General features: G+C 35.7%; 1 protein-coding gene across 1 annotated transcript; it reads left to right on the top strand.

The window, feature by feature from the left end:
• The first annotated feature begins 34145 nt into the window (after positions 1 to 34145).
• Positions 34146 to 58650, top strand: LOC121427235 (transcription factor HES-1-A-like). The gene is made up of 4 exons (XM_041623539.1): positions 34146 to 35288; positions 40416 to 40508; positions 47253 to 47346; positions 56340 to 58650. Exons 1-4 carry the CDS (start codon positions 35223 to 35225, stop codon positions 57305 to 57307), a joined length of 1221 nt encoding a protein of 406 aa, XP_041479473.1. The 5' UTR covers positions 34146 to 35222; the 3' UTR covers positions 57308 to 58650.
• Positions 58651 to 60948: the final 2298 nt, after the last annotated feature.

The following is a 60948-nucleotide window of genomic DNA, read 5'->3' on the forward strand; positions in this document are numbered from 1 at the left end:
CATCCCCCCAAAGGAAATTAAAGAACCTAACGACCAATTAACGTGATGAAAATGCAACTCGTAAGGACACCGTCATTTTTCTCAACCTTCTTTGGCAATACTACAGTTGTGGCGGCGTTAAAATGTCTATTCGTCTGTTGCCAGCTCGTTCACTCATCCCATAATCTACCTTCATTTAATCTAATCTTCATTTAATCTAATGCAATTCAAAATTTCGTCTAATAGCCATTTGGGCTAATAATCACTTCGTCTTATCAACAGTTCTTCTATGACTATTTCGTCATATAACCAGTTGGTCTAATAACAGCCATTTTCTTTTCATTCATTTCGCTCAATTAGCACGAAGTCCAAATGGTATATGGACTATCTGGCTATTGGACCAACTGGTTATTAGACAAAATTGTGAGTGGACAAAATGGCAATTAGACCATGTGGATAGTGGACGAACTGATGGGAGGCCAAATGATAGTAGACGAGTTGGCATTTTGACGAATTGGCATTAGACCAATCGGAAATAAACCAATTTTAATCGAGAAAGGGGTCGGGGCAGGAAAAAAACAGGAAAGTTATGGGGGTGCCATAACGCAACGAAATGTAAACTGTTGATGCGAGACAACATTTTGGTCCTCAAACGACAACTTGTTGGAATAATGTTTTTTTTTTATTAATATATAAAAAAAAGTTTCATCTATTGAGCCGGTTCGGAAGTACTTCTGATAATTGATTGTAATCCTCTGCCACGCAATTGAAGAGACCTATTTAATGGTTTCCTTTATAGCTGTAGTTTTCTTATAATTAAATTAAATTGCTTTTTTAAATGATGTAATTTCCTCTTCGTAAACCAATAATTGAATACCATCTTTAACCATGTTAACGATATATATATTATAATATTCCCACGAGAAACGTAAATATCCTTAATTCATCTCGATTTCATTCCATTATTGTACATTTCATTTTCGATCTATTCCGTTTTTAAAAAGACCAATTCGAAATCAATTTCCTCCCCTAATCGTTCTCGGGGGAAATGAATGCATCTTCGTATGTTGTTCCCGAGGTTTTCTTATTTCACAAACTGTGTTTTGATGAGGTTGGGTTAGCAAACAACCGCATTTAGCAACAATGAATATCATAGCTTAACAATACATTCCCCCATTCATCACCGTAATATCAGAGGGTAAATTAGCCGTGACGTGGACCCTTGATTGGGTCATTAGAAACGGTCCCCCATTTCTTTTCACGCATTCACGTTCGTGCATTCCAATTAACGCGCGTGGATATGTTTTTGGCGGACCTTTTTTTTTCAGTGTTTACGGCAACGGTTTGCTGGGATTCTTGGCTTATCTGATCAAATATCTTGTAGATAAAGACAAGAAGCGCCTGAAGATAAATTGCAAATTAATTTGAAGAGGAGGAAAAAATGGTGAAAAGCATTCGTATTTTGTTGGCATTTGATTTGAAATGGGGATGGCACTGTGGTGGGGGAGAGAAATTGAGAAAGCATAACAGAGTGAGCGATAAAGAAAGAAAAGGAGAACGAGAGAGAAGGAGAGGGGAGAAACAGAAAGAAAGAAATAAGAGAGAGGGGGAGAGAGAAACAAATAATGTAAAAGAGAGAGAGAGGGGGGGGGTCGATCCATAGGCACAGAGTCTTAAACAGTGTAAGTACATTAAGTATAAACTTAGAAGTTTGAATTTGAAACTATTTCTTCTGAAATAGTTTGATATACAAAGTCCTCTCCTTGTACATAATGATTAGTGATGCTTTTAGACAAAATAGAAGTCACCTTAGAGTTTCCAAGTGCCCATTCTCGAATAAGTGCCAATATTTACCAAAGAATACCCCCTAACGGACGTGTTCTGTGCCTCTTTCACCCGAGGACACATTTTATGTGTTAGCAAGTTCCATTCCTCGTGTAAGTGCCAATTTTACCAAAATGCCCCCTCATGAACGTGTTCTGTGCCGCTTTCACCTGAGAAGGGCCCGTTTTATTTGTTACCAAGTGCCATTTCTCATATAAGTGCCCCTTTTTTACCCAAGAAAAGTGCCCCTCACGAACATGTTCTGTACCACTTGAATACCCGAGAAAGACCTGTTTTATGCCGTTAGCAAGTGCCCCATTGCCTTCTTATAGGTGCCATTTTAAAAATATATATCAGTGCCCCTCAAGAACTTGTTCTGTGCCCCTTTCACCTGAGAAGGACATGTTTTATGTGATAACGAGTGTCCTTTTGCCTTCTCAGTAGGTGCCTGTTCAAAATATGATTTGCCCCTATATTGCTACTTCTTTTTCTTTCGATAATCAAGTTGATCCCTTTTAACCTCTTATGCCCTAACTTAATAAAATAATGCCCTTATTTACTTTTGATAAATGCCCCTTTTCTTTTTTAGTTCAAAATGTTCAGTTTGTTAATGTTCTGATGGCATCCCTCTTCCTTTGGAACAAGTGTTGCTATTATGATTCTGGAAAAACACATTTTAAGTTGATAAATTTCATCAGGGGAAAACTTGTAGCAATCCTATACATGCCTTAAGTTTAATAGGTCATGTGAAAAGGATAGAAGAGTCATTTCCCCATTTATTTTAAGATAGTGCCCTTTTCGAAAGAAAATGTGTCCATTTTCCCCTGTGCCTCCTATACTTTAAACTTCGCTCCGCCGCCCCTAATTGCAATTATGACTGAATTAGCAGCTGTATTTGTGATTTTTATTTTGAATATTGGACAACATTACTTGAATTTTGAATTGAATATCACATTTATTTCCTTCAAACAGATACAAAATAATATTTGACATAGTAACGAATACAGTGTATATTTCGAAACAATTTTGAAGGAGGCGAAAACCCGGAAAGCAGAGCTTGAGTTGGGGTCGCCAGATACACAAGTTACGTACTGTAATGACATCATATGTAATTGCATATAAATAAGAAAGTTAAGAGTATAAAAGAAACATACAGTAGATGGAGAAGAGGGAGGAGAAATGTAGGCATTAGAAGATAAGTTCATTTGAATAAAAGAGTAAACTGCCTTTGGTATAGAAAACGGTTGTTTTTTTATACCATAAAGTTACTCCTCAAAAGACCTTATAATGGCGTTTTTTCGAAAAGGTTTCCTGTATATTGAAAAAATATCGTTTGAGCCGAAAAGACAGTGATATTTTTCATGATGTGGAAAGCTAAATGTCCACCTGATCAACGTTAAAAAAGCACGCAACAAAGTCAGAATATCTATATTTCTAATCCTGTATTTTCATATTCTTATTTTTTCTCCAAACATTCATCCATCCATCCATCCATCCATCTATCTACCTAATTGTCTATTTATCAATCTAGGCTATCTATATTTATATGAAAAGTGGTTGGTAATTGATTATTCAGTTTATTCAACAAAGACTGTTTAACTTGAAATTTAATTAAAATTAACAATATCAATTTTACCATCTGCATTTCTTAATAGTTGTTATTGTTTGGGCAGTGTTTTATATACACCGGGACAAATAGATAGAGATTAGATCAAAATCAGCACTGATATTTTTATTCTTTTGATTTGGTTATGTTCAATATTCTAATCTTTTCATAAATCAATTATCACAGTGAGAATGATTAGAGAATAAAAAATTACAAAATCGCGGCAAATGAGGCTTGCAATAAAATGAGAAAAAAAGTCTTAATAGTGCAAAGGGCAACAAAACTTGTTTACGAATTTAACCTAAAAATCTCTTTCAAAATACTGGGCAGAGAGTCAAAAAAGAATAAGAAGAAGAAAAAAGGCAGTATTAGCGTAATTTTGCGCTCTATTGCCTAGATCTATTGACAAAATCTGAAGTGACTTTTGTCATCTTTGCATAGCTGGCATAGTTTCAAACCAGCCATGGCGCACGGGCCTTTGTTCGGGTCGGTGTCATCCTTCTGTCGGGTCTGCGCCGGGTCGGCGGTGCTTTCGAAGCCGCACGCCAGAGCGTGGGAAACGGGAGGGTGCTTTTCAAAGCCGCACAATGGAAGAGACACGCGAATTGGAGGTCGCCACTTTTAGTATTTATTCCGGCAAACAATCCACTTTTTACATCTTTTCGTCACGTCTTTCCACTTTTAAAGAGAAAGTGTAGGAATTTGCCACGGTCGTGCCATCCAACTTTAATCGGTTTATAAGTATGCGAGAAGGTTGTCTTGATTCAAATAACAATCTCAGAAATTGATAAGACCTCAACCTAATTTTTTTTAAGAGGGGAGGGCATAAACTTCTTTTCTTTCCATCAAATTCTTCAAGAATCATATAAAATTGAAGCATCTACACTATAAATTCTGATTTTGCATAACTTCAGACTTTAACATTATTTCATGCAAGGTTATATCAAAGCATAGATTCCCATAGCCCTTCATAATACTAAAGGACAGTAAAAAAAAAGTTGGCCTGATCAATGATTAAGAGACTTCGGTAAAAAAAATCATTCTTACATTACTGTTTTCTAAATAATTATCTGCGAAGACATGAAATTATTAGATTTCCCGACTTATTTCTAGCTCTTAATATATCTTTTTAATTTATAAAACGATATTAGATCAAAATAAATTATTGCGACACTATATACAAATATCAAATATGCAATAATCAATCACGGATATTGACATAACTATCAAACTTGTCAAGTTTTTTCTCAAATATTGTATTTTATCCAAGAATATAACAGATTTAGAACGAAATTAGATTTGTTCAGTGGTGAACTCAATTTGTAACCACTGAAATTTGTTTTTAATCAGAGCTTTAAAAAATATTACAAAAAAAGGAAACTAAACTTGAAGGGAAAAGATAAAAATGGAATACAAGGTAAACAACGTCGATAGCAATAGACAAGAGAGATCCCATACTCCTCTCTGTAAATATATGCTTTAAAGTTCCGATCTATTTATTGGAATGGACAAAATAATCCCTGAATAAAGATTATCTTTCCATCCGGACGGTTAGGTCAGCAAGAGGACAAAAATATAATCTTTAAAAATGCCAGAATACTGTATTTTTCATTATTTGCTTTTCATGGGCGCCGATCCACTTACCGGATGGGGGCGCCACACTTTTTTTTTTAAAATATTTGAATATAAGTGAGGTGCCGTGGCCGAGTGGTCTCAGGCGCCTGGCTATACATGGAAAATCCGGGGTTCGATGCCCGGCCGCGGCACCTATGCCCGTGAGCAAGGCATTTAATCTACAATGCTCTTTTATCATGCTTTCAAATAAATGGAAATGCTATATGCATTATTGGTAACTAGGTTACTAATTCTTTGCTTTTCATGGGCGCCGATCCACTTACCGGATGGGGGCGCCACATTTAAAAAAAAAATATTTGAATATAAGGGATGTGCCGTGGCCGAGTGGTCTAAGGCGCCTGGCTATACATGAAAAGTCCGGGGTTGGATACCCGGCCGCGGCACCTATGCCCGTGAGCAAGGCATTTAATCTACAATGCTCTTTTATCTTGCTTTCAAATAAATGGAAATGCTATATGCATTATTGGTAACTAGGTTACTAATTCTTTGCTTTTCATGGGCGCCGATCCACTTACCGGATGGGGGCGCCACATTTAAAAAAAAAATATTTGAATATATTAGGGATGTGCCGTGGCCGAGTGGTCTAAGGCGCCTGGCTATACATGAAAAGTCCGGGGTTCGATGCCCGGCCGCGGCACCTATGCCCGTGAGCAAGGCATTTAATATACAATGCTCTTTTATCATGCTTTCAAATAAATGGAAATGCTATATGCATTATTGGTAACTAGGTGTGCACTTGTTTAAAAAATATATATAAGGGTCGGTGCATGTCATGGCGCCTGTTGTAAAAAGCTTTGCGTATAATCGCAACTAAAAAAAATTAGATTCCCAAGTGATCCATTCTGATTGGTTAAAAGGTTGCAGTTGATTCTATGGGAGCTTCGATTAAAGGCAACTTTTTCGACGGCGGCCCCTGGTTCCTCTTACCGCTATCGTTGGCCATTAGGCCAATCAGTTTTAATTGTTTCTTAAAGTGATTGTTTAACATTGGTTTGACTTTTAAAAAATCTGAGCTAGGAGGTCACACTTGTCACCTGTGTCTGTAATATGTTATAAAAATGAAGCCCAGAAAAAATTGCATCCGAAAATAATTATTTAGTGCTTCAAAAATTGAAATATAAAGTGACCGGAAACACCATCTTAATTTCATCCCATACACTTATGTGTACTATTTAGGTGTCTATAAGACGCCTATTTGCAAAATCGGGGTTTGTTTTGTAGTTTTAGCTTTTCAATCTCAATAATGATTGTTTTCAGGGTTTAATAGTTCTAATACATGCACCTGTACACATGCTTCATCTTGGTTTGAGAATTTTTTAAATCAGCTGCTGACAAAGTTAAACAATACCTTTAAGATTGAATGCTTTATCAAACTAACATTTTTGTTAACTGCTGTATTTCGATTCTGTTAACATTTGACACGGAGAGGGTGGAATTTTCCTGAAAAGGGGAACATTAATTTGTGGAAAAAGAATAAAATATCCCGTTCGTTGGAAGTTCTCTTCGTGCGTTACCAAATTTATTAAGAAATCGGGTATTTACTGGTATCAATACCTGAGTAAAGTAAAAAAAAATAATATTGCCAATATCATTTTAAGAAAGTGTGTTTGGATGGTCTCGTTTGGTACTGAAGTTTGAAATCCCTGAAGAATGTTTGATTAATTACAGGAGACCAATCGTTGGTTTAAGAGTTTTCTTGGACAGATTCTTTAACCAGTAGTAACCCAATCAGGGGCCCGTTGCAGAAAGAGTTGCAATCAATCGCAACTCTAAAAATCACGCGCAACTTGATTTTCAACCAATCAACAGCGCGCATTTGGGACATGCGTTTAAGCGCAACTCTTTCTGCAACAGCCCCAATCAGATATTGTTGGTTTTCAATGGCTAGAACCGAAGCTAAAAGTTATTTTCAAATTTATTTGGACGTCATCATGACGTTTTGCGAACGTCTTTGAAGGCAAACTTTCACTCTTCATTGCAGGGATTTGAAATAAATTCAGATGGGCTGTAATTAGGGAACAATCGCGTTCTGGGGGGTGTTTCATCAATATTTTCGTCCGACAAGTTGTCAGATCTGACAACTTTCCTGGATTCTGATTGGTTGAGAAGCATTGTTACTATAGTAACTGTCGGATAAAACAGGACTTGTCAGATAAAACGTCCGACAAGTCCTTTCATGAAACGCTCCCCAGGATATAATTTCAATCCTAAAAGTTTATATTTAGATCTCGAATGATTTGAATTTGAATCGCTACGATCAAAACCTAATCCAGAATTTGATTGGCTCCTAGCTCCAGTCCATCTGGATTTATTTTAAATCCCTGCAGTTTAGTGTTACAATAATCTGGGCGTTGTGGCGTGCGCCTGTAATCCAAGCTGTGGGGAAGTTGCAAATTGATGCAGAGGTTCGAGGTTCGAGCCCTGGTCACGTCTTTCGGATGGTGACGTTAAAGGTCGGTCCCAGACGCAAATAATCATATCTGATTGATACACGTCTGACAAAACTCAAATACACACAAAACTATAATCGATGAGTTGTTTTTGTCAAATCACTCTGGTGACGCTATGAGGTTCTTTTGTTTCAAGTAGAAACAGTAGAGGACCACCTGGCTTCCAGATCAACGGTAAACAAATATCGGTGAGAAAATTATGATTTCATAAAGGTCAGATATGAATCAGGTTAAAAACAAAAGGGACCAGGAGTATTTGCTTTTGGTTGGGACGCTCCATTGATCCTAGTTCCTGGTTGTTTTATTTCATTTTAATTCAGAAGCTATTCATGAAATCCATTAACCATGTTAACCAAGACAAAAGCATAGTTCGGGTTATTAAATAAACTGTGGTAAAAATGGTTTCACATCACAATGATAACATTAATCCATGACATTTTTCTTTGTGTCGTATTTCTTTGTAAAGATTTTTTTTATCATCATGATCATGTTAATTTCAAACATAAAGAAGAGCAACGGGTAGAACTGATGTAGATGATGTTAAACGTACGCAATGTTATGTTTCATAATTATACTTTTCATTTCATTTAGGTTTTATTTCCACAAATCCGTTATGTTACAAACCTTTGAAAACTTACATAACTTTACATTACATAACATAGCTGAGCAATCATTACACACGTAGACTAATAAATAGTAAGCATTCTTAATCAATACATATTAATACATGTTTAAGTACATAAACGGAAAAGTGGAGGAAACCTTAGAAGCAGAATGCTTGTAGATAAGGTTCCCTTCAGACCCATTCATGCTAAAAGTTATACTGCAAATAATAATATTGTTAATCACTTAAGTATAGCCCTCGTGATTTCAAATTTTGTACTTTATTGTCATGATTGAGGTTTCTGAGGGAGATTGAATACAAAACAATCATAGTACATCACTTTTATCTACCAGGTGTTTTAATGATAACTCTAATTTCCGTTTGTCTATCTAACATGTTCTTGTAGCTCAAATAAAATTAAGATTAACATTTACTTGCTAGAAATCAGAATGTTAGATCCCACATGAAACCATGCATGAACATGATGAAGAGTACACTTCGGGTCAAATTGGAAGGATAGATGAAATCGATCATGTTTTGATTATGTTCCGAATAGCATTTTGCCGACGCCATCAAAATAACATTTTGGGTTCAAATCCATAGTTCAAGAAAAGAATTAATAATAAAAGGCTAGTAAATACCTTTGAAATCAGAAGAATGCAAATACTTGATAAAATAGACAGTGTGATATTTTGATTGTCGTGTAGTACGTGTGTGTGATACCTGTAGACCAGATGTGATGAAAAATCAAGTTCAGAAATTGGCACAAACAAGCCCCAAATTCCCAGACATCGAAAAAAATAAAGAAAGCTTCCATGTTTGCTAGTAAAACTGTTTTTAAATGTTGGAATAATGCTAATTGTTGAAATTGTGAGTAGGAGTTTATTGACACGCGGAATAGATGAAAGCGTGTTTTGATGATCTGCTTGGAAGCCCTCTAAAAGGAGCCCTCGAAAAACATATTTTCTTCTTTGTCTGAGGTAGCTCCTATAGCTTTTTTTCCTCCTCTTCAATGCAATTACTGTGCACACACAGTTGCAAATGTCTTTATAGAAAAACAAAGAATAACTGGAAGTGAAAGATTTCACAGAATGGTTGATTTATTTGTCTGAAGCTCCGTGTTTGTTTCTGGGATAGAAGGGGGGGGGGTGGAAGCTGGATGTTTGCCCGAAATCATTAGACTAACATATTTTATCAAAAATTATTAATTAAACAATGAACAAGGTCATAATTGAACGTACCATTTGTATGCCATGCAAACTAATTCTGGACGTGAGTAAATAGACGTTTTTCCATTCATATAATCATAATAATCTTCATTTATCTTTATTTTTTTTTTAAAATTGATATCTTGCTGTTTTACTAAAATATGTTATTCTAAAATAAATTATATGATCGGAAAAAAACCGCACTATAGGCCCAAATGACGAAAAACAACAAAAAAATAGATAATAATAATAATATAATAATAATAGCGGTATTTATAAAGCGCCTTTTGCCTGAGGATACAAAGCGCTGCTATTATTACCCCGGCTTTAGCTCGAGCTGTCATCACCGGCAGATAAATAAGATTAAGTATAGAGCAGACGAAAAACAACAAAAAAATAGATAAATAAGATTAAGTATAGAGCAGAAGGAGAAAGGGAGAAGAGGAAGAAGAAGAAGAAGAAGAAGAAGAAAGGGAAGAGGAGATGAGGAGAATGAGGAGGTGTAGGAGGAGGAGTAAGAAGAAAAAGAAGAAAAAAGAAGAAGACGATGGTGAAGTAAAAGAACAAAAAGAATTAGAAAAGTAATATTAAGTGTAGAGAAGAAGAAGAAAGGGAGGAGGAGAAGAAGAAGAGGTGGAGGAGAGGAGGAGAATGGGGAGGAGAAGGAGGAAAAGTAAGAAGAAAAAGGGGAAGAAGAAAAAGAAAGAAGAACACGATGATGAAATAAAAGAACAAAAAGAATTAGAAAAGTAAGATTAAGTGTAGAGAAGAAGGAGAAAGGGAGGAGAAGAAGAAGAAGAGGTGGAGGAGAGGAGGAGAATGGGAAGGAGTAGGAGGAAAAGTAAGAAGAAAAAGGGGAAGAAGAAAAAGAAAATGAAGAAAAAGAAAGAAGAAGAAGACGATGGTGAAGTAAAAGAACAAAGGGAATTAGAAAGGTAAGGTGATGAAGAAGATAGGAAAGAAGGAGAAAGAAAGAAAGAAAGAAGCAGAGGAACAAGAATAGAAGAGGAGGAGAAAGAGGAAGAAGGCGAAGAAGAAGAGGAGGAGGAGGAAGAAGGAGAATTAGAAGATGACAACGACGCAAGATAAAGAGAATAAGATTATGAGGAAGACAAAGAAAACTGAGAAGAAGATAAAGATGATAAATAATGTAAAGATAAGAAAAGAAAAGATAATGTAATGACGAAGAGCGAGGGAAAAAAGAAGACGACGAACATAGCGAAGAGAGGCGTCATTCGGTGTTGAGCCATCGAAGGCAAGATGTTGGCAGCGGCCGGCTCTCGGGGAGCATTTTTCATGAAACAAAATAGCCAGTGATTTGCACCGGCAACTGTTAGCATGGTTAGAAGTTACTGAGTTCCTTGCATCTGACTGGCTCAGAGCAAATTTCTCGCAGAAAATAATTGGCAATGTGCTTCATGAAACAATCTCCTGTTTTTTATTTTCCTTTTCATTTTCCGCAACATCAACACCATTACAAACAACTGACTGGAACTAACCAATCGCAGGACACGAACATTTGGTTATTTTTGTCATGATTATTGCGAATCGGCATATCCCTCTAAACAAAATAAACACTGAATGACTGATGGCTGCATTTACACATTAATGGCATCGTAACAACTATATGATAATCTAGACTTGGACTATGGTAAACCGTCTGTGTCCCATGTCTCATGCTAGCTCTGGCGTCCATAACAGTATATATACGCAGTTTTAAAAATTGTTTTAATTCTTTATTTTGGGGGTGTTGAGTGACAAAAATACGGGAGCACATCCTATCCAGGAGAGGGGGCGAAGCAGTTGAGCTGTACGTAAGGACGTGTTTTTTATTGAAAACTTTTTGATGTTCTGTCAGGGTAAGGTGCCTTCGACCCTTACAATCATGACAATTGAGGTTGAAAGTTGTTAAAGGTTGGCTAGCCTTGAATGAAAATGTAAAATTATGGGTTCAGCTAGATTTTGAAGAAATCCGTTGTTCGATTCAGTTACTTGATATTTAAAGGTCAAGTCCACAACACAAAATGTTGATTTTAATAAATAGAGAAAAATCAAGCTAGCATAACGCTGAAAATTTCATCAAATTAGGATGTAAATAAGAAAGTTATGAATTTTAAAATTTCGCTTATTTTTAACAAAACAGTGATATATGCACACCTCAGTGACAAGAAAAATGAGACAGTCGATAATGTCCCTCACTATTTCTTTTGTTTTTATTGTTTGAATTATACAATATTTCATTTTTCACAAACTTGACAATAGCTACCAACTTGACTGAACTTTACATGTTCATGAAAGAATTGATCGTTGTTTCACTTGACAATCAGGAGAAAATAAGAATATTTCATATATATAATGAAATACAAAAGAAATAGTGAGTGGATGACGTCATCGGTCTCCTCATTTGCATACCGACCATAATGTGCATATAACTGTTTTGTGAAATCAAGCGATACTTTAAAATGTCATGCTTTCTTATTTTACATCCGATTTCGATTTCAGTGTTATGCTTGATGATTCTTTTCTTTCTATTCAAATCAATTTTTTGTTGGGGTGGACTTGTCCTTTAATGGTATAAGTTTCATCAAGAAAAGACGTGGACAAGATAATTAATAACATGCATAGATTCCACCTGTCAGATTGCGATTTTAGACATGTAACTTTCAAGAAATAAATTCTTAGCATAATGAATATGATCTCATTAACCAAACCTTATGTCACAAAGACTTGTGTTTTAGTCGGCTGTCCATACTTAAATCGCTGTTTATCATGTTCATGCATCAATAATTTGATTTTAAGCTCGCGCGTATGAACACGATATGGGACTAAGGCTCAGTCACACCAACGAGACCGACTCTGGGCTTCGTAACACAAAGGTTTGCGATGGATTGCAAATATGAAAGAACCGCACTGATTCGTTCCTGGTCAGTATTTTAAACCAAATGCGCGTGTAACATTGAAATTGATTGGTCAGTTCATTTAGCGATTGATCGCTAATCTTTGTGTTGCGGAGCCCAGATCTATCAAAGCTATTACGTTATTTCCAATGAGATACTATCAGTCGGTTTTGTGAGTGTGACTGTGTCATCAGTTTTAAGGTTCAATTACACCAACGAAACGATATCAATGGAGAACAAAGCTGTTACGTTTTTACCAATGAGATACCATCGGTCGGTTTTGAGTCTGGTTCATTGGTGTAACTGCAGCATCAGGGCGTATAGCATCGGCATTTATTGTCACACAGATTGACATTTGAAGTGCAAATAGAAATCTCATCTTTCATAAAACTGACATGGACATGCAGCTAACAAACCGTTTTAACTCTTTATGATGTGGCAGAAGATTCAACACGACATGAAGTATTGATTTAGATCAGACTTCCGTACAAGATTGTTTGATTTGAATCTTCTTAGGAAAGAGATAGAGACAGAGAGGGAGAGATGGAAGGACAAAGTTGAAGAGACGGTCAGACAGGGAGAGAGAGAAGAGACAGACACGGAGAAAGAGAGGGAGAGAGAGAGGGGGGGAGATGGATGGGTAAAGTTGGAGAGACAGTCAGAGAGGGAGAGGGGGGGGGGAGAGGGAGGAATGTGATAGGGAAAGAGAGGGAGAGAGAGCGATAAGGGGAGAAATGGAGTTACAGATAACAAGGTCAAGAGTTTGGGACTTTTAAAGAGCAATCAATCAATCAAAGTTAAAGATAAATCTTCTTCATTTCACATGTCATAATCGAGCCTCTCTACGTCATATCGTTTTGATGATTTTGAAGAAACAGGCATCGTAGACGATTTTCACGTGACCAACAAACTAAAGCCCGCCCGCACACTGTGCAATCCGACTCCTTTATAACAAATCGCATTTTATATTAAATATGAATGTAAAAAGGAGAAAATGATTGTATTTGAATTTCAAAATTGTGCTTGGAACACTAAACTATAAATTATCTAAATTGTCCATGATTACACCGAGGAGACTGATTGGCCAAAAAAAACCCCGCTGCACGTGGGTGCCTGTTTAAGGTGTGGGGGGGGGGCTTGCATTGTCCCCTACTTTAGAATATTTTTCATACAGTATTTTCAACTTGATCACCTCCACTTCTTAAAGATATATTTTGATAATTTACAAAAAGAAATTGGAAACTTAAGTAGCAATAGGGCCTATTATTATGTGCTGCAGTCTGCACAGTGAATAAGTAAGGATCAAACATGCACTGTTAGAAAATTTATCCTTAAAATAAAAGGAGTTCCTGCAGCAGAGTCTCGAGAACACCTGTAAACTTTCCAGATTGCATAATCTTACATTATATCATGTAATATTACAGGAAATTGGTATTTGGTGTATGAAATCTTACAAATTTCCTTTAATAAAACACCACTTTATCCTTTTTAAACAGACCTGTTCGGTTAAATTGCTGAAAAATTCCTGTTTTATGAAATTACAGAATGATTCTGTTATTGTCTTTTTGCAAAATCTTCTCTTTTTCTTTTTGTAAAATCAGGTTTTTTTACAGTGTGGCAAGGGCCCTTTAAAGCCCCAGATTTTCCTACTTGTTAGCCTCTCTGGCTTACGTAAGGGTGTCACTCAGAAAACTCGAAGGATCAAATAATTATTCACCTGATGTTTATGGTAAAACATTCTTGAAGGACAGTCTACTTTATAAGCCGATTCTTTTGTAGAAATGTTTGCTTGAGATCTGCTATTTTACGACTTGGCCTTCGAGTCGGTATTTGCACGTCGAGAATGAGTGTGTACAGATTACACCTTCTAATTCGTGGCACTTAGGACTACAGGGGCATCGATCTATATTTTGTTTTATATATAGGGCGGCAGGCGATTTGAGAAAGAGAAGCCCTTTTCTATTATGTTCTGGCGGTACATTGTCCTGACTATTTCATTAAAGTCTTTGAAACGTTGGCGATGTCTGAAAGGGTTTCCAAATATTCGTTTTCGATAATTCATCAACTTAATAAATACGAATTCAGGGAAACCCAATTAACTAACGAATGTTTTGCAAGATCATAAAAAATCATGAATATCATTGGTGCAGTATATACACAAATACAAACAAAACAAAAATGTTTGTGTCATGACGTGGGCCCTGTAAACTAGGGGTTGGTGGGATTTAAATTGCGCTAGTCCCATTTAAAAATTTTTAATAAAATTTAAAATTATTTTAATAAACAAAATAGGGAAATGGGAACTGAATGTAGAGCTGATTTTCAAATCAAACATGAATGCTACACCCCTTCCCGATCCTTGGATTAAGGAGCGTTTCTATGTTACTCATCTTATATAGCGCAAGTGCTGTCCTTAAATCAATCACATGACATATCTATAGAAAACGTGTTTTTCTTGAAAAAAAAACATGCTTTTATTAGGGAGCACTTATTTCATGTTAGATATTGCATGGTATTTTTATTCTATGAAGGTCGTATTTTGAGAATCACCGTACGTGACATATCTTCTTCTTTATTAATTTTCAATTTACCAAAAAAAAGAAAATTCACAAAAATAGACGGACCGAGTAACTTTTGAGAATGAAATAGGCCTGAAAAAATATTTCATCCTTTTTTAAATAATCTCCTACTTACATTGTTCATCATGGGATATCTTCGATTCATGAAGAATACTCAAATATATGATTATCAATGACCTTGCTACACCTGAGCAGACAATAGTGAATGATATGTACTTAAAATAAAAAATGAATATTCCCTTCTTTTGATTTCGAAGTTCGCAGTCTGGCGCCCGGTGCACTCGGCACTCGCCGGCGCCACCGGACGGCCACGCGATCGGCTTTGCGCTGACCTCGTAAATATCTACAGATCGGGCACGAGGGCGCCACTTTTTGTTTTACTCTTGCGGAGGGGTACAAGAAGTCGGGATGGTCTCGACATTCCGGTACATAGTACACCTTAGTCAGACCAATCAGGCAGCCCTCGATCACGTCGCTTGTTTACCTTTCCCACGCTCCGGCCCTCTGATAAGACTGGAAATAAAACGCAAAGCAAACTCTTTCATTTTCGAAAATAGTTACGAAGTATTTTGGTTAGCATCTCGTTGTGAGGTTGATAAAAATAGGAGCGGTGATTATGGAACAGGGGTGTGACACCGAGCCCCCGGGGTTAGGGACCGCTGTTGTATGGGGAGGACACTCTGTACCCCCTGAACGGGATTCTGATACACTAAAATTTACAGGGATCGGGAAAGGGTAATTATGAAACCCTTCGTCATGTTCGTAGAGATTTGGATTTTGTTAAGTAAGGGAATAGCTTCGTAGTTAACCATCATGGATTTGATTAAAGCCCGCGCCTTTTATACCTGTGAAATTCATTTTAATAATTTTGTGCGACACAGTATAAAAATTTGTACAGCCTTGTTTAGATCCCCAGAGATTGCAACCCGAATGTCAATATCAAATTGTAGATTTTAGATTTATTTCTGTTCAACAAAATAAACAAAATATAATCGAAGTAATGATCTATTCAAAATAATACAGACAGTTCAATGACATTTCATAAAAAATATAGAAGATAAAAATATTTTTAAAGATGTAGTAATGTAAACCCAAAAAAATGCACTAATAATAGTGTCAGAATTGAATACGCACTATGAGTGTTACATAAGATTTGCTTTCAGAAACATGTTACAAAATATTGCAGAAAAGTTGCATTTGATCACAACAACAAAAAAATCTTAATCGCAAGTCCCAAATGCGCGCTTTCTGTAATAGGCCCCTGATTAAAAATTATTCAGTTATCTTAAAAAATATATTCGATATGTTTTTCTTTTTAATTTCCTTATGATAACTAGGCCTACAGTAAAATATAACCCTGTTCTATCTAACAACTGACCCAATTATAGTGAAACTGACCAAAGTTCTGTCGGGTTGTTTGAATAGATCATCTGATACAATTGTGTAATGAGTTAAAAATGTCGAGGGGACCAGACACGTAGCGTATGGGGGAGGGACCGCTGCCAGCGGGCAAAATGTTACCTTTTAATACAAAATATCTAAATTTTTTTTACGAAATACGAAAAGCTGATTTTAGGATAGATTTGTTTTGCAATAACTTCAAATAATTTCCTTTTCCTTTCTTTCTTTGTCCTGTTTTTTTTTTTGGGGGGGAATCAGAATTTGACTTTAGTTTACATATTTCACGCGTAAACATAATACAAAAGCGATGTAATATCAGAAGACTCAATACGCTATTTATCAGTCATGGCATAATTATTCATCTACGTTGAAGAACGAAGCGATTTGAAATCAAAGACTATTTCAAAATATTGTCAAATACGAGGGAACCTGCATACAAAACAAAGCTTGTTGAGTCTGCACGATCCATTGGCTTGCTCGTTTTGCTCGCTCACGACTTAAAAAAACCGTTGCCCCATACACTATGATTGGCCCCCTCAAAATTTTTGGCTTCTTACGCCACAACCCCTGATTGTTCAATAATAATTATAGTCTCTACATGAGGGGAAAAAGAAAAGGTCATTTTCAGAGATAATTCTCAGAGCGAAGAGAAGTAAATATATATTTTATGTCTATCGGGACCAGACGATTGAGACCTATGACTCATGGTCTATAGATCAATAATAGTTCAAGATTCGGCCTTCATCAGGGTGTGTCGATCACTCCAAAAAGGATTGAGTAAAAAAAATTACCTAAAATTTGGGTAAAAAGGGAACATGCATGTTGGGTAAGCTTTAAACCATGTAAAGGAAAATGCTAATTTAATGCAGCATTTGGTAAAATTTTACACAGTTTTTGATATCATTTTACCCACAAACGTGTGAATTCCATTTTACCGAATATTGGGTAAACTTGTGTAATGTCTTGAAATGATCCTAGTCATGGTGTTGACGATTATTTCTTCTGATGAAAATTGAGTTATTGTTTTCAGGGGTTCGTTTTATAAAGAGTTACCACGATTTGTAGCCACTGACGAATACATTTGTGTGGGTGTGTGTGTGTGTGGGTGGGGGGGGGGGGGCTTGGGGTCCATGGCCCCAAAAGTTTCACGACCATATAGAGGAGACAAGTTAGATATTATATAACTTTCTGAATATCATGTCGAACACTCTAAGAGAAATTAGATCTTGCATTAAAAATGCCAGAATTTTCGCTCGCTCGCTTCTTTTCGCAGCATCTTTTGCTCCACCGGTCATATCTAGCCCCCTCAAAATTGTTGGCCCATCACGGTGCTGGTGCATGTGTTTGAAGTCATTGAATTATCATGTTTACCAATATTTTCCATAACGTGCCTCTTTTCATGAAAATATTGAGTTTTTTGGGCTAGTGCTATCACATCGTTTTATCGCGTCAGATCGGGCATTCGCGAAACCCGACGATTCAAGAAAAGGCCCCTCCCTAAACTTTCGAAACATCGGGTCCAGTTTACCCGACCATTCGAGAATTTGGCTATATATATTTCACACAAGCATCTGGCAAAATGGACCGGCTCTTTCGGAAACTAAGAAGGCCCTTTTTCGAATGGTCGGGTTTGATTTTACCGCCGACGCGATAACTCGATATGACGTCTCATGTCTTTTTGACATCAGAGTATCATCAGTCGACTTGGACCTGTCTTCAAAAACAAACAAACGATCACAATAAACTTTAAACCAATTTGCTCCCTTTCTCAGAGGCAATCATACAGATCTTGAATTTTAACTGTAAATTACAAATTAAAAGGTTTTGACATCTCTTTTTTTTCTTCAAAATTTACTCTTCATAACATGTTTTTAAAATGTGTATTTCAAATATTTGACTTTACTCTTAGATTATAATTGTGTGTGTGTGTGGGGGGGGGTCTCTATTCATATATTCCACATGGACTTTTTAATATGGTATTACTTTCAAATCATATTTTTTTCAGTTCATACTTCTATTCATTTTGTACAACATTGGTGACTATACGATAGATCGGCCTATCTTTAAAAAAAAATGAATTATTATTCGGACATGTTCCAGGAAGTGGTTTCCAATGCGAAGTCAACCAACGGGAACTAATTCCATAATCCAATTACAAAATGCATCCGAATTGGTTATAATCAGATGTCAAAAAACTCATTTTACATTTTAAATAGGAGGATCACGCGATTTATTGTGGCAATTTTGCATAAAAGTGACAAGTATTAAGAAAATTGACAAAATGTTGATATATATTAGGGTCACACTACTGCGATTTATATTTCCTTAAAGGACAAGTCCACCCCAACAAAAACTTGATTTGAATAAAAAGAGAAAAATTCAACAAGCATAACACTGAAAATTTCATCAAAATCGGATGTAAAATAAGAAAGTTATGGCATTTTAAAGTTTCGCTTATTTTCAACAAAATAGTTATATGAACGAGCCAGTTACATCCAGATGAGAGAGTTGATGACATCACTCACTCACTATTTCTTTTGTATTTTATTATATGAAATATTGTTATTTTCTCGTCATTGTCATGTGAAATGAAGTTTCATTCCTCCCTGAACACGTGGAATTCCATTATTTTAACATTTTGTGCTTCAGGCAAGGAGGTCCGAATCGTCAAATTCGTAAAAATTGAAATATTGTATAATTCAAACAATAAAAAACAAAAGAAATAGTGAGTGAGTGACATCATCGACTCTCTCATTTGGATGTAACTGGCTCGTTCATATAACTACTTTGTTGAAAATAAGCGAAACTTTGAAATGTCATAACTTTCTTATTTTACATCCGATTTTGATGAAATTTTCGGCATTGTGCTTGTCTGATTTTTCTCTATTGATTCAAATCAACATTTTTCTGAGGTGGACTTGACCTTTAAGCATGTTAAGAGGAGGGGCTAATAATTGGATACTCCTAACTATCTGTGAACGAAATCCGAGAAGTCGAAGTGAGTGGGAACAAATCAATAGTAATCAATAATATCAATGATGTCGTAAAACATGATTTACCCATAAAAGTAATCTAACTACACAAATGAAAGGAACATGGATGAAAAATGTAATTTTTAAGAAGTGCAACAGAATGTCTTCACAAGAAACAAAACGTTTTGTGACATTTCTTTTAGACAGGAGCCCCCATCCACCTCTACACAAAAGTGGTTTTCCCCCCTTTTTTTATGACTGGAAACACGTATTTTCCATTTATGCATATAGCATTTTCACCTTTGGTCCAAACAAATTCTCTTATTTTTCAAAACAAGGATCACACCTTGTTTCCGAGAATGCATTTCGCATTTCCATTTATTTCAATACAGGATAAACAGCAATGTCGATTAAATGCCTTGCTCAAGGGCACAGGTGCCGAGTCTGGGGATCGAACCCCGGACTTTCCATGTGTAGTCAGGCGCCTTAGACCACTCGGCTACGGCACCTCTACTGTTCGATGAAGTCGAACATCAATTCCGATCAATCTATTTTCAGGCTGGTTGGGCAAGCTCAGTCATGTAATCGGTATATATTGTCTTTAATCTTTTGTCTTTAATCTTCATCTATCGACATCGCTCTCATTATATACGATATATTTTGAACTTTTTCCAAAAATATTTTAGTAGGGATTAGGCACCAAAGTCCTATCGACCACCTCGGTCAAGATGTGGCGAGGTGCCGTGGCCGAGTGGTCTTAGGCACTCGACTGCACCATGAAATTTGGGTGTTCGATTCTTGGCACGGCCCTTGAACAATGCCTTTTTATATGTACATCGATCTTTTTATCTTGCATCAAATTAATAATAATAATAACAATAGTGATGTCGTATTGAGTGCACACACTGTCCAGAGACGCTGGTTGCGATATCGCAGCAACAGTTCCTTTGGATATACGTCACGTCAAATAAACAACTACAAATATAAATGGAAATGAAGTCAACAAAGAGATCTTAAGTTACTAAAAGCACAAATACAGTTTTGCATCATCCGCTGGAATTTCTAGCTACATCCTTGTGGGGCGTAGTGCCCTCCTGCTTGCTGCTCCGTTCACCCACAATTTAAGGGGCAAGCCCGGCCGGCTCAGTACTCACAGGAACTCTATATAATATGTCTAGCAAATAATGGCAAATGTATACGTTTACGCATTGATACAAATATATATATATATATATATATATATATATATATATATATATATATATATATATTTTATATATATATTTTTTTTGGGGGGGGCTCATCATCACTTTAAACCGACCTTACGATTCATACTGCTTAGTGTCGCTTTTAGTGAGCATGTTTCGTAATAATGACATTTAAAGGTTTAAAATTGATGAGATGAAATGATTCACAGGTATCAGTTTTGAGGCTACAGATTTATTATTATTAATTTCAAAATCGATATTAGTTGATGAAACATCTCGATCGATGTTAAGGGTCGACATTTCGAACCTGGCTCGTTCCAGTCACTTATCTTCGCATGCATGCACGACGTATTTCAATTTCTTGGGGTTTTTTTTCTCCCTCGCACCCGCCCATTAACGGGCCTGCGGGCCGATCGTCGATTCCATTGTGCGCTCAAAGCCGAATCATTTACTGCGATTTCACGGGTATTTTGATGCCATATCCAAGTGAAAGATTTAAAAGTAATAATGACATCAAAATGATTTATGATGTTGACACTGCTCCTATATGCGATCATGTTCATAATTGAGGTCTAGTCGGCGGGCATGCATGTCGACTGCCATTATGCATATAGCCGAACACTCCATTGTTAAAGATTGCTTCAGCCATCTCCCGAGGAGGTGTGACGTCACTAGCGTATCTAGGGGGGGGGGCAGACTGCCCCACCCCCTGACGAGTCACAATTCATGCAGGGGACGTACCCATGCCCCCCTGACGAGTCACAACTGATCCATTTGTAATTTAAAAATGCAATGAAAACAGAGGTGTGCCCCCTCTTTTGAACCTGAAGACCTTTTATTTTTGTTTTTTTTGCTTATCATTTTTTTCGCGCTAAGATATCCTTGATTTTTGGTAGAAGACCTTTTTCTTTTTTTTTTGCTTGTCAAATTTTTCGAGGACGAAATATCCTCCAAAAAATTTGCCCCCCCCTTTGAAAAATCCTAGGTACGCCACTGTGTGACGTCCTCAGTCACGTGTTCTCGAATGCCGAGACGCGGGTTCGAAGCCAAATATAAGTTCTAATATAATTTGTTTAAAGGTGAAGTTCACCCTGAAAATGAATTAGTTTTGATAAAAGCGAAATGAGAGAAATACATTGGCGAATGTTTGATGAAAATCCATCAAAGAGTAAAGAAGATTTATTTTGTTTTCATAAATTTAATTTGTGACGTCATATTCCAGTAGCTAGAATATAAATTCCATAATTTCTTTAAATGAATAAAATATTGCCCTCATAGAAGGGGTTTATGGAATAACACGGCATGCACTGCAAAAACTCCGGTGTTGATTTAACACCAGTCCGGAATATATATATATATATGTCCACACCAGAAAAGTGTCAAACAACACCAGTTTAGTTTTGGTCTAACACCAGACAGGTGTATATAACAGAAAATAGTATTAAAACAGCATAGATTTGATCCCTACCTCGTGTTGTTTCAATACTTCTCTGGTGTGGACATAATTCAAACCTTAGGTCGTAACCTATGCACACTGTAAATTTCTCATAAAAAATCTATAGATTTTGTAGACAGATATAGATAACAAATTTTGGACATCCTAAGAAATACGATTGATTTATAATTTTGTTCAAATTTTAAAGCTGATTCTGGATTATTCCTTACCACAATAATTTCATATTAATTTCTTACCTCTGGAATTGAATATGTAATACTGATATTAGAAGTCTTTTGGAAATAAAGTATATGTATCTGAATGAAATATGAGCTTAAGTTACTTATACTCTAAACTTATTGATATGAGAGAATCGAGTGCATCGGAATACAAAAATAGATTTATGATTTCAAAGTACTTGAGTGTCGACACGTGCTAATCGTGACCATTTCATATTTGACAACCCTCCATCCTTTGTTTCTACCGATTTACATGGTGTATGTATTAATGGCGTGTGTCAACTTTATGGGACACATCTAGGCGTGACTCTGCGCTTTAAAAACGCAGTTTGAAATTTAAAGCACATTGTTTAAGCCCGTTTCTCAAACAACTATTGTTTCAACAGTTTCAGTTAAGTTTTTTTTTAAGTTATGAAATCAAAAATGTTGGTTAAAAGGTTAAACAGTTTCAAAAATTAAAAATCTGTTTGAAAGTATAAACCACTTGTTAGAGTGACGGACTTGAAAAAAACTTGTGCTTAAACACTCCAACAGGGGTTTTACAGTGTGTAATTCATGAACCATTAAAAATTTCGAAATTTATGCATTTTATATCAGCATATAGCATAGCATAATTGTAGCATATAGCTACTTGTATTTTGATTTTTAATGGATTTTCCTCAAATCCTCACCAATATCTTTAATCACCTTTTCTGGAATATTTACAACAACTACCCCTAAAACTTAAACGATCCTCCTCTTCTATTGCTTGGCATCGGGCTGGGCTCGTATTGCTGAAGAGACGAATGGAAGGAACGACCGCTGGGCAACGTCAGATCATTCAAATTGTCAGATATTCATGAAAACTGGGCAACAGAATATCATGACTGATGGCCAAACAACATTGATATAGGTTTTGGGATAGAACTCTGCTTTTAAATGTGCAGGCCTGCATGTGGAAAATAATCTGGTTTGGGCATCGCCCAGAATAAAAACTTTAGATGATGAAATCTCTGGCACCGAAATCATGATAAAAGAAGTTGCTTTTAGTTGGGATATTGGGTCATTTGGAGCACTTCAGTAATGTTGGAACTCGATGGTCGGTTTCTTACTGGAGTTATCTACTTTTGAGGTCCAATTGAAGCTTCGACGGGTAGCATTATTGATGAATAAAAAGATATGTTGGATTTTGACCAGCCAATAATGGCAGCCGGTGATGGCCATAGTAAAGAAAAGTGGACTTTCGTTACTTTGACCAAACTATGGATTCTGGGGTTTTCGGGGTGCGATAGCTCAGTTGGTAGAGCGGGGGATTCGTATTCCGGTGACCCGGGTTCGATTCCCACTAGGTGCCCTAGTGCCCTTTGGTAAGGCATTAATCCTCAGTACCAGGTCCTTCGGAGAGGACCTTAAGCCGTCGGTCCTCTGGTTGCTTGCTTACAAGCATTCATGCTTTCTTAGCAATCAGGTAAAAAATCACCACCAATCACCACCAATAAATAAAAATCAGAGGTAAATTTTCAATATTTTTTTAACCTCATCTTGCCCTTGAAATATAAGATGGCTACCAATGTTGAGGTCACATTCAAGTATGATTTTTTTTTACTTCATTAGATAGATTTAATATTGGACTCTAATAAAAGCTCTGGTATTCTGTGCTTAGTGATTGAAAATAATGACATAAACAACTATAAAAAGCAATTGCTTTTGATTCTGGTAATAGGGTTAATGTATAGGTCTATTGATAGAGTTTATGTACATTCTCTGAATGATTTGAACCTATTCATTTATCACGTAAATTGGTATTTCTCTCATTAACTATCATTGTTTTTATTACAAATAAAGTGAAGTTTTTCTTAATTTGCTTTTAACCATTCAAGTTTGTTACTGGTTGAAAAAAAGAAGCAAATATGGTCGACAACATCTGGTTACACTTCGTAATTCCGAAGGTTCGTAATTCCGAAACACGTAAATTGCCTATACCTCGATGTTCGTTTATCAGAAAACGTAAAAGGGTTCGTTAATCCGAACATTTGTGGCGTTATTCCGAAGGTTCGTTATTCAGACGGTTCGATAATCCGAAAACGAAATAAGGTTCGATGTTCCGGAGGTTGGTTAATCCGAAAACGAAATAAGGTTCGATGTTCCGAAGGTTCGTTCATCCGAAAACGAAATAAGGTTCGTTGTTCCGAAGGTTCGTTCATCCGAAAACGAAATAAGCTTCGTGGTTCCGAAGGTTCGTTAGTCCGAAAACGAAATAAGGTTCGTTAAAGAATCATTTCGTTTTCGGACTAACGAACCTTCGGAATTATGAACCTCATTTCGTTTTCGGATTAACGAACCTTCGGAATTACGAACCTCACTTCGTTTTCGGACTAACGAACCTTCGGAACTACGACCTCGTGTATGCGCAACCTCTACATAAAATGGACCTAAATGAAATATAAGAAATGTGGGTTTTCTTAACTTTTAATAACAGTTTAAGCATATTGACATCAAAGTGAAACATACAGAAATTCTGAAATGAGAGAAAATAGTTGTAAGCGTTTTCAATGTCAGTCAACCTCTTGTCATTTTGTTGTTATCCCCTTTATCACTGCAGGTCGAAGTACGCATACAAAAATATCTGTGCAAAGGAACAGCACCACATTTTTCCAAATACCTTCTTTTTTTGGTTTCCTTTTCGATACCATACACAAGTATGGCATATTTTCACAATTATGTTTGTAGTTCCCACGGCAGATTAGGTGAGGATTTGAAGAGATTAGTCCCACAATTCGACCAGAACACAACCGATCAATCATAATTTCATTTTCTCTTTATTTTCTGTGTTTTGCCCTAAAATGTGTAATCGCATCGACATACCTCGGTGAATATTTTGCCTATGGTTTTGTCAAACATTCACTTGTTTACCTTAAATTTTGATAATGTAACATGATCAGGAGACGAAAAAACATTAATAGTGCCAAATCGAGTTCAAGGTGTTCGAGGGATTTAGGCTATAATGATGTTCCCACTGCCGAACCTATCACTTCGATTAAACGTGATCACAATAATTTTAAACTGCATTTCTTTGCAGTGTGAACAGAGTCAATATTCTGATCGGCGTCAGATCAACGCGATCAAACACGAGCGAGAAATTTTAGCCTGGTCGATCTATATTGGCAGCGTGATCTTTTTTTTTCTTAAAAAAAACAAAAAACAAGTTCACACCTGTTAACCATTACTGCATATAGCATTTACATTTATTTGAAAGCAGGATTAAAAGAGCATTGAAGATTAAATGCCTTGCTCACGGGCATAGCTGCCGCGGCCGGGATCGAACCCCGGACTTTTTCATGTATAGCCAGGCGCCTTTATTAGACCACCCAGCCACGGCTCCTCCATCGGAGATATACTTCGATCAAACGTGATCACGATATTTTCAAACTAGGTAGGTATTCCTCTGCAAGGTGAAAAGAGTCAATACTTTGATCGGCATCAGATCAACGCGATCAAACCCGATCTAGAAATTTTAGCCTGGTCGATCTAGATTGGCAGCGTGATCAGAGTTATACTTCGATCAAACGTGATCACGATATTTTCAAACTAGGTAGGTATTACTCTGCAAGGTGAAAAGAGTCAATACTCTGATCGGCATCAGATCAACTCGATCAAACCTGAACGAGAAATTTTAGCCTGGTTGATCTAGATTGGCAGCGTGATCAGAGTCATACTATACCCTGATCGGTATCAGATCAACACGATCAAACCAGATCGAGAAATTTCAGCCTGGTCGATCTAGATTGGCAGCGGGACCAGAGTGAAACTTCGATCAAACGTGATCATGGTATTTCAAAAACTAGGTCAGTATTGCTCTGCAGGGTGAACAGAGTCAATACTCTGACCGGCATCAGATCAGTTCGATCAGACCTGAACGAGAAATTTTAGCCTGGTTGATCTAGATTGGCAGCGTGATCAGAGTCATACTATACCCTGATTGGTATCAGATCAACTCGATTAAACCAGATCGAGAAATTTCAGCCTGGTCGATCTAGATTGGCAGCGGGACCAGAGTTATACTTCGATCAAACGTGATCACGATATTTTCAAACTAGGTAGGTATTACTCTGCAAGGTGAAAAGAGTCAATACTCTGATCGGCATCAGATCAGTTCGATCAGACCTGAACGAGAAATTTTAGCCTGGTTGATCTAGATTGGCAGCGTGATCAGAGTCATACTATACCCTGATCGGTATCAGATCAACACGATCAAACCAGATCGAGAAATTTGAGCCTGGTCGATCTATTCAAATTGGCAGCGTGATCGGGGTCGACCCTGATCCTGACTTTCATCTTGTTACTCTTGGATTTGTGTATGATATACATTCCTCCAGACAGCGCCTTGCTGATCAAGCCGCTGAAAACAGTGACTAATAGCCCATTATTTTACTATGCTGTACTGCAACTTAAGGCTTGCAGTACTCCAGAGAATTTCAACACAGATGAAGAAGAATGTATCAGATCAACGCGATTGTGTATGATATACATTCCAGATTGTGATATTTTGATATTGTGATATTTTTGGCCTGATCGGTCTATGGCAGGGTGATGAAAGTAAATGTTGGAAATGAACTAAACAAACAAAAATGGAATTAAGGGGATTCTGCTGTGATTTTAACTTACGTCAATTTGAAAGATAACCATAAACGCCTGATAAACCCCCTAGAGTCGTTCATAAGAGCGCTGTATGAGGTTTTCGTACATTTTTCAATTTCGTGCAGACTATACTTTCAATAGTTTTCCAGATTTCTTTTTGTTTATTATTACAAAATGTTTTTTTTTTTCATTTCTGGATGTAAAACATGGCAGGAATCTTAGGTATAATGCATCTATCAAAATAATCAATTTCTTTAAAATTTCAATAACTTCTGTCCCCAAAATAATTTCGTCATTTCATATCATGCTTAAAAAATTTAAATGACGATGGTGGCATTAGGATCGTCTGAGGTGGACTGGATCGTGCAGGGTAGATGTTTGAAAGGCTAAGTTAAGACTGAATAACACATTCTTGTATAATGAGCGAATGGAATACTTTTCACAACCCAAATCTGTTATAAAAGTTGGTATAACCAGTATCACTTTCGGGTTTGGGGTTGAACTCATATAATGCGGTAATATCAGTGAAACCGTCTCACGCCGGGGGCCTGTTGCAGTAAAAGTTGCGTTTAAACGCAAGTCCCGAATGCGGGTGCTTCATTGGCTGATCAAGTTGCGGAAGATTTTTTGAGTAACGTTTGATCGCAACTCTTTCTGCAACGGGCCCTAGATCGGCAAAATGATAGCGTCATTTTAATTGGTTTCGAAATGTAGTAGATATATGGCTTCACTAAATTAACTGCGGCATAAATAAATTGACCACGAGCTCCACAGTTTTTAATGTTTATAAAAAAAAAGTATAATGAACCCTGAAGAGGTCACCGAAGGTCATCATGATGTCACACAAACCATCATTCAAACATGTCCTATGTGGTTTCGACCCCAAAACGTGCATGTTCGTAGAAAGCTATTGTGTGGCGAACATTCATCGACACCACTTGATCGCGACGCCAGTTTGTGACTTTTCTGCGGTGATCACTTTCTGCAAGCAATTTATCAATACCAATTTTAAATACCCGTCATTTGAATTCGAGAAACTGTCGTGATGACCATCTTTCTCGAACTAAATCCTTTTGGATTAGATATGCCTGATTAACGGTTGGGCTGAGTTCGTCTATCCCTTCTTCTAAATTCCCCGGGGATCAATAGTATGATAGATGATAATCGGCACTGCTTAGCTTAAAAAAGTATCTTACCCTTATCCCTTTCCCGTAAGAACCTTAAATAAGATATCAATGTCGCGAGCGTGTTAAAATACTTTCGGGGATGTAATAAGCAACAACCTGATATTTTAAAGAATGTAAATTTCAAATGATTTATTATCAGACTTCATGCAATGATAGCTGTTTCAATAAATTTATCATAAATAATCAATATACCAATTTAAAAGAAAACTCGATTCGATTCCTGGTACGAAAGCTGTGCCCTGCGATCTTATCCCTAGCATCTATATTGCTATTCTATCATACATTTCAGATCTTTTATCATAAATGCTGTTTGACAAAACAAAATTGCGCACATGTTTTTTTTTAATTGGCATACTTATTGTAGTCTAAAACAATACAATGTATTAAAAATTATCTATCACAACAATATCTTTCATTTCAGTTTCGTAAATATAACGGTATAAATTCATAAAATTAGTTATAAGTTTCTGTAAAACTTGGCTGCTTCTTTCTTCTTTTGTTCAGTTTTATTTCAATTTTACACAAAGTATTCAATACGTCAGCAAATTTTCGCCCACTCTCTCATGTAGTAATAACGTGAGCGCCTATAAGGTGGATTTATGTAATGTGGGCTAAAGTTCTATTTTGCTGATTTATTTTGTTCTGAATGACTGTTTTTTTTTAAGAAATAAAAGATGAGATAAAACGATAATGGAGAATGTAGGAACAATTTTGAACGATATTCCAAGAAAGTAAAGTTAACAATTCAGAAATCGATAGAACTAAAAGAATGAACACTGGGAATTCCAGTTGAGCGCGATTAATGGTAGTTTGTCACAGTCATTAATTATATCAGATTTAATTGACGTCTTGGTTCATTAATTAAATGATGATTTCAATCATAAAATCGTGAATTATTTCCAATTTTAGGAAGATAGTTAATCGTATTTCTGAATCGAAATTGATAGGGGCGTTGCTATTGTGGGGCGTACGTGGGCGATCCTGTGGTTTTTGTTTTCATGTGACAAAAAGTGGGATGAGGGCTGAAGAACCTGAACAATGATTTTTAAGGAAGAAAGAAAAAAGAAAGGAAGAGATATTATTCTGACCATGGTAATGAGATGTTTGGCGGTGTAAATATGCAGGAATTCTGTTCTAAATAAAAACCAATTTGGAGTCCATGTTTGAGGTCAGTTTGTCCACTTCTTAAAACACCGCTTAAACCTAAACTGAATAACAAACTCCTGAATTCGGCAGATCAGTTACAATTTTCATTTATTCAATATACCTTCAATTGAAATAGATTATATATGGGCACAGTATTACTTTCATTTGAAACAACCAACTGTCGATTTTGCCGAATGTCAATATCTTTATTCAACCAATGTGACAAATGCATTACTTTTTATTTTACAAAGCATTTTAATTTTGTTCTAAGCAAAGTTTGAAACCGCCATTAATTTTCTCCCAGTTTGACGTCTGAGATAATTGTTGTGGTTTTCGTCATCAGTCACTTATGAGTCACTGTGGTGGTGCACCTTTCTTCGAACATATCGAAAAACTTTGATTGATTTCTGACGTCATCGGTCAAAAGGTGAGTACCATTCTTTGTTCGTGATGAAGCTGTCAGTAGCATACTTTATGATGATATTTCTTTTTGGTACATGTATAAGAAATGTCATTCCATAACTTTTGATTTTGATGGAAAGATTTATGATGATTAAAAACAAATATCATTTTCAGTGTGTGTGATTGGTCCTTCCATTCTTTCTTTTCGTTTCTCCTTCTTCCTCTTTTTTCTTCTCCTTCCGTTCTCTTCTTGGTTTTGACTACTTCTTCGTCTTTTCTCTTCCTCTCTTTTCCTCTGCTATTCAGCCTTTGTCTTCTCTTCATTAATTCTCCTCTTCCTCCACTCCTACTTCTTCTCTGCCTTGTATTCATTTCTTATCATTTTTTTCTTTTCCATCCATTCGTCAACTGTAAATACCTTTCTCTTCTCCCCGCGACCCTTCTTATCTTCATCCTTCTCATTCTTTTTTTTCTTCTTCTTCTTCTCCTTTCTTTTCTTCTTTTTTTCTTCTCCTTCTTCTTTCCTCCTCCTTTTTTTTTCTTCTTCTTCTAATGCTCCTCATTCTTCTTCTTTTCGTTTTCTTCTACTTCTACTTCTTCTATACTTCTCCCTTTTCTTCTTCTTCTACTTCTTTTTCTTTTCTTTTTCTTATTCTTTCTTCCCATTTTCCTTTCATCGGTCTTGACAAGCAACCAGAATACCAAAGGCGTTATAGAAAGCACATCGACCTTCGACGGATACATCATTCTACGAGGAAATCACTCGACACTACTTCTACGTCTACTTAAGATAACCAGTGGAATGGGGATTTTAATAATAAAAAGAAGCAATTATCATATCCAGGAAACATTTCGTGATATCCTTGCTCCCTGACATTTTAAGTAATTCTTGGAACGATTTTTATTCCACAAGATAATAATAAAACAATGATAATTTAAAGCCATACACATTATTTCGTACTGTTATAGGCTGAAAAAGAAGAATGATTTGCATGGCCTATCTACTTCATATCCAAATTAGGTTCGAGACAAGCCTTCTGAAAAGAAAGTGTAAAACGAACAAAATTTCAAAATTGTTTGAAAAAAAAAATCATCACAAATGAATTGATTACGTATGCAAACATATACTGTGATCAAGATCAAATAAAACGCAGTTCTATGATTTCATGAATTTAATAAATTGCAAATATTCTGATAAGGAATGGAATCATGAAATCGTACTCCCTGTCAATCAACGAAATGTTAGCCATTACATCAAGGACTGCCTTTCTTTCGCATGTTTTGTTACCTCGGCTCATCTCATTTCGAGTGTTTGATGTGATACCATCACCAAACCAGGTGAGCACATGACAAATAAAGTAATTAATCGATAGCAATTCAGTAGTTATCTGTCCATCAAAGCATTGAAGAGACGAGGGGGGGGGGATGGCGGGGGAATAGAAAAGGGGGGATATTTTGAAGCGAGATTACATGAACTGAATCAGAGGCCTGTTTCATAAAGCTTGTTATTATGAATAACAGTTAAAAACTACTGAAATCCTTTAATCTGATTGGCTGATGGTAAATCAACTATAGAACATGTAGCAATTGTGCGTTTGTTACTATAACAAGACTTTATGAAACGGGTTCCTGACCGAAAATTGATGGAAAATGACGATTATGAAGAAGGTTAGAAGGAATCAGTAGATATGTACATGTGGGAATTGATGCTTACGATAATTGCGCGAGATTGTGTGTTTTGTCTGTGCCATTATACTATTATGTTTTTGCATTGTGTGTGATAGTGCGTCAGTGATGTCGAGTGTGTGTAAATGCTGCAAAGTTACGAGTAACGAGACCATGCACACTTTCATAAGGGAACTTTTATGCGTGTGTGTGGGTGTGTATTAGTGTGTGTGTCTGTGGTGGAGGAATCGTCCGTGTGGATATCATATCGCGCACCCTACAGATGTCTGTTGAACAAGCAAGCGAGTGTGTGTGAGTGTGTGTGAGAGTGAGAGAGAGATGGAGAGGGAGAGAGCATAGATGTGGGAAAAACTGGTGTGTTTGAAGGAGAGTGAGTGAGAGAGAGAGAGAGTGTGTGATATATAGAGAGAAGGAGAGATAAAAAAAGATTGGTTGAGAGAGATGCGGAGGAGACATTAGATGGGCAAACATTCGCCCTTTGTCTAATAAAAAAGATTAACACCTTTATTTGAGACAAATATATCAAACAATGTACACACCTATATATGCTGCCTACGCACTACAAGCTAAAACATTTGTGTGTGTATACTTCGAGATCGAAAGTTCTCGTGCGCCAAACGTTTGAGACTGGCGTCACAACTTTATCGACCAATCAGGTTCAGTGCTTCGACATTACATAGCACTCGGCCTGGATGCGATGTCAACAGATGAGAAATTCATTTGAAGGTATATACCACATACATGACAAACACTGAATGGTAATAATTCTATTATTGGGGAAAGTAATTTGATTACATCTTATTGTGTACCCTGACTCATCCTAAAATAGGGAATGACCAAAGAAAATAAAATAACACCAAAGGTTATCGCGAACATTGCCCTTTTGGCCATGTGATTGACATCTACTATTATATATCATCGATCGTTCACTGAAAATCAATCAATTGCAAGGCAACGTTGTTTAAGCAATTGTCTTTTATATGACTTTTCCATGGCTCCAAGACATGGGGTTTGGAGACTGTTTCTCGATGCGAGTTGTCATAAGCTACCAATTGCCATGAATCTGATTGGATGGAAATAGATTCTTTAGTCAGGATAAAAAAAAGTTTTCACAGAAGACGACTAATGAATTAAAATTAATCAAACTTCAAGGACTTTGGGGTGACAATCCATTAGATCGAGACATAGCACTAGCCTGTCTGGGTCTGTTGTTATGTCTATCAATTATGTGTATCAATAATTGATGCGGCCGTAAAATCGTATTCTTAAATCGTATGCACGCGAACATGCACCCTTCCTATAGTTAGACACGTGGGCTTTGAAGATGGTCATATACTATGTATAAAACTTATCATTTCAAAAAGCTTCCCTAAAAGTAGAATGGGAAATTTAAGAAACTTTGTTTTTGCTTCAAGATTTTCTCATTCAAATTCAAAGAGATGCACATTTTGACCACAGAGTTTCAAAGAGATGCATGTAATGATCACAGCAACAGATATTTCGATACAATTTTGTGACGCAGTCATTGAAAAGGCGCCATTATAAGTTAGATTTAATAGACTTAAATTAAGTTAAAAACAACATTTTCAGGTTTGCATTTGAATTTAGTCAAAGAAAAGTGTCGGAAAAGTTTAGTCGTCAATGAATAAATTTTTTTGTTCTTAAAAAGACCTCATTTAACATTGGAATTTACATTGAATAAGTATTGCAGACTTTTGATGACGTCATTTCCATTACGACAATCAGAAAGCTAGAGTTCAACATTGAACATGAAAGGTGTTATCTTGAACACGTTAGAGTGTTTGTTTTGATACCCACGTTCTATTTGTTTTATATATCTTTACATTCATTTTCTTGTATGTCAACTCCTAAAACATCCCCCAAAGAGGCCTACGTGTCACTATTGTCTAAGTGATCAGTTTCTTTTCTTTTTTTGGCCAGAGAATATGGAAATAGAAAATAAGAAAAATTACTTAAACTACTTAAGCTTTGGGGGCCTGAAATGATATCAAACATATTAATTCACACAGAATTCATTGACATATAATCCTTGTGACATGCTATCTAGAAACACTCAGCACGTTACTAGAAAGCTCACTTAGGACTATAACCATGATGACGCTAATATTGAGAATAGAGAATGTTCGTAAATTTGTAAACCAGTTAATGGCAATATTATCTAAGCTTTTTCTTTAGGAAAAAAGTCGCTGCTTATTTTCCCCTTATTTATTCAATACCCGTTTTATTTCGTACTAAAATAAACAATTAGGATTCGTATCATTAGTTTAAATAATTTTCACATTTATTTATTCCAAAAGCTCACTGGCAGGTGGAGCCGTATCGATATTGATTAAAAAAACCGAATGTTTCTTAATGTTCTTAACAGCAATTATCCGTACCTTTTGTTAAGGAAAAGTACATTACTAGGCTATTCTGCTAAGTTTTTTTATAAATTATTTTTCGTTTACAAGCTATTCAGTTTTAGACGTGTGTATTGATTTGTAATAAATGTATTTTAACTTTGTATTATATATTCTTTTATGCAAGGTTTTACTGAGAGAATAAGACAATTTTAATTTTAATTAATCATGCAAACAAGGTTAAATGTGTTTGGTTTCTTGCCATGATTATCGTGTAAACTTGGTATGAAATCTTCTTAAGATGAGTGACACCTGCATCTATCTATCTGATTATGTCTTAAATTCTCAGGATACTTTAGCATCATACTTAACACCTGTTGGCTCAAGTACAACTTTCAATTTTAAGCCTTAAGACTGTTTTAGGAACAAACATCCCACGATTTGGGAGAGCTTTTTGTGTTGATACCCTCGACAGTTTAGATCGTGGATTCGACACGTGGGCCTCGCGCCAATCCTGTTGTACCTGTCGCTTGGCTGGTGCGGATTAAAAGGGGTGCAGATTGAGAGGATTGTTACCAGGGGTGCGTGCTTGGTCCCGCTCTGCGCCTTTGTTGGGGTGCGCGCGCGCGCTGGTTGCGGAGAGGTGCTCGCATTGTTTCAGGAACCCGTATGTCGTGTGGGTATGCACCTGAAGCGATCGATAGATCGCTTACCTGTCCGATGCCCTATTGTTTGCCTCGCCCTCCTCAACAACAGAACTAAGGAGAGAGAGAAAGAGAGAGACACGCTTACTCTGGAGTTCTTTGCAACGGAATTCAAGTGAGACAACCGTGGGAACGAAGCCCTCTCGGTCTTCTCACACCTATTGTTACAAATACCTCAGCGCATCGCGCTAAGACTATAAAACTCGACGAGGTTAAGGTATTAACTTTTGAAAGAAGAAGCGAGTCGGGGCCTTTCGTTTTTACCTCGATCTTTTTTTTATATTATTTATCTCAAAGCATCGCCCTCACAATGCACGAATGTGGTCTTTTATCTCGGAGCTCGTGAAGGTGACTATTTGGGGCAAGGTGAATCTATCTAGGCTTCCATCGATGGCCTCTTCGTAGCCTCCAATGAATAGATCATCCAAGTAATCGAATAAAAGAACGATACCTCGTCTGTCATTTTATTTTATTTTGATTGCTTTGTAAAACGTCGGAAAAAGCCTGACAATTAATTTATCATAAACCGCCCCTTCGGAAGCGAGAAAAATATTTTCGACACCCGACAATACCTTTGTGAATTCTGATGAACAACAACCTTCCCTGTTCGGCTGTCGCCCAGGAGTCTTGATATAGTTTGATGAGAAAAACAACTTTTTTGATAATTCTCTCTTCAACCTCGAATACAGATAAAGAGAAAAAGGAAAATAAAATTAGGCGTTCTAATTTGCTAGGCAACCCAGGTTGTGGACTCTCGAATGGATATCGATAGCTATCGGAATACTGATGGCTGATCTACTTTTACCCCGATAATCAACCAGCCTTGTCTAATAATGTTGAATAAAAAATACGCATTTTTTTTAAAACCTTCGGAGAAAACTCTTGAAAGTTACTAGACAGGAAAAGAGAAAGCAGTTTCATTATTTTGCACGTTTGAAAGAAGGCTTCGAAAGAGGGAAAGATTGGCTGAAGTCGATGACAGTTTGAATTGCCAAGATTGGTCGTCTGTTGCGAGTGAGGTTTAATCGGTTTTTTAGCGGGCGCCGCGGGTTATCCCGAGTTAAGTCACTGCCACCACCGGGGATGACACCAACAACAGATGAGATGTCGTCTGCTGAAAAACCAGTTAGAAGCCATGAAGGACGAAAGGTAAACTCTCTTGGTTTCCCTCTCTTCTCCATTTCTCATCCACTCTCTCTCTTTATTCATGCATTTTTCTCTCTCTTTCACACACACACGCACACACACGCGCATACACACACTTCCTTTTCTCTCTCCCATGGAGTAAAATGACTGTTTTAACTCCGCTTTTCTCTTTTTCTACCCCATTTTTATTGATTTTATTTAACGTGTATTTTATGCTCATCGATATTTTTTTTATAAACTTATGTATAAGGATGTATTTTCCTTTCATTAAAATGTTTGTGAAAATTAAACGAATGTTTAATCCTCTCTCTACTTCTCTTCCACACTCTTTTTACCATTGTTTAATAATACACTTATTTCAAGAATTAGTTACAAAGAAAATTCTACCTGTGTTTATCAAATCGAAATATCGTACACATATTTTGAGAAATAAGATAAATAAAAACACCTATCAGCATCAAAACCCACACTCACCCACACACATAGGCACTCCCGTTTTCTTTGGTTAAATTGAATATGTTTGATTCTTTTACTTTCCATCTTTTTCATTTTCTCTAAAAAGCAGTCAAATTTAATTTACAATTTAGCATATTTTACTCGATATAGTACCTTATATAGACAGAAATAACCACGAAAGACATCTTAGCTGAAATATAAAAATCGCATTCAGTGCGAATTATATTATTTTTCTTGATCTATCTTATATTTGAAATTAGAAAGCAATATTATTCTATGCAGTAAAAATGTTCCATCTACATAGTTCCTTCTCTCCCCTTTTCTGTTTCTCTTGATTTTCGTTCAGCCCTTTCTTCTCTTCCTTGTTCTTTTTTTTACCACTGTGTAGTAAGTCATTTTATCTTAGTATAAGGAAACTACAAGAGACATACACAAGACGGAAATGAAATGGGATAATTTGTTTTCATTCTTTGGGTTCCATTTAATAAAAAGACATTTTGGGGGGTAATAAGTCTGTGTTTTAGTAAACAATTTAACACACACCCTGAATGTAAAGCAAACATAAAAAACATTGATTTGATTTAAAAAAAAAGATCTGTTTGCCAATTAAAGTTGAAATCTTTTAGTTTTAATTGGTAACAACATAATTTTCACCAAAGGATTGTGTTTTGAAATGAGAAATATCGTGCTTATTATTTATCAAATCTTTATTTGAATCTCTTTCTAGAATAGAATTGCTTATAAGTAATCTAAGAGCACGTTAATTTACAAGAACGCCCTGAAACAGTACACTGTTTCATTTAGGTTTCATGGTTCAAATAAGAATGTAAACTCGTTTGATTTTCTTTATCTTAGCTTAAAGCATGATAAAGTGCTATAAATCGATTTGATTCATTTTGGATAAAATTAGTATAGGAGTCATTACCTAGACTTATCTAGTCAGTTCTTTAAATATCTTTCAAACAACAGCACAGTGTATCTTCATCAATACGAATACGCATCGTTTAAACAATCTCTACCTTTCTAAATATATATTTATATTTAAGTTTGTCTTATACCGCTTCCAAATTCTTGATTATACATGTTTATATAATTTCACTAATAAAAACATGATTCTTCTTATTTGAAAAGAAAACACAAAACATTATAATCATTTTGTTTTCGTTCATCTTCTGCACTACATAAAAACTTTTCTTGATCGTTTCGTTATAAATGTTCCAAATTCTACCATTCATGAAACCCTTTTTTTTATCATGTTTTCACCTTTTCACTTCTGACATCGTGTCAACGTGCAATAACATATTTTGACATTTATGACCGTGATTTTTATTTCTTGGCCCACAAATAATGACATACTCGTAAATATGCATTTGTATTTTCTTGATTTTATATGTTAGTATAGACATACCATTCTAAAATTTAGCTATGCTTGTAATTCATCATGCTTTTTAGTAGACAAATAAGAGTGTTTATAATTATACACTGTTGCATGCTCTTTAACCACATTTCTCCCTTTTTCCATCCCAAAAGATTAAAAAAATATTATTGCCAAAGAATAAAAAAACTGTTTAGCCTCCCTTAAGAAAATGTTTACAGGATTTATGTTTCTGATAAAACTTATTCAAATGACGTGTATGAGGTATTTTGATAAATTAAGAGGATTTGGTTCAGTTATTTTAAGTGCTCTAACGGTAGATTCTAAGCTTTGACGATTGTGGAATATGAATATATCAATAAATAAATAATAAATAAATAAATAAAAATCCTCATACAATTACAAGAAAAGGAAAAAGATTGAGTCTCTAAGACAAAAAATGTAAAGGGAAAGAAAGAAAGAGAAAGAGAGAAAGGAGAGGGGCAGAAAAGACGAAAAGCGCAAATGGTGCAAAAAGAACCCCACATAATATTGATCCATTACGATTTGAGAATTCATTGAATTCTATAAGCCTATACGTATTGGGATAAGTAAATGAACTACATTTCAATATTCGATATTTTCTTTTCAACTTAAATGATTAAATAATAAAAAAATAATTAAATATAAAACTTCAGGTTTTAAACTGCCTACGGAATGAATGCATATGTTGCTTATAATGGAAACCTTTAGATCGCATTCTACTTGTATTCGGGCGAAGCAGAAGTCAAATCTATATGTACTTGACTTAAGAAATGGCGCCATATTTCCCTCATCGAAATTCCCCCCTTTTCTGAAATCGCTCGAAGCGGTTCCGCATATCTGAGTCATCAAGTTTACTCCTCGACGACAACCAGAAACATGATTCAACGTTTGTTATGATGTAGAATGAATCCATTGTGTGCCTGGGAATTGCGACACAACATTATAACAATAAGAATTGTTCTATTGGTATGTTTCCGCATACTGATTGCCACGTAGCGCTTACCAAAACTTGTCAAGACATGTCTTTTCAAAACTTTTGAATAATATCTGTCACCGCGATCTTCACCTGTCTTTTTGTTGACATTTAAGGCTTATGTGGTGATTAAGTATATATAGAACACAAAACACACGCAAAATTATTTTCTTTGGGTTGATAACAAATATCGTGATTTGATAATTAGCTATCACCTGACATTTGTAATATAGAAAAAAATATACATATACTTTAATACGAGATACATATTTTGTCTTTTATTAATTTTAAATACAGTTGATCTGGAATGTTAGTGAATACCAACACTAAAAGCATTCCATGCCTAGTGTTGGAAGTGTACAACAATATTAACAGTATTCAGCGAGCCCCGAAAAACAAACTTTAGTGAATGTGATATTTTATCATGTGACTTCACAATTATGCCAACGAAAACATTGCATAACTTGGAACACTTTAAATTTGTTCATTTTCCATGTTCCGGTGGCGGTTTATTAACTTTTGAGCATCACTTTATAAATGAGAAGAATTCTGTGCAAAAGGCGATCAAAACAATAAGGTGTTGTAAGAAGTAAATCACTGCTCAATCAGATGATTTGTTCTATTGTTTCGTACAAACATTTATCATTGCAAAGAACAACACAAAATGAAAACGCTGGAGAATTCAACAAAATATCACAAATGGATTTTCATGAGTTACTTAGCAAGCCTATGCGTGTCTTTAAATCTAGAATTAATGCAGATTTTAATGTTATATACTTGATTTTTCTAGATATTTTTAAAGCATAATACAGTATATCAGGGCCCGAGTATCATCCCGTCATATATTTGATAAACTTTGAGAATAATTCGATGACGCATTGAAAAAAATTCTGTATCCAAATACACACATTCATTAAAGTTAATGTTTTATTTCCAATTATAACTCGAAACCTATCTTCGTTTTCCTTTTTTTAAACCAACGTATTTTAAATTAACATACTGTACATCATATTTTATATTCCTTTATCACCAAAACATAGAATATATCTCGAACTCAAAGATTGAAATCGGGGTGTAATAGTTTATCAAAAAAATACAATTCTTTTTACTTTCTGTAAATTTACATAGGCCTACTTTAAAAAAAAAATTATTATCGAAACATAGTACATTGTGTAGAACTATAAGAGGATAAAAGGGAAATGTAAAAGTTTGGGGAAAATGACGATTTTTTTTTCATCAATGAAAAGACCCCAAGAAATGGATTCTAAAAACATGAGACTGTTAAAAGGGCTTGAGGAAGGGAAGCTGTGTATTATACTATATACGATCGAAGAAGAAGCCCCAAAGAGAATAGATAAGATGACAATGGGTGCGTTACAGCACCCCCTCTCTATCAATGCTCCCACCATACCGGGCCCGATGGGGGCACAATTGTACCCCAACTCCTAAAAGAACCGACTCTATTGTTGGAAATATTGCATGAGAGAATAAAAAAACAAGAGTAAGAAGGGGGCAGCTTTGCACCCCTTGAAGATTAATGGATGGGGATTCTATTTGGGGTCACTTTGGCGGGGGACTATAACACCTCCTTAAGGCTTTCAATTAAAGTCGCCTAGCTTGATGCTTTGGGGAGGGGTTGTATAGAAGCAGTGGATGGGGGTAAACAAACATGGGATTAAATAAGATTGTTTCCCAATAGACAGCATAATACGAAAATCTAAAGGCATAAAATGCAATTTAAAGAACAAATAGGCTTGGAGTAATGAAGTCTTGGAAGGTTGTTTCACAGTGTTACACCGCCGCTTGTGGCTATTACTTTCCTCTTAAAGTGTATGAGTGTGTGGGTGTGGGTTTTTTGTGCGTAACAAAGATAAACCGACAAAGTTAAGAGTGGAAAAAAGCATCTCTTCGCGTTTCGATTGGTACAAAATATTTCCCTTTTTTAAAGCACATTTCTATCAGTCATGATTAAGGTATATGTAAATTTTAAAATAAATATAAATGATGTAACAAGTGATTTCATCATGCCTTATTTTCTTATTCAAACTATGATAATACCAACGATATACTTTGAAAATATGAAAAAATGGTTGATTTGAAATCATACCCAATGATAAAATGTAGCACACTGTCGAATCTTCGAAAGACATACCATACTTCAAAAGGTATACCAACGATATACTTTGAAAATATGAAAAAGTGTTGATTTGAAATCATGCCGAATGATAAACTGTAGCACACTGTCGAATTCTCAAAAGACATTATATTAATTCTTATTTTCTTTTTTGTTGTTTTTGTTTAGTCTTCCAAGCCATTAATGGAGAAGAGAAGAAGAGCGAGAATCAATGATTGTCTGACAGAACTCCAAACTATCCTGGACACTTTAAACCCAGAGGTAAGATTTATTCACATTTTCATTATGAATGAAAGGTGTTTATCTATTAATTCATTTATTTATAATACATATAGACGGGGTAGATTAACACGAGTCATTCATGATGGCAATTGTTGGAATGAAATTAAAACATAAACGAATCATGAGTAAATACGCTAGATATGGAGCATCCTCTAAATATGATTACAATATTGTTTCTTTTTATAAAAACACACTTTTAAACAACATAGCATGTTAATATATCAATAGGGCCTGAGTTGATATTTTAATTTTCTATTGGATAACTATCGAGTTGAGTAATACATTTTACATTCTTAACCAATATTTTCTTATTTCTTTTTTTTTTTTTGGGGGGGGGGTTGGGGTATGAAGAAATAGCGTTCTTTTTCGAATCCAACTGGGTCCAATTACATGAATTTAACAATTTGGTAATGATAAGACCTTTATTACAGCTTTACTGTTCAACATTTTATAGCAAACATTTCAACCACTTCTGGTGAGAAAACATAATCGTGTTTTTATATTGAGCAACACCATCCTAAAAAGATTTTGATTTAAAATGGTAACGATAATTGAGCTATTAAATGATTAGGCCCCACATAGGTACAGTACTTGGACAAGCAACGTTTAAAAGGAATGGTTATCAGCGGCTTAAAAATTGAATGTAATTAGGCGCAGTTCATGTTATTTAGGGATAAACCTGTCCGTAATTTGAAATTACCTTGGTTAATGTACAGTAGGTATCGAATTGGTTGAAAGTAGCCCTTCTCAATAGGCATTATTCCAATTTTAACCAAGTGCTGCAAAATATCCTTCAATATCAAATAACTAAAGAAAACACAAAGGAAAGCGAAGATTTATTCATTCTAAAACATGTCAATTACAAAAGCTTCTTTTCAGGAATCATAATTACAGGGCTTGGTAGTTAGAAATGTATGAATGGAATTCCGTAATAGTAGAGTTATTTAAGGATCTATATTCAAGGGTGTCTTTTTATTGAACAGGGTTGATAAGTAAGGCAATGAAAATTAAAATACTTGAAGCGCTTAAACCAATAATCTAAATGCTTAAGTTTGCGTTTTTTTTTAATTTAGATAAAATTGAACCGTATCTCTAAAATCCTATCAAATATTTCTGGGGAGTGGACAGAGTTGATTATTAGGGTATATTTTATGCACACAGTAAAGAGAAAGACATTGGGTAGGTAGATTCAAGTAGCCTAGTAGACATTAAAGACATAAAGATACAACCGGTAGACGTCATCATCTATTCGTATTCTCCCATTGGCCACTAGCATATACTGTACAGGAGCGAAAATATTCTTTCGAAACGTTGCAATACAATCATCAACTAAAACGAGAAAAGTCCCAAAGAATAAGTTCTGAAAGAAAACCGGTGATGTTTAAAGTTTTCCTCCTTTTCATGGTATTTCGAGTATTTCAAGTGTTTATTATACCACTGGTCCAGCCTTGTTGACTCTGTCTCCTTTTCTTCAGAATTGGCCGGATTTGAGGGGTAAAAGTTATAGAAAAGGTAGTGAAAAGGGGGGTAAACACAACAAGACTTTTCGATTGAGGAAATCTGGTAAATGGAGCTCGACGGCCAATTGAGGAAGATAGTCGCCGCATAATAATGGGTGTTTTGCCAATTGGGGTCGGATGACCGTTCATCCGCCCTTTGAAATGGAATGAAGGGGGTCTTCGGTGAAAGAATAAAAGACTGAATGCCACTACGTCTTAAATACTTTTAAGAGCCATATCATGCATGGCCAATTTGGGTTGATTTTAAGGGCCCACTACAAAAATGTCGTCGGTCGTGATTTAAGATTGACAGACTGAAGAATTATTCCCCAAAGGCTCTTTATTCAAAGCTCGCTTTAAAATATATATCTTTTCACTATTAATGAATAAAACTTATGCATTAATTTTTAAAAATCCATTATCAACAAGTTTATTATAACTTCGTATGTATTGTAGCATGAAAAGTAAGAATATCATCAATTGATAATATATATTAAAAATAAGATAAAGCAAACAAGTAAAAATTACATGTTTAATTGTTCTTCCTTTACGTGGGGCGGAGGCTCTAAACTGCATAATAGTGAGTCGAGAGCAAGTCTTGGGTCCACAAAAGGCAATTCTATTTCCCTGTAAAAACACCAAGACATTCCACACATATTACCGATTATTTCCTCGTTTTGTTCTTTAGATAATTATTTACTTCAGCTATTGTCCAATTAGAAAAGCGTAGAGAATGCTATAATATAAAGAAAAGAGAAGACAAAAGATTGGGCTTTTAAGAGATTCAATTAACCCTTTGTTGACTATTAATCGGGAACCTAACGTGTAAAAATATCCAACTTCTCCAATTTCAGATTTTTTCCAGAATTTTTTCTTACTTTTCATCATTTATAAACATTAAAATGGAACTCCTTAAATTTAAGAATCACAGAACTTTGAAAAGACACATTTTTTTGGAAAATTCTTTTTTATTTTTCCAAATATAAAATAAACTCTGGACATAATTTGCAAATATATAATGTATGTATATATACATACATATATATATATATATATATGTATATATATATATATATATATATATATATATGTGTATATATATATATATATATATATATATATATATAGCCAAAGAGTTGTAGTAACTGTAATATAACGAAGACAATAGAAATGATGTTTTATTTTATTATATCATATCAAAGAGTGTCTCACCTGTCGTAATAGAGATTATGATTTCATATCATAAATACATGTTTTCCTTTTTTGAAAGTGTATATTTCAAATGAGACTAAGATATAAGGTAATTTCATATTTATCTATTTGGCCATCCCCTACACTTTCCAAAAGAGATCACTTTTAAGCAAAGATTGGAACTGTGCTGGAACAGTAATAAAAAGTTAATATATGATAACAGAATAATTAGTTATTGAACATAAGGAATGTTTTGATACAAGTAAAGTTTGATGAGCCTATCTAGATGAGATCAAATTTAAGCAGAGAGTTAAATAGTAATGAAACCTTCATAAGATGTTAATATAATAGAGTAATCAGTGATCGAATATAAGGTATGTTTAAATATATATAGTTTGAGATCTTCCAGACAACTTATTGAGAAATGTTATTGAGTTTCACATTCTTACTCAAAATGCACTACATCGATCGAATCTACATTTAACAAGTCTCTTTGTCCAATTTCGATATCTGACAGCATCGCAAAGGCACTAAAATTCCATTCAATTTGTAGTATATTGTTCATATCGGCAATTTATTTCATTTTACGACCATCTTCTGGTCAATTTCCTTGAAGGGGTAGGTTGCCAAAACATCTCATTACTCCTATTGTTCCTTGGTGTAAAGGATAGACTCAGTAGCTTTTAAGTGCATACTTTTAAGTGTCCCGCAAACAAAACACTCGAAGAAGGGGTACTGCGAGATGGCCCGAGTGGCGAATTTGGCGCTCATAAACCGAATATCTCGACAATTTTGAAGTGTTGTATTTTTTTCATTTGATTATCAGGATGACAGGATATTATCTCAAGCATGTTATTTTGCTGTTACGTTATAATAAGCCGGTGAAATCTTACGAAGACCACCGTGCTAGAATCTTCAAAATTACAGGTTGTTTTTACAAGTCATTGCGTGTAATGAGAAAGTATCCTGAAAGGGTTAAGAATTAATCACCTAGAATCATGAAATTATCAAATTTTCAAATGCCGATTTTGACATGGAAATTTTAAGACTAAAATTGTCATTTAAAAAAAATCTAATAATGAAATTACATCATTATGCTGATAACTGTGTTGAGCTACACCTCTAACGTATTTTTTCCAAGATGTCTACTTGACTATTCGTTAACGAATTTGCTTGAAGATTTAAAGATACATATTCCATGGAATCACAGATCTCTACCCTGTATATGGAATGATTAAATAGCCTATATAAATAATAACAATTAAGATATGTTATCAGCATGCAGGCCAGACTGAAGATGGGTTCACTGACGCCAACAACGTCTTCCTATCAGCACCGGCGACTTGGAGATGGCATTTTGTTTGGCTAGGGCCAATCTTGTGGTCCCACTGACTTCTGACCATGTAGGGTTTGATTACAAACATCTGATAGCATTGTGTTCAGGTTGTTTTACTCGTTGATAACAAACCAGATACAACAACGTTTCATTGGAGCATCGCGAAGAGTCAGTCACGAGGGAAAGACGTATTTGGGGATCGACGGAGGATCAAAACTGATAAGATGACTATAAAACCTGCAAATGAGCAAATTTTTAATCTGAAGTAGCGTTTTGGAAGAGAGAGAAAAAAAGAATCCTCCTACTTACGTAACTCTGCAAGGCGAATAGATATCGTCATAAAGTAATGCGCGCGCGTTTACACTCACGCGCACATACGACCCTCACACTTTCTCTCACACAGACAACGCACACTTGCAACTACCTACATATATGCGTACTGATCATACATTGGCAGCTCGCATGCAGCTGATCAAGGAATATTTTGTGATAGCTTTCTCGATGACGTCGAGATCACAAATCACAAGTGGCTATTTTGCTTTATCAACCAATATTTAATCATTTTGATAGGTGATAAGGTATCTGTCCCGTCTTCGTTACCTTGTGAACTCCAATTAATTCGCATCTTTGATAAAAATATAAGTCTAAATTGAAGCGAACGTCACTTGCATTAATTAATGGATGAAATTTGTGGTTTTAGCGTTGAATTGATATGTCAATGTTAAATGACCCGTATATCAGCTCCGGAATTTTTATTGTTCCCCAAATCAAACGCGTGTCAGTTAATGACCGAATAATATATTTTCCGGCCTAATCAGACTCAGTAAAATATTATCCATTGTTTAGTTTCTATTATCGTTGTGAGAGATAAGTTTTCCATATAAATTCCAGGTTTTTTTCCAGTACAATAGAAACAAATTAACTATTATCCTTACGTACTTTGACATATTAATACGTTATTTTTTTATTAAAATACCATCATCATTGGGATATGAATACTCTTTATGTGTTATAGAATTGCATACAGACTGAAGTTGTGTTTAAATATTTTTTTGTTTTAAGCGCTTATTATTAGAGAGTAAAGATAATTCACAGAAAGTATTCTTTTTCGCTGAGATTTTATTCAATTTTCATGATTGCGGATAGCTTTGCCTGATCACATGACCTTGATCCATAAAGATAAAATTGGAAAAAATTGGGTTTTTTGAGAAAATAAAACATTGTGTTATAATTACTACGTATTTTGTCCTCTGAAAACACTATAATATTGGGAAGTAAAGATAGATCATGGAAAATCTATTATTTGTTACTATTAGATCTTATTCCATTTTTGTGATTGTGGAAAGTTATGTCTTTCCACTTGACCTTGATCTATAAATATGAAATTGACCCAAACCTGTTTTTTTTTTTCGAGACCAAAACGAATAAATGTAGATCACTCACCATAGTGGTCTAGGGACCCCCAGACTGATGGGTTTAATCCTGAAGAAAATTTTCAATTGTTTAGCAAAAAATAATTTGTATATTACTGAAATTCGGATTTGTTTATCCACCTTTTCATTTCACACAAGTCTTTTGATAGAAAAGTACATGTCCACGAGCACTTTTCTTTCTCGTCAAATATTTTAACAACTCTCAAAAATAGATGAAAAGATAGGTTTGACCTTATCACACCTGGTCGATAAAAATGAAGTCAAGTTGACCATATGACATATAAATACTTCGTATATTGAGGGCTCCCAATTTAAAGTAGATTACCAAATTCTTAATTTCTTTTCAAAGTTTTCGTTGGATGTAAGGAAATAATTTTTTGGATATGAAGTAGATCACTTAGCCTTTTTCATATTTAAATGAGGAAGTTGAGATTTTGATAAAGTGCATGAACTTGTGCTTGTCTTGTCAATCAAAAAAGTCGGTCAAATATCGTCAAGGCCGTATCGAGCTAAAAGAAAATTCAAAAAAAGTTTAATAAGCGCCTGACGCCCGGATTTTAACATGTAAGCTGTCCAATTCAATTACAGATAACTGCAAGTCTATGTAGCTGAAAATAGTCATATTTACTAAACTTCACCGTTTCACGTTTGCTTAAAGTATTTAATATGATAATACTGAAAACAAATCAGGAATTTGTAATATTGGAAAAACTTTATATATATAAGCAATACGAATAGATAAGTTATACTGGTACATGAAATACGTTAAGTTTAATGATGCAAGAACAAGACAAAATATACATTGTATATGTTTCACCTTCTCTATCAGGATTTTATGTATTGTATTGAGTTAATTGCGTTTCCTTGTATATACCCGAGCCATTGTCTTTTCATAATGTTATGATAACATATTTGTAAGCAACTCGAAAGTTCATTTCAGTTTCACTTATTTTATTACGACATGGTACACGTACATCAGCCAAAGGCTGTTCTTCAGAACGTCCCTATATATTTATCTATTATTTTTCTTGCTTTAAGTAGCTATAGTTGTTAGAAGTTACTTAAGAAATATGAAAAATGTGATTCAAATATTGTTGCATTTTGTAATTTTTATTTTTACACATTCTGTGGCTAGATGCTACATTATTTTGAAGCAAGAAAATAATTCATGTATTTTTGTTATAATATTCACTTATGAGTGTGATTCATTACATGTAAAGATGTATGTGTTACCTTATCTTCTTCTTTTTTATCTTTATAATAGAGCAATACCACAAGGCAAAATAAACGCGAAAAGGCGGACATTTTGGAGCAAACTGTCAAATTGGTCAAGCAACTTCGACAACACGGGCTACGAGGTAAGACCGAATTTTCGAGACACTTTCAGAAGTAGACATCTCCTGTTATAATCCCCGACTTCGTGTTGAAGTCACGTCTCACTCCGACTCTGAAACTTCTTTCTTATAGCAAATGATTGTGGCAGGTATTTTGCCGACTCCTGTATATTTGCTTTATTCCTTTGTACCCGTCTCCTGTCATCTGTTTTTTTTTTGGCATTTTGAAGGTATCCTCGAATTAAAAGAAGAATGAAAGCATTTTGATTTGTGAAAGATGGAAAATTCGAAGGATTGCATTCGTCAAACTTAAATACTAATATGCATAAGTTAAGAATTATAAAACATGGTCCAGAATAAAGAAGATATTTTATTTCTGCATCAATTCACGATACCATTTTCAAATCACACTGACTGTAGGCAAAACATAGTATATGTTGTTCTTTTTGTCTGTATGCCTTATTTTTCGAATGATTTTCTTTCTTTTTGAGTCATAAACTATAGTGGGAAATTCTTATTAAATACAAAAAAAAGTAAACCCAGATTCGTTATCTTATTACTTAAAATAATCAATAAAAACCTTTTTTCAGTTTAAAAAGATCACTGTTTTTTCATACTTTTTGTTATTATTTCCATTTTCTATTCTCTCCCACTCTTTTTAGAGACAGTGGGCGAAGTAAAAATCCCGCAAAGAAAATTTACATTTTTAGGAGGAAAAAAAGAGCATAGCTCGCCCCCGCAAATCCTGTTATATTTCCATAATCTTCTACCTGAAATAATATGTTTTTAGTGGCCCCAAATTGCAAAAATTGTTATTGTATTTTTGAGTGATTCTGATGCGATGTCTTAGCAAATAGGACCAAATGTCAAATGCAATTGAAGTTTAATCGAGCTTTAATTCTATTAGTTTGGTTCTGTCAGAAGTCACAATGATGGCAAATAAAACAGTGTCATTGATCTTGAAGATGTGTGTAATGTTCCTAATAGCATTACACCTGCTGTCACTTCGAAAGACATACCCCGAATTCTTTACCAGAATTGACAAACATTGACTTACCCACTGCACTTTTCATGTGAGGATTTCGTCAAAACAATTTTTGGGAAAACAAACCACCATTCAATTGAAAATCAGTGAAAAAAAATTAATGTGTACATTTTTTGTTTAAAATGAAACATTTAACTCTGACGTCATAAATGAGTACTGAGTATTCCAGATTTGTTATTACTTTACGTCTAGATTTGAAGATCTTTTAATCCTAATACCCTAAAAAATGCAGAATAACATTTCTCGTCTTCTTGCGATAGAATAGTGAAAAATGTGTACTTTTGCAATTATTCCGTGTCTTACATATTTTGAGTCGCATACATTCGTAATTCCGAAGCTTCGTAATTCCGAAGGTTCGGTTATTCCGAAGGTTCGTATTTCCGAAGGTTCGTAATTCCGAAGGTTCGTAATTCCGAAGGTTCGTCAATCCGAAAACGAAATAAGGTTCGTAATTCCGAAGGTTCGTTAATCCGAAAACGAAATAAGGTTCGTAATTCCGAAGGTTCGTTAATCCGAAAACAAAATAAGGTTCGTAATTCCGAAGGTTCGTTAATCCGAAAAAGAAATAAGGTTCGTTAATCCGAAAACGAAATAAGGTTCGTTAATCCGAAAACGAAATAAGGTTCGTTAATCCGAAAATTAAATAAGGTTCGTATTTCTGAAAATGAAAATAATTCATTTTGGTAACAAAAACGATGTTGTCATTACAAGATTACACGATATTATGCAATGATAGTAATAACGATCGATGATACATGCGTGTGTTGGGGCCAAAGCATGTATTTCATTAAGAATGGCGCCCTGATCAAGCATAGGCTAATTTCGATTTTATCTGAGCAATTGCTGCCTATAAGCAAATGGTTTAATTAAAGATGCAGGGGATCAAGTGTGTTGGAAGCGTGCGAGCAACCTCTAGATAATAGGATTTGTATTGGAGGGAATGTCATTTTTAATAACAGCTTCTGCTAGTAATAAAAATAAAAATAATACTAATAATGATCCTTGTGAGATGTTGAAAGCGCGAATCGCAAGCTGAAACTAGTAGACATTTCATGTAACAAGACGTGAAGTGAGCATTCGGAGCATTTTTTGTAATCGTGAGAAAGATGTGTATCTTTCTAAAGAATTAATGCGATGGCGAGTTGTAATTTGTTTATATACTGACCTGGGGCCCGTTGCATGAAACTTTTTTACCTGAGAAAACTCAGGTTGTTTTTACAGGAGTTTTTGCCCTGTGCTAAAGTAATTGGCGGAAATCAGACTAACCTTAGTTTTCAGTTTTTACCAGAGTTTTCTCAGGTAAAAAGTTTTATGCAACAGGCTTCAGAAAGTAATCTTTTAAGGACTGCATTTAGTGACTCATGAATAGAATATATATCTCACGAACTATATAATGAGAGCGCGAACCGCAAGCTTAAAATTTGTGATATTCCAACCTGAAAACTGGACATTTCATACTTCTTTTTTGTAACCAGGAATAGAATGAGTTCCTCGATAAACAATACTTGATGCGAGGGAGAAACGTGAGCCAAATTTTTCCGATTTTCCAACCTGAAAACCGGACATTCTATAGCATTCTTGTAAAAAAAATAATAATAGCTGGGAGAATAGTTTTCAGAACTGAAGTGGCTTCCCTGGGTAAATGATATCTATATCAATATCATCATTCTAGGCCCACATGAAATTTCCAAAAGTTTGAGCACGTGATTCGCTCGCAACATCTCACAAGGATGCCCTTTTCACAGTATTGACCAAAAAGGTGAATTTTACATCTTCAGATTTGACTTTTTCCCCCAAACCGCTTGCTCTCTACGCTCGCAGAAATGAAACGTAAACTTTAGCATGTTTAGTGATCACTTAAAAAATTGTGCTCAATTTAGTTACTACAAAAACACACAACCTCTTTACACAGATGATAATCTAATGGTGAAAATATCCGTTTGCAGTGCACCAAATTGCCCCTATTGGCCCCCCTTTTTTTTTTACTTTGCCCCTCCCCCCCCAAAAAAAAAATTACGTTCCGCCGCCATTGGCTAAAACACGCATCGTCTTCATGGCTAACTGCAAAAAGTTCTAAAAATGTCCCCTTTAGATCAGATCAGAGCTTATATATTTAAAAATTCTGTTCACGCTTCTTGCTAGCAGTTATTATCTAAATTTAGTTACATAGGCATCTCGCTTTGAAGATCACAAACATATTGCCCATCATATTAACAAAAATATAGCTCGCGCTCGCATTATTTAAAAAGGGTTTATCATGTTATTACATATTTACTTTATTTTATAAGGATAAAGCTAATTATTGACTGTTAGGACTACCCTTTCAAAGAAACAAACAAAAATCAACTTTAAACTGCCGATCAAGGAAAATATGGCTAAAAAAAAAAATCCCCCCCTCTATTTGACGAAAGTTGGATCCTTCGGGAGGGAGGCAGGGGGCATCAAAAATGGAATAAAAAACAGGGGAATTTTCCAAAATGGGAAAGTTCCTTTTTCAAAAATAAATATGCCGTTTTTCATGTTTTTTCGTTAAGTTAAGTTTTCAGGCTGGAATATTGAAAAATTTCAGCTTGCGCTTCGCACTCTCATTCGATTGGTGAAGTATGCATCCTAAAGAGGTCACTAAATGCTTTCTTTAACAGGTTCCTTTTCTGGTCAGTATGTTTAAGCTCGCGTTTTGCGCTCATGTTAATTCTTTAGTTAGATGCACATCTTTTTAATGACAGCAGAAATCTGCTCGGATTTTTAAAAACTAATTTTCATTTTTTATTGAAATAACCTAAAGTTTAGCTTGTGATTCACGCTCGCAACACCTCGCAATAATGCCATTTTAAGAATAACTGACCACAAAAAACGTTATACAACTTCACCTTTGAATTTATTTTACCAAGCCGCTCGCTCATTATACTCTCTCCCGAAAAATAAAGCCTAAATATACATTTTGCCATAATAAGAAGTCACTTCAAAAAAGTTATTCTCTACTTAATCACTATCAAACAGACAATGACTTCAAGCAGATGATAATCTTAAGGTGAAAATATCACCACAGTCCCAATTTTGACGTATGAGTTTAATTTTTTGGCTTTACCCCCAACGAAAATTCGTTCGGCCGCCCTTGCCTTCCCATCCTCATATGATAATTGAACGGCAACAGTGTCCCCCGCCCCCCTCCCCTTGCCTCTGCCTCTGCTTTCCCGGTTTTCATTTTTCGGATTAACGAACCTTATTTTGTTTTCGGATTAACGAACCTTATTTTGTTTTCGGATTAACGAACCTTATTTCGTTTTCGGATTAACGAACCTTCGGAAAAACGAACCTTATTTTGTTTTCGGATTAACGAACCTTATTTCGTTTTCGGATTAACGAACCTTCGGAAAAACGAACCTTATTTCGTTTTCGGATCAACGAACCTTCGGAATAACGAACCTTTTTTCGTTTTCGGATTAACGAACCTTCGGAACAACGAACCTTATTTCGTTTTCGGATTAACGAACCTTCGGAACAACGAACCTTATTTCGTTTTCGGATTATCGAACCTTCGGAATAACGAATCGTCGGAATTACGCCACAAATGTTCGGATTAACGAACCCTTTTTCGTTTTCGGATTAACGAACATCGAGGTATAGGCAATTTACGTGTTTCGGAATTACGAACCTTCGGAATAAAGAACCTTCGGAATTACGAAGCTTCGGAAATACGAAGTGTAACCATTTTGGGTGGTATAATCAGTTTCCAAATATTCAATCGTGCTGTGAAACAATGTGTACCGCTTTGTAAACGTCCGACTCTTATTTCATCAGTTTAATCTCTGTGAATCCCGGTCATTTTACGTCATCGAAACAGCTCCCATTTAAGCGAAAAATCGAAAATTGTTTTGGATTTCCAAATGATTACTTAATTTGTATCAATCGCTTCTTAACTGCCTCGCACGAATTGGTTTTCAGTAAATTGAAACCTGCTAATGTCTTCAGTCCCATTTTAATCTTAGCTCTCAATTAAAAGTTCATACTTTATACTACTTCGTCAACCTCGTTTTAATTCATACACGGATGATTTAATTTAGTAAAAGTGGCTCCGAAGCGTATAAGATCCATTACCCCTTTTGAAAGCAATAACTCGATCAATGATTATCTTTATTAATTAATAGGGCATCTCTGGATTAACCCATCCTTGGGTCGAATTTATTTGTCATTTTGTTGGGTCATGCAGATGGGGTCCAGAATAATGCACCCCTCCAAGTTACCGAACAATATGATAATAAACAACTTTCAAATATCACTTTATGACAATTCCAACAGGTTCGCATATTTTACCAGTGGCCAATGAGCGTGTTGAATTTTCACTTTAATCACAAACATTTTAGGGGACAGAAAACTGTAACATAGAGTAGATTTCTTTAAAAGCCTTGGCCATACTGTATACAGGTTTTGTCGAACATTTTTCTTTGTTTTTTTTTAATGACAAATTGTTGTTAGCCATTAAGTCTAATTCTTCTAACACGCCATCTGCAGCCAGAAATTCTGGATGATATGCTTTGTTAGACGGTATGATTGATTTTTACGTCTCGTAATTTGTCAAATTTCTCACGATCCTGCCACAACTCGTCTGGGTAGCTCTGGGTCCCGTCTTCCAAAGAGTTACGATTGATCCGATCAACCTCAATTCTATGGAAAGCCATCATCGTCATAACATTTTCGCCAAGAAATGGGAACAATGTCCTTTGTAAAAAAAAAGAGAAACACATTGAGTGATTTCAAGTTCAGTGTTGACCTTTTGGTGTTGGTGTTGGGTCAATTTTTACACGATTATAACACCAAACATGAAATGAGGATGGTCCCAAAAAGTCACTCACTCGTTGTTGAGATGTCAATAATGTGATCTGAATCAGTTTTACAAACTCTGAACAAGTTTTGGTGCTAGGGGAAGCAATCAAAATTTCAACACTAACACCAACACCAAGGCCAACACCGAACTTGAAATCACCCATTGAATTTTCAAGAAAACAATGAAATGAATGAATATAAATCATAAAGTTAGAAATTATTTTTGAACAAAATATGCATAATAGATTTTGACGTTGTTGGCTTTCCATAGATGTGGTTGATTGGAGCAATCGCAACTCTTTGTAAGACGGGTCTCTGATCTGTATACAGAGGCCGCAAACACTCCTTTTAATCCTGCTCATGGTCGCATTATTGATCTCGTTCCATAGTAAAAAGGACATCGAAGGTCACAAAAAGGAATAAGGTCGTTGAAGATAAACATGTCAACCAGACCAGTTGAAATTTCAAAATCCTTAAAGGAGAAATAAAGAAGAAAAGAAAAAAAAGTTCATAAAAATACCCCATACACGCCTAAATATAAAGCCGTTTTAGTGAATATAGATCAGCCTGAATAAAGAGTGAATAAAAGTTTATTTGACCTGACCTTAATACATTTTTTTCGAACAGTAATCGATTGTTTAAAAAAGTTATCTTTAAATCCTTCTTAAAAGGGGGCACGTTTATCATCAACTATTGACCCGCGTTTTCCCTTGCATGACACTACCTACCCATCAAATATGTTCACAATGAAAAAAATATTTTTCAAACCTGTTTATCTCATATTTCATGATTTCACAAACATACTCTAAATGTTAAATACGAGATTAATAGCCCAGACTAAACAAAAACCCAAGTCTTTAAAAGATTTGGAACTGATTTCAGTGATTTCATGGCAGAGATTTCTTAAACAAATTTACCCCACTGCTGTGGATACAGTCTCACCACCGCACCCGGCTCGAGACCGGTTGACGATATATAACTGAAAATAACGTCATAATTGTGATCGACTTCGATCGATATCATTGATATGCCTGTATCGTTAATTAGTATGGCATTCGGAGAGTCCAAGGGTTAGCTCTCTTTTTTTTTTAACGTGGATACGATAGACAATTTAATTGATTACTAGCAATGTGTATCTAACACTCTAATGGAGTCTTTATGATACCCAGTTTTGGTTTTTTGTGTTTGTATTTCCCATCATAGCCGATGTACAGAAGAAGAAGAAAAAAAAGGACCGGTTCTCACGTCCTTAAAGGCTGGTCACCATAAAGATATTATTTTCTTTTGAAAGATTATATCATTATTTTAAAGATGTCCATTCTTTCTGATTTTGAAAGATTTTATCCTACTTTACTCTATACTTGTATTTGTCCTTTAGCTATTGCACATTAAGTTCATTGAAGTATAACACGAAAGGAAACCGCGCCTTTTAGAGATGTATTAAATTCATGACAATTTTATCTTATTTATTCTATGTTGTAATAATTTAACCCACCCCAAAAAAAAAAAAACTATTTATTGATAATAACTTCATATGCATCCTGAAGAGGGAAAATACACTGTCACTTATAGATAAATTCCAGATTTGGTAACGATCTCAAAATGACTTTTTACAGAATCTAATATAATGACCACCCAAGTGTCTGTTTGTATGAATAAAAAATATGTGCCAAATAATCCTGGGAAAAATTGTGTAATTGCTAAGAAATGAGCAAAATAAGCGCGGATTCGGTCACTTCCGTCGGGTCTTTATTCCAGCAATAATAATACACTGTCCCACGTGTGCCTATCTGTGTTGGTGATCTTCAGTGTGAAAGTTTTTCAGCGTAGATTTCAAAATTTCACAAAGTTCAGTTTATGTAACTGTACCAGATCTAGATCCTCGATGATATTCTGACAATTAAGCCTGGTTTTACAGACTTTCTCATGAAATCAGCGTTTACTGCAACTACTGGAATTGCGCTTTAAGGGTGATCATTGTGAAAAGCCATTGGAATAGACTGTATAATCTGATAATACGTTGAATGAATATTATCATCTTAGAATTATAAAACATTCTTGCATTACGCTTTCAAATTTCAATTATTCTATTCATCCGATGTCCTACTTGAAATTTAATTTTCATATATTTTCTTGAATTCTTTCAGTAGCGGTTTATTTTTAAAGATATAAACACATCAAGCAAATGTGTTTTAATCCACCCAAGGTAATCCCTAAAACTCCTATAAGTATCGTCCCTTTTGGTTTCATGTGATGGATTATAGGATGTCCAAAATTCAAAATAATGAGAGGTGAAACCCGATAAATGATTCTCAGTTAACAGTATTTTGACTCGGTACCTTTTGAAAGTGTTAAGCCTCTGTTTTGCCAGTTTTTAGTTAAGCCGGCGGAAGGACATTCTGTGTCATTTTATGGGAGATTTACGTCTAAATGAATTCTATTTTGTATTGTTCAGGACTTCCAAAATGCTGATGATCATTTTAAAACTATCTTCATATGACAGAACCGTTTAAGAGTAAACAGTCTAAAAAAAAAAGGTGAAAAAAGGAAATGAAAACAGCCTTGTCTATTTCCTGTCCGAGTCTTTTACGCTTCATATTGAAAAAAATATAGAAGAAAAATTTCGCGATTAAATTTTATCAAACACTGGACAAGACAACAAGGTCATTGATTATTCAAATATTCACAGCTGTATGATACGCGCCGTATAAGCTAAAAGAACAACATCAACAACATTTGTAAATCCAAGGGTAAAGTCTTTACTCGGAGGGCTAATTTTAGAATAAGAATTACGTAATTTTCGTTCTTTCAATTTCATTCGAGAAGAGTTTGAAAAATCGCAATGTTTAAAACTTGTATTTGTGTTTTCAGGGTGCTACCTCATGCATATTCTAATTATCTTGTGATTTTTCTTTCCATTCATTTGAATATTACATTCTGTAATGACTATCAGGGTTGCCCATTATGTTGCTAATGTGTGGTCAAAATTAAACCCTCCCTCTCCCCTCCCTACCCAGCGACCGCCTTTATAATAATTCGAATCTTCGAGATCCACCCTCGAAAAAAATAAAAGAAACATTATTTTATTATTATTTTTCTATTCATTCAATCTTAATCTCATTTTTTCTTCATATTTTTGTCTCCATAGGCAACCATCCACCTGATCCGAACTCTCAAGTGCAATTTAGGGCTGGGTTCAATGAGTGCATGGCAACCGTCACCCAATTTCTTTCAGCCAATCAGGGCTCGTTGAATGGAGAAGCCAAGGCGGGGCTTATGTCTCACTTGGCAAACTCCCTACAGTGCAACAAGGTGTTCACCGAACGCTTGCCCCACCCACCGCGACGACGCCCCGAAGAGGCAGCCAATAGCGTGAGCGTCTCCGCGAAGCTGCCGCCAACTTCCAGCCAATCACAGGCCGGCGAGTCCAGCGGAGCCAGCTCTATGAACGTTGTGCATCCGATGCCGGCTGCTGCACCTGCGACAGCTGTGACGTCATCTTCTCCTCACTCCACAGTCTCCGTGCCAGTGAGCGTACCATCCGCGATGAATGGCGCATTGCCAGGGGTCACTGCCAGACTGGAGTTCACTCCCAACAGGGGTAATAACAACGTACAAAATGCAACTCGACTCGTGCCAATACATATACCAATAAAAGTGCAATCGCCCGGGCAGATCATTCTCGTCCCGTGCCAGTCACAGATGTTAAATGGCAACCAGCTAACTACGCCAGTCATTCCTGTCATGAGTCCTCCCACCGCTAACCTAGCTTCCAGCCCGCTCTCGTCGGCCGGTAGCTCGGGCTCTGTGGCAATATCACCAGCGATTCACCACCAATCCCCGCAAAAGTCCCCACCCCAGCCGTTAGAAGCAGCAGGTCCCTCAACAGCAGGCACCATAATGTATGCATCTTGCCCCGCATCTGCAGCCACGCCCAATGCGGCCCAGGCAGGTGGCGCCAACCTACTCCACCAAGCAGCGCCATACCCTGTGGCATTCGTTGCCATGGGAGACCCCTCCGAGATGCAGAATGAACAGTTCTACCAGAATCTACCGAGGTTCTTCGTCCCTGCGAACCCACCTAACGGCTCCGATCCTGTCTGGAGGCCGTGGTAACACCCCACCGTGATTAATTAGAAGAATCCTAGATTTAACACATTGGACAATGAAACGCCCATCATGCCTATTGTGCAATCAACCGCCATGGACATTGTAGCACATCGTAGGATTACCATGTATAGAGACAACACCAACGGCACACTTTGTGTCGATAAGATGCGGAAAAGTTCAAATTATGCGATATTTGAAAAAAAAGATGGATGTAAATTATCACAATCTGACAGTTAAATATCACTTAAAAATGAAATCAATTAAATTTAGCTCAGTTCAGTTGATATCTTTTATCTTGAATGATGACATTTTTTGTTCGTAAAACTCCTAATGAAGGGACCCTGGAAAAAAATTGTGAAGTTAACTTTCGCTTTGACAAAGAGCCAATAGAGAGGTCGATGTACTTCCAATAATTCAAATTGTATTCAGCAATTACCAAATGATAGCCTTGGATCAAACACGTGTGATGTTAAATCTAATTGTGTGTGCTGTGATAATGTGTGTCGTTTTTCTTTTCTATCACTCGCTTAATATTTTATTACTTTTTTTAATTAAGTCATTTGACTTTTTGCAAAAGGAACGAAAAAAAATTGTATTCAAGAGTGTTCGTTGCTTTCATAAATATGTCAAGTCTTCCAATTTTCATGATTTTATCTTTTAACGAAATAAAAAAAATGTAGAGGATATAAAAAGATATATGATGAAATAAATGTTTATTCAGCAATGTATATTTATCAGCAGGGAAATTACTCTTGAGCAGAATGCAGTGTTTTAGTACTCCTGTGTCTTCCAAACAAAAAGTGTGGAGAAAAGCTGATATTACCAAATATTTGGAAATTTTAATGTCTTCCGAGTCGAACATTTCTATAGAAAACATTATTATATAAAGTATAAAGATTAATGTTGATAGTATGGTATATCAACCATATACTTATATCACATATCATTTGAAAGTTGGGAACATGTCAACCTGAAATTATTATGGAAACATGAGAAATTTGATTTTTTTTTTACAATATTCAAAATCGATTCTCTTTGCTGTGTACAGAACACAGAAACTTGTGTCTAATATACGCTCATAGAGCCTATCTAGAGTTAAATCTATATTTAAAGTATGATTTGTATATATGGAATTTCTATTTCTATAAAGCTATCGGGAGTGAAAAGAAATGTCTTCAAAATGTTTCTATTTTATTATTAATGAAAGCATTCCTTTATGAATGATATACCATCGAATGTGATTGTTTTCTTTACTATTTTGAATATCATAAATATATATAATTTATGTTAAAGTGTTTTTATTTATAGACTTGAATAAATTAACTATAAGCTACTGCTTAATTTGCTCCAGATAATTAGATATCAGCTTTAATCATTTGTATCATATCATATCTTAAAAAAAAATAATTTGAAAAAAATTAGAGATGCGAAAGTAATGGAAGGGGACAGAGTGAAGGTTCGAAAGAAAGAGAAGGGAAGAGGACCCCAACAAAAAAAAACGAAAAAGAATTAAGAGGAAAGAAAAATGCGTAAGAGGAAATTACTGGAAAATGAAAGAAAATTCGAAAGAGAAAGAGAAGAGATACTGAAAGAGAAATATCCGAAATAGCAGAGAAGACAGATGTTTGGCATATTTTTACTTTAAGATAGAATAGAATTATATGATGAAATTCAGTGTGATGTGAAAATATCGTTTGGAACGAACTTTCAATTAAAAAAGAGAAATATGGAAAAGGGAAGAATAACGAGAACTAGAGAGAGAGGGGTGGAAGTAAAACAGAAAGAAGGAAAGCTCAAATCAAATTTAATTAAAGAAAATGAAAAAGAGAATGTAAAAAGAGAAAGAGAAATGAAATACGTACATAAAATATTGATTGTGAAAACGAAAGAGGTAATGACATGAAGTTCCCATTTGAATCAAATATTTGAAAGGAATAAAGGTGAATACAAAAAGGATAAAAGAATGAGATATTTCGAAATTTTGACAAAATATGAAGATTTAAAAATAAGTGTGATGTAACACTATTTTTATAGATGATATTCAGCTCTCTCTGATCAGAAAAAAGATGTTTATTACCAAAGGCAACATAATGGCTTCTACACTTTTGCTAAACTCTTCTTTTTTGTCTCTGATCTTCGGTATATCTCCCCTCTCTAAGCTATTTATTTCAAATTTCATTTTCACAGCCTAAGTAGTGTTCTTAAAAATGAAAATGAAATGAAAAAATTAAGGTTTAAAAAGGAAAATAAAGTAATTATACCTTCCCTTTTTTTCTTATTTTTTGTCTTTTCCTTTCTCTGCTAAATCATGATCATAATGATCGAAATACTCAGTCTGCACTAAACACACATACACTCACTCTCACTCTTTCACGCGCACACAAAATTTCAAAAACACACACTCACTTACATAAAAATACACACCCTCACTCATGTCTTCTATTTATCTCACTCACAGACATAATATACACACACACACGCACTTAAACCCTGACTCATGCCCTCTCTCTCTCTCACCCACTCTCATCTCCTCATCTCATACACACACACACACACATTAAACCAGTTCATTGCATTCACATACATCTATCCAAATCCTCTCCCTAATGTCTCTCTCCCTCTCTATGCTGCTTCCTTCTCTCATTCCATCTCTCTCTCCATGTTTTTTCTCTCGTGATTCCTGCCCTCTTGTAAACAGCCCAACCCAGTGGAACGAAGCTCCAGTCGGGGGAGTGTTTCATATGCATGTAGTCAATGATTTTCACCGACTCGTTTGCTCTGAGCCAATAAGATGCACGGATTTCGGTAGCTTTTAACACTTGTCAGTGAAAATAATTGACTACGTGTTTTCATAGAAAACCATCCAGGTAAAAGCCACACCTGGAATACCACACCGGGCCACTTACCGTGCCCCCTCGGTTCCTCGTGGGAAAAGCAAAGTTGATGTCTTCAACAAATACCAATACTTGCTTTACTCTCCCAAACAAATATCATTTCGGTCAAACAAAGGCCGAAGATGAAAAGGTTATCAGAGAAAAAAGGTAAGAAAAAAATCCCATACCCAAAATAAAAAGGCACAATGGCAAACAATGGGGTCATTTTTCCAAACTAACTTTAAACACAAATTCGTTTATTAGCCTCCCATCGCGTAGTTGTTACCGTGAAAAGAACGACAAAAATGCGCATTTTTGTCTGTAAATGGCAAATAGAGAGACGCTGCTGACCCGAACTAATGCCGTTGGTACCCCCCGTCCCATGGGGTGTCGAAAAAAATGCCCAACGCAATGAACTAGACTGGATTTGCTCTTTCAAACCCACCACAAGACGATTCTTCGGCGTGTTTACTGTAGGAGGGATTATCCACGGATTTTACCTTTGCATCGTCGAGCAAGGTGTATGGGGGACAAAAAGTCACCCCTGTCAGGCTTTGATGGGGCACTGGTGGTGCAGGGCGGGACTCTCACTAGGGGTGTGTCAAATCCCCGCTAGGTGATGACCCAATTCCTCCACCATTTCTCGTCTTGAAAGTGGCGCCACGCTGGGGGTTTGGTTCGCTGACAAATTACTTCTTTGGATATGACCTATAAAATGCAGAATAGGTGTTGATTCTCACTATATCAGGCTTAGCCAGTGGACTGTTTATGCCT

The sequence above is a fragment of the Lytechinus variegatus genome, chromosome 14 (genome assembly GCF_018143015.1).
Source record: "Lytechinus variegatus isolate NC3 chromosome 14, Lvar_3.0, whole genome shotgun sequence".
Taxonomy (NCBI): domain Eukaryota; kingdom Metazoa; phylum Echinodermata; class Echinoidea; order Temnopleuroida; family Toxopneustidae; genus Lytechinus; species Lytechinus variegatus.

Bases quoted from the DNA above. Each gene is read 5' to 3' on its own strand.
- LOC121427235 (XM_041623539.1), top strand. From the start codon at position 35,223: ATGACACCAACAACAGATGAGATGTCGTCTGCTGAAAAACCAGTTAGA. The intron at 40,509-47,252 runs GTAAGATTTATT...TCTTTATAATAG, and splicing joins TGGACACTTTAAACCCAGAG to AGCAATACCACAAGGCAAAA. The intron at 47,347-56,339 runs GTAAGACCGAAT...TTGTCTCCATAG, and splicing joins TCGACAACACGGGCTACGAG to GCAACCATCCACCTGATCCG.